Genomic DNA, 72,089 nt, shown 5'->3' with positions numbered 1-72,089 from the left:
TCAAGTGAGTACATAGACCTCTCTTTTACTGTTTTCCAAACATTTTGGGGTGAAACACATGTGCCTACTTGATACTTTCGTGCTTTCTTGTTTTCACATCATATGCTTGCTATGTTCTTTAGTACACTTATAGTACATGATTTCATTACATTGTTTTGCTATATATGTTTACATGGCATATTAGCACATTGTTTTACATGACTTTTCTGCTTTGTATGTTTACTTAGCATACTTAGTACATTGTTTTCACATAATTTGTTTACATTTGGTATGACATTTGGTTTGTATAAACGGTTCTTTACTACATTCATTAACATTAGCTACGCCGCTCGGTAGTAAGTAATGGTACCATAGGACTTGACAAATCCCGTTCCTGACACCCTAGGTTTGTTTGGGTGATAGGAATGACTGAATCCGTGAACATTTTTACTTTGATAACCTTTACTCTAATGTTATCCTGCTGTCTCAAGGCTTGAATGTAATGCGTTATCTTACCACATAAATGTTTGTATCAATAAAACAAGATTTCTACTTGGCAAAACATAAGTTTTTGATTTATTCAAAATACTTTGTTTTGTTCCTTTTTACTTATGGTTAAGTATTCTCATTTTGTTACTTACCATATATAACTTTTGTTTACACATAACTACATGACTATATTTTGAGTTTTAAACATTGACAATGGTTTAGACAAGAACATTTGATGATTGGTTTGAACATGAACTATATGCTTTGGTGGTTTGTTTAAGTGACTTAAGTAACGATATGTGTGTAGTATGCTACAAGCATGGTGGATACGCCGCTGGTACTTCCTATATATAAGTGCTTGTATTATATTACATGGCGTAGCGTTATTTAAATCATTCATTTGGACTTATACATTTTTACACAAATAACATACTTTTCACAAGACATTGTTTTACAAAACAGTTTGATTTGTACAAACTCCTTTTTACTTGGTTATTCACTTAACCTTACATCATTCTTTTTAACTATACCTCTCTATCATCGATTTTCAAATGTTTTATAAAAGCAAACACTTAAACTGGATTCATGACAAGTTTTTGTTAAACATTTTCTTAAACCTAAGTCATGAATCCTATTTTTCATAAAACCTATGTACTCGCCGGCATTTTTATGCTGACGTACTTTCACATGTGTTTCAGGTACAATAGTTGATGATATTTGATGATGATATTGATGTCTGCTCACATAGGATTGGACGAGGCCTTAGTGACATTAAAAGATACAAGACTAGTAAATTTTGTTATGTTTCTTTATTGTTAAGACATTGTAACTCATTTAATTCAATAAAACGAAATTTGTTTAAATCCATGGTTGTGAAACAATGATTCTGTTACAACACTCCCCGACGATTCCGCCACGTTTTGTTGTTTTACGTGGTCGGGGTGTGACAGCGTGTCATCTGTTTGTTCGAGGTAACAAACGAATGATCGCCCTCCTTGTGTTTTGTCGATGTTTTCAATACCTCTTTCATTTTTCCAATTGTCGACCTCACTCGTTTCCCCTGTTTCCTTGTTCTTTTTAGACAATGCCTCCTCAACGAGATGCACAACCTTTAACTAATGAAGAAGTCACAGCCCTTGTCGCTCAGCAAATGGCTGCAATGCTTCCGGGCGTAGTAGCCTAGATCCATCAGTTTTACAACAACAATAACAACAATAATGCACAATATAGTTTCAAGAATTACAATTCGGCTAAACCATTGAAGTTTTCTAGGTCGCAAGGAGCAACCGCGCTCCTGTAATGGTTCGAAATTTTGGAAAGCACATTCAGACATGTGCAATGTCCGAATGAGCGTAAGGTTGAGTTTGCATCAAGTGTGTTCGAGAAGCGTGCTCTTACCTGGTGGAACGGTGTGATGCGTGATAGGGGTGCCGATGTGTCACACCCCGACCACATAAAACAACAAATCGTGGCGGAAACGTCGGGGAGTGTTGTAACAGAATCATTGTTTCACAACCATGGAATAAATAGTTTCGTTTTATTAAATCAAATGTATTACATTACATTAGAAATTGAAACAAAACATAAACAAATAGTCTTTCGTTGTTATTAAGTCACTAAGGCCTCGTCCATTCCTATGTGAGCATACACCAATATCATCATCAAATATCTTCAACTATTGTACCTGAAACACATGTGAAAATACGTCAGCATAAAAATGTCGGCGAGTACATAGGTTTTATGTGAGTGTCAGATTCATAGCTCGTTTTACTTGTTGCAATGCTTATTTAAAAACCTTATTTTGAAAAGTATAGCATTGCGACATAATTAACCAAATCACATCAAGTTGATTATAATTTATAAAATCTTGTAGCCATGCTTCTAAACTCCAAAAACATTTGTTTAATTAAACCCAGATTGGAAATCATTTATGAAATAAAAACTCGAATAGTATATATATATTGTTAGAAAAACCTTGTAGTATAACTTTGTTTTTGATAACCTTGCCCAAGTGATCCAGATAACACAACGATATATAATGTGTTAAAAGCACTTATATATAGGAAGTACCAGCGGCGTATCCACCATGATTTTAGCACATTACACCCGCCCTGTTACCTAATCACTTCCCTAACCCAACGGTTCAAACAGATTTCAAACGGTTCATGTCAATCAACAGATACAAATGGTTCACACGATTCAACAGTTACAAACGGTTCACATAATTCAATGGTTACAAACGGTTAACATAATCAAATGGTTACAACGGTTCACATAGTCTAATAGTTACAACGGTTCAAAATGTAATTCAATGTGCATATGCTGGATGAGCATATGAAGCAAAATGTAATGTAAAACAATGTACTAAGTATGCACACAATGGACACACATAGCATAAAAACATAATGAATCATGTACTAATAGTGTACTAATGAACATAGCAAGTATATGATATAAAAACATGAAAACATGAAAGTAACAAGTAGGCACATGTGTTTCACCCCAAAACGTTTGAAAAACAGTAAAAGAGGGGTCTATGTACTCACTTGAGGGTGCTTAGAAGTCTTGAACAACAACCAAGCAAAGCTAGAGGGATCACGGAAATCAAACGGCACCTAATATATGTAACTACATTAATAACCGGACCTAACTCGGAAGATCGGATAGTATGAGGTTTCGTAAACCAAATGAGTATTGGAACTCATATGATATGGTCTAACAAAGCCTACATACTAAAATGAAACCTAACCTAAGTGCTTACGACCCGATATGACCCGTTTAGGTAGCTTACGCTACTTTAATGCGTCGTTCGTGTAAAACGCGTTCGGAACGCCTAACTAGTCCTATGACAAGTAATATATGCCTTAACATGTCTAACATTATTGTCTAATCAGTTTAGATGTCAAAATTTAGGTTACATATGCTTAAAATGAATTTATGCGTAAAAAAGGTATTTTGGTAATTTTCCTAAGGCATATAAACTACCTATCATACGATTAATTAAACCTAGGTGACCATAAGGTATAATCTCGGAAGGTTATTCCCTATGCTACTATGATCACTAAACATGTTTGGTCGGATCCTAATGATCGACCAAACGGGTCGTGTTCGAAAGTCTAAGCGGGTGTTTAGTCCGCTTGACTTACGACTCTACACAAGCACTAAACTAAAAAGTGACGAGCTAAACATGCTAAAACATGTTTACTTAAGTTGGAAAACAACTTTGGTATCAAAACAAACGGTTTTGATACCTATAAGTAGCTTGGTTACAAAATATGCGAGAAAACGCATTTTGACCGAAACTACGACTCGTCGCTGAGCCTAGATAACGTGGTAATCAGTAGGTATAGTCATTAGGGACCATAACCATCGTGATTACGCTCACGTTATGAAGTTTAAACGAACTTCGCATTGACCATAAACTGGTCAAAGCAGAAAGTCAAACGCAGTTTGACTTTAACGATAAAAACGAATGAAAAGAACGAAAGAATACTTACAAAAGGTCCCCGCAAGCTATGATCCGATTTACTCTCAGGTATGAAGCATAAACTTCAACTTAGAGAGCCAAAATCAGATCATTGTGGGTTTTGCAAGTGAAAGGAGGTGGGTATATATAGGAAATCTAGAACCGTTAGGATCGTTCATCGTAAAACGAGCTTCGATCTCATCCGTACACATGTGCTCAAGGTTTTGTGAAACCATGGGAGCCCATAGTTTCATTAAAACCATGTGCGAATGAGGGGAACAGCTGGAACAAGCTAGAATTTAGATTTTTCATTTTGGTCCCTTCCTAAGATAACTATGGCAGAATGTCAATTTTGGTCCCTAAACTTCAGAATCTTGCATTTCGGCTCATTTTTGACACGTTTAAGCCCCGTTAACCTCATTTCAAGGATCTAAAATGAAGTTAAAGTATAGGGAACTCAAAACATGTTCAAAAATATGTCGGATGTCAGTTCATTTGGTCGTACGGTTGCGTTGTTCGATTAATTACGATGGAAGTCGTAACGAACGCAAAAACGATCCAAATCAAGCGACGAATGGAATTTTCTTATGCCAAACACTAAAATAAAATATTTTAATGCTTACAGAAAGTTTTTGGATGTCCGGATGTATTCAGAACGTATCATATGCGCGAAAATGCAAACTTATGCACTTTTTGGCGCTTTTAGTCCCTAAATGAACATAAAGTTTATTTTTGTGCACAAAACACCTCAAAGCCTATTTCTAAGCTGTGTAAAGGATATTTAGGGCATATTTAACTTATGATCAAGTTCCGGATTGTTCGTTACAGTTCATATCGGCATACTTTCGCAGTTTGTCAATTTTAGTCCCTGTAAGCGAACAAACTTGATTTCGGCATACCAAACCATCCAAAACTTATTTCTAAGTTATGTAAAGGTTATTTAAGGTATGTTAAGCCTATGTCACTATTCCGGAGTGTTTGTTGCATTAAACTAGTTATATTTACGCATCAGATCGCGTATAACCTTCCAGAAAGCGATTTAAGGCCCGAAATCGAACAACAATTGACATGTGCAAACGATACACATGTTTACACAAATCCCAAGCATGAAACCCAATATTTCATTGATTTGGTTCTTGTTTGATGGTCGTAGAGGCACAGGTGTCACAGTCTCCCCTACTTTAGGAAATTTCGTCCCGAAATTTATTCGTAGGAGTCTGTCTATGACTTTGTGTCAAATAACCACCAGAGATATGCAAGGCATAATCCTGTCATTTCCTTAACAAACATTCTTCAGAAACGAAAATGAACGGACGGGGTCATTTTCCTCAACGAGTATTCTTCAGAAGCAGAAATGAAGGAATAAACAAACAGAGATTCATTTCCTCAACGGACAATCTTCAGAAATGAAAATGAACAGACGGAGTCATTTTCAACGGGTGCTTCATCAGAAACAGAAATGAAAAGGATGAACAAACGGATATTCATTTCCTTAACGGACAATCTTCTGAAACGAAAATGAACGGACGGAGTCATTTTCAACGGTTGCTTCCTCAGAAACAGAAATGAAGGAATAAACAAACGGATATTCATTTCCTCAACGGACAATCTTCAGAAACGAAAATGAACGGACGGAGTTATTTTCAACGGTTGCTTCCTCGGAAACGGAATGAAGGAATAAACAAACGGATATTCATTTCCTCAACGGACAACCTTCAGAAACGAAAATGAACGGACGTAGTTATTTTCAACGGTTCCTTCCTCAGAAACGGAAATGAAAAGGATAAACAAACGGATATTCATTTCCTCAACGGACAATCTTCAGAAACGAAAATGAACGGACGGAGTCATTTTCAACGGTTGCTTCCTCAGAAACGGAAATGATGGAATAAACAAACGGATATTCATTTCCTTAACGGACAATCTTCAGAAACGAAGATGAACGGACAGAGTCATTTTCAATGGTTGCTTCCTCAGAAACGGAAATGAAGGAATAAACAAACGGATATTCATTTCCTCAACAGACAATCTTCAGAAACGAAAATGAACGGACGGAGTTATTTTCAACGGTTGCTTCCTCAGAAACGGAAATGAAAAGGATAAACAAATGGATATTCAGTTCCTGAACGGACAATCTTCAGAAATGAAAATGAACGAACGAAGTCATTTTCAACGGTTGCTTCATCAGAAATTGAAATGAATAGGGTCAACTCTAGACACATGACAAAACTTGTCGTGGTTTCTGTGCACTAAATTCATAATTATGTACGCGTCCATAATTACGTGATTCCTTGCATAATCCGCACAGTGCGTTTCATAATGTGTAGGGGAATAAAATCAAACCTGTGATGAGTGTGACTAAACCACCATAGGGTCCTTTTAATTAGATCGATAAATGATCTCTTTAATTAGACCACCTATGGAGTCCTTTTAGCTATATCATCACATGATATTCCTAACCAGATTTTTGGATCAATATGTTTAACTAGACCACTCAAGGGGTCTAATTATGGAATAGTACTTTATAATCCAAGGGACTTAACTACAACATAGAAGCCCATTAAGGATTTAAGGTAGTATCTTTGGTTATCCTACTATGCATTTCCTTATATGAAGATATGGAAGATTCTACGAGGATTTGGATAACAAAAATTTGGATCACACAAAAACATACATAAGCACATAATCACATAATTGTTTAACTTGACCTTTAACTTGTTATTCTCTTGTCATTGATTGCTATTAACTTGACGACGATTTGAACATGTGTATTCAAGGTATACCAGGAACCCAGTCGATGGACTTCAACGTCCTCAAGCATCTATCTGAAAGATAGAATAATCTTCCAAAATTCGATTTTTTGGGGGGTAGTCTGTTCTTCAAAGAATACGATTCCTTGATTGTCGGTATTGTAGGGGATATGTTGTTTATACATGCAACCACATCAATATATATATTGCGATGAAAAATAAAAGATTTATTTATGTCACACCCCGATCGCGTAAAACAACAAATCGCGGCGGAATTGTCGGGGAGTGTTGTAACAGAATCATTGTTTCAAAACACACGGAAATTTGAAGTTTCGTTTTATTAAACATTAAATATTTACATCGTCTGGAAATCTAAATAAACAAGTTTATTAAGTTACTAAGGCCTCGTCAAGTCCTAAGTGAGTATGCATCCTAGCAATCAACATCATTCAACAACACCAGAAACATATGTGAAAACAAAGTCAGCAAAGAAATGCTGGCGAGTACATAGGTTTTGTGAGAGTGTCAGATTCATGGCTCGTTTATACGTTGGAATAAATTGTGCAACCTCGTTAATTGTCATTAGAAAACCTTGTTTTGTAAAATGTTTGTATCGTAAAATGAATAACCGAATCAAAATAGTTTGGTTATAATTTATAAATCTCGAAGCCATGAATCTTTACCAAAAACATTTGTTTTTCGTAAACCAAATCGTAAATCATTCTCGTAATAAAATTCGTGTAGTTTATAGCGTTTCGAAAACCTCGTTTGTGTGACATCGCTTCTAATTGTTTACCCAAATTGTTTAATTCGTTAAACATCGCTTTAGTCGTTTAAATCATTCTCGTTTTATATCGTGAAACTACTTTTGGTCGTCTCGCTAATAACATTCAAACCTGTGTGACTCGTTTATTGTTCAACTCGTTTTCGCATTAACAAACCTCCAAAGGGTAAGTTAACAATCATCAGATTCGGTCGTTACCCACCTAACCCACACATAACCATGGGTCCAGTCTGATAACGGGATTTGTCGGATCCTATGGTACCATAACCTAATACTGGTCGGTTTGGCCGAAATTAATGAATGTCATTTGTTATGTAATTACAACCAACAAGCTCGTTCACATTATTGAAATCGTTATTAGTTTAATATAAACCATCTTACTCGTTGTGAAACCATCGTTAAAACGTCAAAATCGTTTTGATACATATGAATCACCCCAAAACAATTGAAAACAGTAAAATAGGGGAACTATGTACTCACCTTCGGGTGCGTTTTTAAATGTTAACACAATCCCTTAATTGTTTATCTGCCCTAAATTAAATAAGAATGGTTTTTAATAATCAAGAACCACACTTTGGCATGCAATTACTACTTATGTCACTTCTGTTTTAATGTATATGAAACTGGACTGTTTCCGTACATTTAAATAAAATGGTTAACTTATTCCAAAAATTCCCAAATTTTTACAGAACGTATTACATGAACCAAATATTATTGTATAAAAATATCGAGGTCTAGTTCATTATCAATATTTAAAAAAATACATTTTCCCGACTGCAATCAGATTTGTTACATTCTGATCGCAGTCTACGGAATAATTCACTAAAAATTAATCGTAAGTCCGTTTAACGTAATTCTAGTTAGAGAATCACGGCGACAACAGTGACCATCTACAGCATAAGTTTTATGATCTAATCCTACACATAATTCAGGTTATGACTGAAAACAGGACGCACATTTTCAGCAGAAAAATTTCAGCTTGAGCTGCTGTTACGGAAAGGCACTTTAAAAATAGTAAACGGAGTCCAAAAATTATGATTCTGGTGTCATTGGAACCGTATTTTATAATAACACACTATAGACTTAAGAAAGTCAAGTTTTTGTTATGTTACGATGCAGTTACATTCAGTTAAAGGCGGCTGGAAAAGCTGATCAGCATGCTGGTTTCAGTCTTTTATCATCATAAAGTGCGTTCGATTGATTCCGTTAACATGTTTAGCGATCACAACAATACTTACAACAGATTATTACTTATATATATCAGATTTATCAAGCAATATCATATTTCATTCATCATTTTAACACTACTTTAACCATACTTCATCTTTAGTTAGTTACACTTCAAGACTTGTTTATGTTCATTAGGCTTTCTATCTTTTTGATCTTTAAACATCATTAACCACATAAAAACATGAACAAGATGAAGATCTAAGGAACTTACTACTAGCACAAGGCTAGGGGAGTTCGAGTGTAGAAAATTGGTGGATAAAAGAAAACGAGAGCGGTCCTTCGACTTCCGAACGCACCAAGCTTCGTTGTTGACCTTCTTGCACCTTAGAGTATATGAAAAATGGCTTGAAGGGAACTTGATGGTGGGTGTATGATGGTGGTATGTGGCTGCCGAAATGAAGAAGAGGGAGAGAAGGGAGTTTGCAAATGTTGTGATGTTGTGAATGAGAAAGATGATTAACCTCTATGCTTATTTATAAACCATACTTCCTTATTATCCACCATACACTATGTCTCATTAACCACAACATGTACAAATAAAATAATAAAAGAAATGTGGGGATGTCCCCTCATCCCATGATCGATTTGAAGAGGGGGGGGGGGGATCTAGATGTAGGATGTAACCTTATGTTTAGTTTGTAATTGAATTGTAAGTATATAGTTAGTTGATATTTATATGGGGTGTTATAAGGTTCGGGGATCATAACTAACTCAGAAAAGGTGAAATAATGTTTCCAACATTATTTTGTTGTTCCGGGTAAAGTCCGGTTGTTCGGCTAAACAATGTTCCGTTAAAGTGTTAAACTATATACCAGGTATTTTATTTAGCGTTCAAATCCCGATTTATGGCGTTCTAATTTATTTTTATTATTCTACAAAGATAAATTCGCCAAAATATTATTGATATAAATTTCAGTTGCCAAGATTGGCTGCGTTGTCCGCGTTTCGCAGTAAAAACACTGTGTCGCGCAGAAACACGCGGTACGTGCTTAGACTTGGAAAATAACGTTTTTAAGCGTTTTGATTTATTTTTCAACATGAACCTGATTAAAATAAGATTTTAATCATAATAGAATATTTGTGGGATTTAAATATTATCCGGGCGGCCACTAACGTTCGTTTCGCAGTTTTGTCGTAATTAGTTCTTTAGTTCAAATAAACATGTTTTCGCCATACCGAATCCTTCGAAACTTATTTCTAAGTTATGTGAGGGATGTTTAGGGTATGTTTGGCTTACGTCACAGTTCCGAGTGTATGTCGCGTTAAACTGATTGCGTTTAAGCACCAGTTTGCGGATAACCTTCCAGAAAGTGATTTAAAGCTTGAAATCGGTATCGAATCAAATTGTAAAATTAATAAACACAATTGCACACATAGTAACACCAAAGTACACATAATAACACCAAAGCATATTGTTTTATTGATAACTGACATTGTTTTACATTATACGATGTTTACAGAACACAGTTGTCACAGTCTCCCCTACTTTAGGAAATTTCGTCCCGAAATTTTATTTAGAGGAAACTTGTAAAAGCTTGAAACATGAAGTCGAAAAGATAAAACAACACCGGTTAGGGTTCCGAACTTCTAGTAACTTTAAATAACATTATGCTTGCAAGGTAAGAGGGGCACTTATATACAAGTATATGAAGCGTCATTGGTGCGTCCACCGTACCTTCGTTACATTGTTCACGTTTCGTTATTGTTGTCACTATTGGTTCTTACACATGATAAATCTTACTGTGGTTTCTGTGCACTGAATTTTTATAATTATGTACGCGTCCATAATTACGTAATTCCTTGCATAGTCCACACAGTGCATTTAATAATGTGTAGGGGGAAAACCAAATGAATGAACCTGTGATGAGTGTGACTGGGCCACCATAGGGTCCTTTTAGCTGTATCATCACATGCCACTCTTAACCAGATTCTGAATCAATCTTTAACTAGACCACTCAAGGGTCTATTTTCGAATCATGGAATGGTACTATATAATCCAAGGGTCTTATCTACCACGTAGGAACCCATTAAGGATTTAAGATAGTACCTTTTTAATATATACTATTATGATTCCCTCATATGAGGACATGGAAGATTCTATGAGGATTTGGATAACGAAAATCGGATCTCATAATAAAAGAGAACACCTAAACACATAATCGCATTAATCGTTTAACTTGACCTTTTATTTGTTATCTTTGGACACGGGTATTTAAAGCATTCCAGGAACCCAATCCGTGGATTTCATTTGGCACTTTAAATATCAAGAATCTAACTATGAAGATAGGAAGATCATAATAGGAATTTGGTTGGTCCTTATGGAGTTGTAATGTACATATTAAGGTATACAAGGAATCCAATCAGGGCTCCGATTTGAAATTTCATGGGCTTGCATCCCAAATCTGCATAACTCTTTTGACGGCTTCTAGCGGTCACAAGATTATCGCGGACTTTCTTGATTTTGTCTGTTGTTTCCAGAATGAGCTCAGGTCCAGTAAGCTGAGCTTCACCGTTCTCATTTCAACAGACAGGTGAACGACGTATTCTACCGTAGAGAGCTTCGAATGGTGCCATCTTAATGCTAGTATGATAACTATTATTGTATGAGAACTCGATCAATGGCAGATGAGAATCCCAATTACCACCAAAGTTTATCACGCATGCTCTAAGCATATCCTTCAAAGTTTTAATCGTCCTCTCAGATTGACCATTTGTTTGGGGATGATAAACAGTGCTTAGATTCAGTTGGGTTCCCAAAGCAGATTGCATGGTCTTCCAAAAATGAGATGAAAATCGAGCATCACGATTGGAAATGATATCTAAAGGAATACCATGTCGTGATACAATCTCGACTACATAGATCTTGGCAAGCTTTTCAGCAGAGAAACCCTCACGGATTGGTAAAAAGTGAGCAGATTTTGTCAAACGATCAACTACAACCCAGATAGCATCGTGACCTTTAGACGTATGCGGTAACTTAGTAATGAGATCCATTGCAATGTTCTCCCACTTCCAAACCGGTATCTCTGGTTGTACAAGCAAGCCAGAAGGTCGTTGATGTTCTGTCTTGACTTTGAGACAAGTTAGGCATTTTGATACCTACAAGGCAACATCCTTCTTCATACCAAACCACCAATACCTGGTATGAAGATCCTTGTACATTTTATCAGCCCCATGATGGATAGAATATCGAGACTTGTGAGATTCTTCCATTACCAAGGTGCGAAGATCGTCCTGATTTGGAATCCACAAACGATTCTCAAAATAGAGTAAACCATCGTCTTTCCTTTCTAGTTTAAGCTCGAGTTGAAGCGGTAGTTCGTATTTCAATAAGTCTTTGATCACACAAGATCGTTGAGTTTGAAGAACACGAGATTGAATATCCGATAGAGTTTGAACAGAATGAAGCTTGACTCGTTCCTTTTGACTAAGCGCATCGGCTACGACATTCGCCTTACCAGGGTGGTAGCGGATCTCGCAATCATAATCGTTTAAGAGTTCAACCCAATGTTGTTTCCTCATGTTCAGTTCCTTCTTATTGAGGATATGCTGGAGACTTTTGTGGTCTGTGAAAATCACACACTTCGTTCCATAGAGGTAGTGTCTCCAGATTTTAAGCGCAAAAACCACAGCCCCTAACTCAAGATCATGATTCGTATAGTTCTTCTCGTGAATTTTTAATTGTCTAGAAGCATAAGCTATGACTTTACCACGTTACATAAGAACGCAACCAAGTCCTAGATTCGACGCGTCACAATAGACAACAAAATCATCGTTTCCCTCAGGCAGAGATAAAACAGGAGCATCACAGAGCTTTCGTTTCAGCGTTTGGAACGCTTCTTCTTACTTAGGTCCCCACTCAAAAGGCCTATTCTTCTGAGTCAAAGCAGTAAGTGGAACCACGATCCTCGAGAAATTAGAAATAAACCGTCAATAATAACCAGCTAGTCCAAGAAAAGAACGAACTTCTATAGGTGTCGTTGGTGTATTCCAATCCTTAATTGCAGCAATCTTGGATGGATCTACATGAATACCTTGCTCATTGATAACATGAACCAAGAACTGAACTTCTTTAAGCCAGAATTCATACTTGGAGAATTTGGCCAAAAAGTTGTTCCTTCTTTAGGAGTTCCAACGTCAAACGAAGTTGTTATTTGTGATCGGCTCGAGACTTTGAATAAATAAGAATATCGTCGATGAACACAATGATGAACTTATCTAAATAAGGTTTACGAACCCTATTCATTAAGTCCATGAAAATAGCTGGGGCATTCGTCAAACCGAAAGGCATGACAGTGAACTCGTAATGCCCATATCTTGTACGAAAAGCAGTTTTGGGAATATCTTCTTCGAAAATACGAAGTTGATGATACCCAGAACGCAGATCGATCTTGGAAAAACATGAAGCACCTTGCAACTGGTCGAAGAGATCATCAATTCTAGGTAGGGGATATCGATTCTTGATGGTAAGCTTATTAAGCTCACGATAATCGATACACATTCGAAACGATCCATCTTTCCTTTTCACAAAGAGAACAGGAGCTCCCCAAGGCGAAAAGCTCGGACGGATGAATCCTTTATCAGACAACTCTTGAAGATGTTTCGATAACTCTTGCATCTCCGATGGTGCAAGACGATAAGGTGCTTTCGCAACCGGGTTGGCATTGGGTACAAGGTCAATATGAAACTTGACTTGACGAACTGGAGGCAAACCAGGCAGTTCATCAGGAAACACCTCTGGATAATCCCTAATAAGCGGAATATCCTGAGTACTCTTGCTCTTGTCTTTCTCCTCGGTGACATGTGCCAGGAAAGCAACATATCCTTTTCGCAAATAACTTTGGGCCTTTGTACATGACATAAGCTTCAATCCACCAGATGGTTTCTCGCCACGAACTACCAGAATATCGCCAGACGGAAGAGGAATACGAACAATCTTATCGAAACAAACCACCTTAGCATGATGTTTGGTTAACCAATCCATCCCCACGATAATATTGAAACTCCCAAGTTGCATCGGCGTGAGGTTGATGGGAAAAAGATGGTTATCAAGGTTTAACTGACATTCACGAATAACAGAATCGAAAACAAGAGGTTTACCAGTAGCAACTATGACAGATAAGGGTCTCCTTAGTTATCTAACCAAGGAATTAAAGTGATTACTCAGATTGCCAATTTCGTTTCTTAGAATGAAACGAGCACTTAGCATCTTCGAGGAAATCATGAGCGATCATATGAACAAGAGAACTACAAATACGGTTCTTTTGGTGTAGGTATCATAGGGTATGCCATATACACATGCAACTATATTTGTACATCGGAGTTGCAAATAAAGATTTATTTATAAACCAAAAATCGACTGTTTCCGAGTTCAAAGGTAAACACTAGAAACATAACATAAGATTCGGATTATTCAAAGCAGCAGCTTCTTCTAATCGGCCAAATGCTCATCCATGGGTCGGATTTGCATTGACAAACTTTGGGCATTTGTTCCTAAAATGACCCATTTCGCCACAGTTGTAGCAAGTACCAGGCGGAAAACGAGCTCGTGCTGGATTTGCTTGAACAACAGTAGGATTTGCAACAGTTTTATTTTGGATCGCATAACGACATGTTTTGACCAAATGTCCCCATCGTCCACAGTGGGTACATTTGAAACATGGTGTTTGATCTGGATGATGACCATTGCATTGATTGCACAAGGGAGCAGTTCCCAAGTACGGCTTCTTGGCTGGTTGTGCTGCCACTTGGCTAGGTTTTGCTTGATTTGGTGTAACGGCTATGGGCTTCTTTGGAGCCTTACGCTTCTTTGACTTTTTCGGAGGCTCGGCTTTTGCTTTCTTTGATGCTTCTTGGGTGGCTTCGTTATTGAGACGAGACATGGCGACATCTAATTCAACAGTCTTCAGGATAACTTCGCCTATTTGCTGGGCAAATTTGGAAGTTTGCTCGGACATTTGAATGTCGTTGCGACGATGAGACATTCTAGAGGAAGTGAAAGACATAGGAGAAACCAAATGAAACGTTATCGGATAATTAAAACAGAACAACAACGCATAAAAGGTACGATCATATGTTTGTTACTTAAGGCAAACAAACATGATGACGTTTAATCAAAGTAAACGGGTCACATTAATGTATCACCGAAGACATGCTCGCCTATAAGTGAACACTCACCCCAAGAGTTCCCAGGTAAGAGTGACTGGTCCGATACTGCGGATTTGTACGAACACTCCAGCCTTAGACAGAAAATTCAGGGTATAGGCATTCACTCTTCCAGATTGCACGTGTTCACATTATTTAGATCCAAACTTTGACGAGATTTGAAAACTTAAAGGGTTCAAAACCTTACAATAAATCATCCTAGAACAGATGATTGGTTTTCAAAACGGATTCGAAATTTGTGTTCTTGTTGTGGTTATCACCTAAGGATAGGTGACGGTATTGTTTTAAGATCTAACACAAGAAAACTCGCGTTAGGGTCCTAGGAAGGTTATAGACTAGGTCAAAGTATTACTAATAACCTAATTCCCTATAACCATGAGCTCTGATACTAACTTTTCTATCACACCCCGACCGCGTAAAACAACAAATCGCGGCGGAATTGTCAGGGAGTGTTGTAACAGAATCATTGTTTCAAAACACACGGAAATTTGAAGTTTCGTTTTATTAAACATTAAATATTTACATCGTCTGGAAATCTAAATAAACAAGTTTATTAAGTTACTAAGGCCTTGTCCAGTCCTAAGTGAGTATGTATCCTAGCAATCAACATCATTCAACAACACTTGAAACATATGTGAAAACAAAGTCAGCAAAGAAATGCTGGCGAGTACATAGGTTTTGTGAGAGTGTCAGATTCATGGCTCGTTTATACGTTGGAATAAATTGTGCAACCTCGTTAATTGTCATTAGAAAACCTTGTTTTGTAAAATGTTTGTATCGTAAAATGAATAACCGAATCAAAATAGTTTGGTTATAATTTATAAATCTCGAAGCCATGAATCTTTACCCAAAACATTTGTTTTTCGTAAATCATTCTCGTAATAAAATTCGTGTAGTTTATATCGTTTCGAAAACCTCGTTTGTGTGACATCGCTTCCAATTGTTTACCCAAATCGTTTAATTCGTTAAACATCGCTTTAGTCGTTTAAATCATTCTCGTTTAAGATCGTGAAACTACTTTTGGTCGTCTCGCTAATAACATTCAAACCTGTGTGACTCGTTTATTGTTCAACTCGTTTTCGGATTAACAAACCTCCAAAGGGTAAGTTAACAATCATCAGATTCGGAACTTACCCACCTAACCCACACATAACCATGGGTCCGGTCTGATAACGGGATTTGTCGGATCCTATGGTACCATAACCTAATACTGGTCGGTTTGGCCGAAATTAATGAATGTCATTTGTTATGTAATTACAACCAACAAGCTCGTTCAAATTATCGAAATCGTTATTAGTTTAATATAAACCATCTTACTCGTTGTGAAACCATCGTTAAAACATCGAAATCGTTTTGATACATATGAATCACCCCAAAACAATTGAAAACAGTAAAATAGGGGAACTATTACTCACCTTCGGGTGCGTTTTTAAATGTTAACACAATCCCTTAATTGTTTATCTGCCCTAAATTAAATAAGAATGGTTTTTAATAATCAAGAACCACACTTTAGCATGCAATTACTACTTATGTCACTTCTGTTTTAATGTATATGAAACTGGACTGTTTTCGGACATTTAAATAAAATGGTTAACTTATTCCAAAAATTCCCAAATTTTTACAGAACGTCTTACAGGAACCAAATATTATTGTATAAAAATATCGAGGTCTAGTTCATTATCAATATTTAAAAAAAATACATTTTCCCGACTGCAATCAGATTTGTTACATTCTGATCGCAGTCTAGGGAATAATTCACTGAAAATTAATCGTAAGTCCGTTTAACGTAATTCCAGTTAGAGGATCACGGCGACAACAGTGACCATCTACAGTATAAGTTTTATGATCTAATCCTACACATAATTCAGGTTATGACTGAAAACATGACGCACATTTTCAGCAGAAAAATTTCAGCTAAAGCTGCTGTTATGGAAAGGCGCTTTAAAAATAGTAAACGGAGTCCAAAAATTATGATTCCAGTGTCATTAGAACCGTATTTTATAATAACACACTATAGACTTAAGAAAATCAAGTTTTTGTTAAGTTACGATACAGTTACAGCCAGTTAAAGGCGGCTGGAAAACCGTGTGCAAATGAGGGGAACAGTTGGAACAAGCTGGAATTTGGATTTTTAATTTTGGTCCCTTCCTAAGATAACTATGGCAGAATGTCAATTTTGGTCCCTGAACTTCAGAATCTTGCATTTGGGCTCATTTTTGACACGTTTAAGCCCCGTTAACCTCATATCAAGGCTCTAAAATGAATTTAAAGTATAGGGAACTCGAAACATGTTCAAAAATATGTCGGATGTCGGTTTGTTTGGTCGCACGGTTGCGTTGTTCCGTTAATTACGACGGAAGTCGTAACGAACGCAAAAACGATCCAAATCAAGCGACGAATGGAATTTTCTTATGCCAAACACTTAAATAAAATATTTTAATGCTTACATAAATTTTTTGGATGTCCGGACGTATTCAGAACGTAAGATATGCGCGAAAATGCAAACTTATGCACTTTTTGACGCTTTTAGTCCCTGAATGAACATAAAATTTATTTTTGCGCACAAAACACCTCAAAGCCTATTTCTAAGCTATGTAAAGGATATTTAGGGCATATTTAACTTATGATCAAGTTCTGGATTGTTCGTTACAGTTCAAATCGGCATACTTTCGCAGTTTGTCAATTTTAGTCCCTGTAAGCGAACAAACTTGATTTCGGCATACCAAACCATCAAAAACTTATTTCTAAGTTATGTAAAGGTTATTTAAGGTATGTTAAGCCTATGTCACTATTCCGGAGTGTTTGTTGCATTAAACTGGTTATATTTACGCATCAGATCGCGTATAACCTTCCAGAAAGCGATTTAAGGCACGAAATCGAACAAGAATTGACAGGTGCAAACGATACACATGTTTACACAAATCCCAAGTATGAAACCCAATATTTCGTTGATTTGGTTCTTCTTTGATGGTCGCAGAGGCACAGGTGTCACACGATGTGGCTATGGCATAAACATGGGAAGAGCTCCGAGCTCTCATGATGAGAGAGTTCTGTCCCCGTCATGAGATTCAAGCTTTGGAACGAGAATTCGACGATCTGAAACAAGATGGGGGAGAACACCGTGCATATACGGATCGTTATGAGGAGCTCAGTTTGTTGTGTCCTACGATGGTTACCCCATTGGAGAAGGCCTTTGAGAGGTATATCGATGGTTTACCCGATTCTATCCAAGACATTGTGACTGGCAGTAATCCTACTAATGTCCGTCAAGCGATCGAATTGGCTACTATTCTGACTGAGTCTCAGGTCAGAAAAGGTAAACTGACCCGAAAGGGTGACAAAAAGAAGTCAGTTGATTCTGCACAAGAAATGGGTAAGGGTAAGAAGAAGGGTGAGTCTTCTAAGAAGTCAAGGAAGCGCAAGGCTTCCCAGAACTTTGTAGTCACTGCACAGAACCCTCAGAACCCACCAGCACAACCTCCTGCGAAGAAGCAATATGCCGGTACTGCAACTTACTGTGCTCGATGCAACGGTCATCATGTTGCCCAACAAGCTTGCAAACAGTGCACTACGTGTGGTAAACTTGGGCATCTGGCCAACATTTATCGTTTGGGTCAGAATCGGGCTGCTCAGGTTCCAGCACAAGTTCAGGGGAATGCTGTGAGATTCCCACCTGGTTCGGGTTTTAATTGCGGAGAAATGGGTTATTTCCGCAACAACTGCCCGAGGTTGGTGAATGCGAATGCGAATCCAAACACGAACGCGAATGCAAACCCCGCTCATGGACGAGCATACAATCTGAATGCGAACTAGGCTCGAGCTGACAACGATGTTGTTAACGGTACGTTCCTTGTTAACAATCAACTTGCATCTGTTCTTTTCGATTCTGGTGCCGATAGGAGTTTTGTTTCGTTATCTTTTGAGCCTTTACTTGCGATACCTAGAACTAAACTAAGGAAACCCTTATCTGTCGAAGTTGCTACTGGTAAACCTCTTGTTCTCGATTCTATTATTCGTGGTTGTCAATTGAACCTCGATAACCATCTTTTTCCTATTGACCTCACACCGATGCAACTTGGGAGTTTCGACATTATCGTTGGGATGGATTGGTTAACCAAACATCATGCTGAGGTGGTTTGTTTCGATAAGATCGTTCGTATTCCTCTTTCGTCTGGCGATGTCCTAGAGATTCGTGGCGAGAAACCATCTGTTGGTTTGAAACTCATGTCTTGTACGAAAGCCCAAAGTTATTTACGAAAAGGATATGTTGCTTTTCTGGCACATGTCACCGAGGAGAAGGGCAAGAGCAAGAGTATTCAGGATATTCCGATTGTTCAAGATTATCCAGAGGTGTTTCGTGATGAACTGCCTGGTTTGCCTCCAGTTTGCCAAGTCGAGTTTCATATTGACCTTGTACCCAATGCCAACCCGATTGCGAAAGCACCTTATCATCTTGCACCATCAAAGATGCAAGAATTATCGAAACAGCTTCAAGAGTTGTCTGATAAAGGATTCATCCGACCGAGTTATTCACCTTGGGGTGTTGTCATCTTTGTGCAAAAGAAAGATGGATCTTTTCGAATGTGTATCGATTATCGTGAGCTTAACAAGCTTACCATCAAGAATCGATATCCCCTACCATGAATTGATGATCTCTTTGATCAGCTGCAACGTGCTACATGTTTTTCTAAGATCGATCTGCATTCTGGGTATCATCAACTTCGTGTTCTCGAAGAAGATATTCCCAAAACTGCTTTCCGCACGACATATGGGCACAATGAGTTCACTGTCATGCCTTTTGGTTTGACAAATGCTCCAGCTATCTTCATGGACTTAATGTATAGGGTCTGTAAACCTTATTTAGACAAGTTCATCATTGTGTTCATCGACGATATTCTCATTTATTCGAAGTCTCGAGCCGATCACGAGCAACACCTTTGTTTGACATTAGAACTCCTGAAAGAAGGAACAACTTTTTGCTAAATTCTCCAAGTGTGAATTTTGGCTTAAAGAAGTTCAGTTCTTGGGTCATATAGTCAACGAGCAGGGTATTCATGTTGATCCATCCAAAATAGCTGCTATTAAGGATTGGAATACACCAACGATGTCACACCCCGACCACGTAAAACAACAAAACGTGGCGGAAACGTCGGGGAGTGTTGTAACAGAATCATTGTTTCACAACCATGGATTAAACAAATTTCGTTTTATTGAATTAAATGAGTTACAATGTCTTAACAATAAAGAAACATAACAAAATTAACTAGTCTTGCATCTTTTAATGTCACTAAGGCTTCGTCCAATCCTATGTGAGCATGCATCAATATCATCATCAAACATCATCAACTATCGTACCTGAAACACATGTGAAAGTACGTCAGCATAAAAATGCCGACGAGTACATAGATTTTATGAAAAATAGGATTCATGACTTAGGTTTAAGAAAATGTTTAACAAAAACTTGTCATGAATCCAGTTTAAGTGTTTGCTTTTATAAAACGTTTGAAAATCGATGATAGATAGGTATAGTTAAAAAGAATGATGTAAGGTTAATTGAATAACCAAGTAAAAAGGAGTTTGTATAAAACAAACTGTTTTGTAAAACAATGTCTTGTAAAAAAAAATATGTTATTTGTGTAAAGATGTATAATTCCAAATGGATGATTTAAATAACGCTACGCAATGTAATATAATACAAGCACTTATATATAGGAAGTACCAGCGGCGTATCCACCATGCTTGTATCACATTACACACGCCTCGTTACTCAAATCACTTACCCACATAAACCACCAATGTAAATTGCCCATGTCTAACCGTTGTCAAATGTCAATCAAGTAATGTGTAAACAAAATGTCATGTATGGCAAGTGAAATATGTAATCACCAAACCATAGGTAAGAATGCACAAACAATGTACTAAGTATGCGACGGATGGACATACATAGCATGATACAAAGTATAAGATGTCTTGTAAAACGATGTACTAAGTATGCACACAATGGGCATACATAGCATGTGATGTGAAATGTACTAAGTATGATTAACATACATAGCATGTGATGTAAAATGTACTAAGTATGATGAACATACATAGCATGAAATGTAAAATGTACTAAGTATGATGAACATACATAGCATGAAATGTTATGTAAAACGATGTACTAAGTATGCACACAATGGGCATACATAGCTAAAACATAATAAAATCATGTACTAATAGTGTACTAGTGAACATAGCAAGTATATGATATAAAAGCATGAAATCATGAAAGTAACAAGTAGGCACATGTGTTTCACCCCAAAATGTTTGGAAAACAGTAAAAGAGGGGTCTATGTACTCACTTGAGGGAGCTTAGAAGTCTTGGCTAACAACCAAGCAAAGCTAGAGGGATCACGGAAATCAAACGGCACCTAATATAGGTAACTACATTAATAACCGGACCTAACTCGGAAGATCGGATAGTACGAGGGTTCGTAAACCAAATAAGTGTGGGAACTTATGTAGTATGGTTTAACAAAGCCTACATACTAAAATGAAACCTAACCTAAGTGCTTACGACCCATTACAACCTGTTTAGGTAGCTTATGCTACTTTAACGCGTCGTTTGCGTAAAACGCGTTCGGAATGCCTAACTAGTCCTATGACAAGCAAGATATGCCTTAACATGTTTAATATGGTTGCCAAAACAGTTTATATGTCAAAAGTTACGTTACATAGGCTTAAAATGAATTTTAGCGCAAAAAGGGCATTTTGGTAATTTACCTAAGGCATAAGAACTACTTATCATACAACTACTTAAATGACGTGACCATAAGGTATAACCTCGGAAGGTTATTCCCTATACAACTATGGTCACCTAAAGTGTTTGGTCAGATTCTAATGATCGACCAAATGGGTCGGGTTCGAAAGTATAAGCGATTGATTAGATCGCTTACCTTTACGACCCTAAACAAGCACAATTCTAAAAGCGACGAGCTAAACATGCTAGAACATGTTTAGTAAAGTTAGAAAACAGGTTTGGTATCAAAACAAACGGTTTTGATACCCTAGAGTAGTTTGGTTACAAAATACGCGAGGAAACGCATTTTGGCCGAAACTACGACTCGTCACTGAGCCTAGATAACGTGGTAATCAGTAGGTATAGTCACTAGGGACTATAACCATTGTGATTACGCTCACGTTATGAAGTTCAAACGAACTTCGCGTTGACCATAAACTGGTCAATGCAGAAAGTCAAACGCAGTTTGACTTTAACGCAAAAACGAATGAAAAACGCGAAAGAAAACTTATAGAAGGTCCCCGCAAGATTGAATTCCAAGTATTTCTCAGGTATGAAGTGATAATCACTCCAACTTAGAGAAAATCTCAGAATTCAAGTGAGGAGGAAATGAAATGGGTTGGGTTTATATAGGCATGGCACAACCGTTAGGATCGTTCATCACGAAACGTGCTTCGATCTCGGCCGTACACATGGGCCCATTGTTTTGGGAAACCTTGGGCACCCATAGATTCAGCCCATGGTTAAAAAATACCATTTGCAAGTGGTTTTGAAGTGTATAACAGCTGGAAACAGGCTGTTAACAACTTTTTGCACATCTGGGGAGGCCACGCGGCCCGCGTCAGGATACACACAAAACTCAGGCGGGCCGCCTGGGCTTGTCTGATCAGCACAAACTTTCAAAAATGACAGTTTTAGCCCCTGCATGCTTTTAAGTCCATTTTCGACACGTTTAAGGCCTGTTAAGCCATCCTTAAGGCCCTAAAATGATGCCTAAGTATGAGGGACATGAAACATGCTCAAAAATATGCCGGATGTCGGTTCGTTTGGTCGTACGATCGCGATGTTCGCTTAATTACGACGGAATGCGCATAAGCGCGAAAGACGATCCAAATTGAGCGACGAATGGATTTTTTTTTATGCCAAACACTAAAATAAAATATTTTAATGCTTACATAAATTTTTGGAAGTCCGCAAGTATTCAGAACGTAAAATATGCACCAAAATGAAAACTTATGCACTTTTTGACGCTTTTAGTCCCTGAGTGAGCATAAAGTTTATTTTTGCGCACCAAACACCTCAAAGCCTATTTCGAAGCTATGTAAAGGATATTTAGGGCATATTTAACTTATGATCAAGTTCCGGAAGGTCTGTTACAGTACAAATTTACATACTTTCGCAGTTTGTCGAATTTAGTCCCTGTAAGCGAATAAACTTGATTTCGGCATACCAAACCTTTCAAAAACTTATTTCTGGTTATTTAATGTATGTTAAGCCTATGTCACTATTCCGGAGTGTTTATTGCATTAAACTGGTTATATTTATGCATCAGATCGCGTATAACCTTCCAGAAAGCGATTTAAAGCCCGAAATCGAACAAGAATTGATATGTGCAAACGATACACATATTTTTACAAATCCCAAGTATGAAATGCAAAATTTCATTGGTTTGGAATTTGTTTGACGGTAACAGTGACACAGGTGTCACAGTCTCCCCTACTTTAGGAAATTTCGTCCCGAAATTTATCCGTAGGAGTCTGTCTGTGACTTTGTGTCAAATAACCACCAGAGATATGCAAGGGATAATCCTATCATTTCCTTAACGGACATTCTTCAGAAATGAAAATGAATGGACGAAGTCATTTTCAACAGATGCTTCCTCAGAAACGGAAATGAAAAGGATAATCAAACGGATATTCATTTCCTTCAACGGATATTCTTCAGAAACGAAAATGAACAAACGGAGTCATTTCCAACGGTTGCTTCTTCAGAAACGGAAATGAAGGGATAATCAAACGGATATTCATTTCCTTCAACGGATATTCTTCAGAAACGAAAATGAACAAACGGAGTCATTTCCAACGGTTGCTTCTTCAGAAACGGAAATGAAGGGATAATCAAACGGATATTCATTTCCTTCAACGGATATTCTTCAGAAACGAAAATGAACAAACGGAGTCATTTCCAACGGTTGCTTCTTCAGAAACGGAAATGAAGGGATAATCAAACGGATATTCATTTCCATCAACGGATATTCTTCAGAAGCGAAAATGAATGGATGATCCATTTTCCTCAACGGATTCTTCATCAGAACGGAAATGAAGGATTAAACAAACGGATATTCATTTCCATCAACGGATATTCTTCTGAAGCGAAAATGAATGGATGGTCCATTTTCCTCAACGGATTCTTCATCATAACGGAAATGAAGGATTAAACAAACGGATTTTCATTTCCATCAACGGATATTCTTCAGAAGCGAAAATGAATGGATGATCCATTTTCCTCAACGGATTCTTCATCAGAACGGAAATGAAGGATTAAACAAACGGATATTCATTTCCATCAACGGATATTCTTTCAGAAGTGAAAAATGAGTAGCTAGTTCATTTTTCTTCAACGGGTGTTTCATCAGAATTGGAAATGAACAGGGTTCACTCTAGATGCATGACAAAACTCGTTGTGGTTTCTGTGCACTAAATTCCATAATTATGTACGCGTCCATAATTACGTAATTCCTTGCACAGTCCGCACAGTACATTTCATAATGTGTAGGGGAAGAAAATCAAACCTGTAATGAGTGTGGTTAGACAACCATAGGGTCCTTTCAATTAGATCGACAAATGATCACTTTAATTTGACCACCAAGGAGTCTTTTCAGCTATATCATCACATGATATTCCTAACCAGATTTTTGGATCAATCTGTTTAACTAGACCACTCAAGGGGTCTAATTTATGGAATAGTACTTCACAACCCCAGGTACTTAACTACAACGTAGAAGTCCATTAAGGATTTAAGATAGTACCTTTGGATATCCTACTATGAATCCCTTATACGAAGATATGGAAGATTCTACGAGGATTTGGATAACAGAAATTTGGATCACACAAAAACATAAAAGGGAACACATAATCACATAATTGATTAACTTGACCTTTAATTTGTTATCTTTGGACACAGACATTTAAAGCACACCAGGAATCCAATCCGTGGATTTCATTTGGCACTTTAATCATTTTAAAGAATCTATCTATGAAGATAGGAAAATCTTAATAGGAATTCGGCTTTGTCCTTATTGAATTGTAATGTACGTATTGAATCATACAAAGAATTCAATTAAGGGCTCCGATGAACGGCAACCATCCATAAGGATCTAATTATGAGGATAGAAAGATCCTATATGGATTTTGGAATTTGTGTAACGAGAGGTGTTCCGACACCTTGCACTAGGCGTTCTTAAGTCGATACACAAGGTAGAAAGTTCATGAGGTTGAGGCGCTAGATATGCCAAGGCTACATATGAAGCATAAATTGAAGGTTGAGCAGCAGCAGGATTTGGTAACAGCTTTGCTTTGGATTGCAAGGCGGCACATGTTAACCAAATGTCCCCATCGTCCACCGTGGGTACATTTGAAACAGGGTATTCGATCCGGATGATGACTACCACATTCATTGCACCAAGGAGCAGTTCCCTTATACGGCTTCATCCCTGAGGCGAGTCATGGTGATAGCTAAATCAACGGTCCTCTAGAGTACGACGCCTATTTGCTGGGTAGTTGCAGCACCTGGTTCAGACATTTTTGTGTTGTTGCGATGAAGAGGCATCTTGAAGACAATGGAAGGCATAGGAGGAAACAAGCGAAAGATGACCAAAAGGGAATGACAACGCATGAAGATTGTGACCATTTGTTTGTTACCAAAGGCAAACAAATGAGACGGTGACTAATCAAAGTAAGCGGGTCAATATAATGTATCGCGAAGACATGCTCGCCTATAAGTGGACACTCACCCCAAGAGTTCCCAGGTAAAAGTGACTGGTCCGATACTGCGGATTTGTACGAACACTCTAGCCTTAGACAGAAAACTCAGGGTACAGGCACCCACTCTTCCAGTTTGCACGTGTTCACATTATTTAGACCCAAACTTTGATGAGTTTGAAAACTCAAAAGGCACTAAGCTAAATATGAGTTGAACTGGAAGGGTTCAAAACCTTATAATAAATCATCCTAGAACAGATGATTAGTTTTCAAGGCAGATCAAATTTATGTTCTCGTTGCGGTTGTCACTTAAGGATAAGTGACGGTATTGTTTTATGACTAAACGCAAGTAAACTCGCGTTAGGGTCCTAGGAAGGTTATAGACTAGGTCAAAGCATTACTAATAACCTAATTCCCTATAACCATTGGCTCTGATACCAACTTTTCTGTCACACCCCGACCACGTAAAACAACAAAACGTGGCGGAAACGTCGGGGAGTGTTGTAACAGAATCATTGTTTCACAACCATGGATTAAACAAATTTCATTTTATTGAATTAAATGAGTTACAATGTCTTAACAATAAAGAAACATAACAAAATTAACTAGTCTTGCATCTTTTAATGTCACTAAGGCTTCGTCCAATCCTATGTGAGCATGCATCAATATCATCATCAAACATCATCAACTATCGTACCTGAAACACATGTGAAAGTACGTCAGCATAAAAATGCCGGCGAGTACATAGGTTTTATGAAAAATAGGATGCGTGACTTAGGTTTAAGAAAATGTTTAACAAAATCTTGTCATGAATCCAGTTTAAGTGTTTGCTTTTATAAAACGTTTGAAAATCGATGATAGATAGGTATAGTTAAAAAGAATGATGTAAGGTTAAGTGAATAACCAAGTAAAAAGGAGTTTGTATAAAACAAACTGTTTTGTAAAACAATGTCTTGTAAAAAAAATATGTTATTTGTGTAAAGATGTATAATTCCAAATGAATGATTTAAATAACGCTACGCCATGTAATATAATACAAGCACTTATATATAGGAAGTACCAGCGGCGTATCCACCATGCTTGTATCACATTACACACGCCTCGTTACTCAAATCACTTACCCACATAAACCATCAATGTAAATTGCCCATGTCTAACCGTTGTCAAATGTCAATCAAGTAATGTGTAAACAAAATGTCATGTATGGCAAGTGAAATTGTGACAACCCTCACAAAACCAGGTATCCGTACGAATTAATTTATATTTAATTACCGCTTAATTACTGTGCTTGCTTACAACTGTGATTAAACTGCTTACTGATTTCTGATACATACATGCTCATGCATCACATTTTATACTGTCACTCTATTTTTTATACACAAACATCAGTGACAACCTTGATGCACAACAAGCACAGTGAGCACACTACGGGATACCCATTAAACATGCTGACATAACCAGCATCAGGCAGACACTGCCTCTAAGGCCAGTATGAGCCGGGAATAGATTGCTGCACTGATAGTGAGTGTAGGGAGGTGAGGATTGTAGAACTGCGTCACTAGGTAAAGTTTATAGTGACCGGATGTGCCTAAAACGTACTTTAAGTACAAAAATTCTGCACTTTAATACAAAACTCAGCATTTTAAATTACTTATAAAGTGCAAAAACATTGCAGAACGGTCCCGTATATTTTCCTAAGTACCAGGAATAATTTATGTTACAAAAATATACATAAAGGACTTTTTCGGCATAATTAAACATTTTAACGGAACGGTATTTAACTGGATACCCGGACATTACCCGGGACACTAAATTTTTGTCAGACATTTTGTTTTATTACTTATGGCTTGTCATGATCCCCGTACGTCATAACACCCGCTAAAAATAAACCAACTAACTTGCACCATCATCTTTCTTACATCTAACTATACTTGCAATTTAGTTACATTTTTATCATCAAGACCCCCCCCCCAACGATTTTTGGTCCATATGGACCCACCATATCATCAACTCAATATTTACACCATACTTGGTTGATTTGTTGGATATTATAATAGATATGTTGCTTGTGGTACTAAACATAATATTTGAGATGATGATATAAGTATGGACTTGGATTAGCTTATCATTTCACTAGATATCACACTCCATTTTCACTCTCTCTCCCTCTTGTCTCGGCTGCCCAAACCGAACACACCATCACCACCTCTAAACCTCATCATCTTCTTCATCTTATACTTTCCATTCAAGTTTAGAAGGATCAATGGAGGTTACAACTTAAAGGGGCTTCAAAGGAGCTTGTTCTTGTCCTTCTCACCATCATTTTTCTCATCACTTTCTCCACTAGATTCATCCCTAGCTAGAGGCTAGTAGTAAGTTTCTTCACCCTTGATTTCATCTTGTTCGAAATTAGGGCATGTAGTATGATGTTTTGTTGTTAAATCACTAAAGATCAAAAGACTAGTGGATGTTAAACAAAAAAATAGAGAATATAAAAGTTACATAAAAGTTTACTTATGTCTAAATTATGAAGCGGAATCTTGTTGGTTTGAGGGTTGGTTAAATCATACTTGATGTTTAAAAGTTGTTTTCTTGCTAAATCCATTGTTCGGACACTCGTTGATGCGATTTAGTAATGTTTAAACCGTGAAATAACAACATGCTGATGTACTTTTCCAGCCGCCTTCAATAGGCTGTAAACGAACTTTAAAAACTCGAAAAACGGAATTTCAAAAGCTTAAATCGTGTCTTTTCGAAAAACGAAGGAAATGGCGCTGGAATCGTATTTTTCTGATGTCGGTTACTATTTTAAAAATCTGTTTTCGTGACAGCAGCTAAGGCTGATTTTAACTGCAGTAAAATGGGTCATACGTTTTCGATCACAACTTAAAACCTGAACCGAACCAGCCCCTGAAACTTTTATCAAAGATGGTCACTGATGTACTTGTGACCCTCGAACTGGAATTTCGATAAACGGACTTACAAGGAAGTTTTGACGAATTTTTCCGTAAACTGTGATCAGAATGTAACAAATCTGATCACAGTTGGGTAAACGATTTTCTATAAATTACTGATAATGAACTAGACCCCGAAATTTTTACACAATAATTTGTGGGTCGATTATGACGTTCCACAAAAATTTGGGAATTTTTGGAATAAGTTAAGTATTTTATTTACTCGTCCGAAAACAGTCCAGTTTTCACATATTGAAACTGAAACGTCAAAAGTAGTGTTTTGAGTGTTAAAACGTAAGGGTTGATTGTTGATGATCATGGGTTGATTTCAAAAAGAAAAAGATGTGCGTATTAGCACGGACACTCCCATTTTTAGGGGAAGTTTTGGCGAATTTTTCTAAAAGTACCAAGACTTAGAAAAACTATTTTTCTAACAAGTATGTTTAACTTTATTTCTCGGAATTAAACCTCGCCATGAGTTTTGACATAAAACTTTAAAGTGTTGGATATGAAACTTGTAAATGTATTTTGTCAATACTTTAAGTCACCGAATACATAATACATGTACGAATATCCCATCCTTGGGAAGGAATCTATTTATACATTAACCAAGAAACATAAACACGGAATAGTTGTCTAACTATTTCCCCAAGAACGTTAAAACTCTAAGCTAAGGCACGGCCGTTCGTCTAATAGATATTAGCACGTTGTAGGTTGTCGTGCTACAGACCGAGTTTGAGTTGCTGTTATCGAGGACGCATTACTGTGAGTTGATGTCCCCTCTTTTCTCTTAACTGTTCATGTTACTATTTAGATCATGTGAATGGGTAGGCGGAAACTTGAGGTCATTAATCCTCAGGGTAGGACCGAGGGGCAGGAGCGATAGATCTATTTGGGTGTAGCGAGCCCAGTCCTAGGCCCAGCATAACGGACCTCGGGATGACTTTGTACCCGACGCATAAATCTGCTAGGTTTGAGCCTTCCTACTTGCATTTCACACATATCAATGGCCTTGCAAACCATTGGTGATCTCTTTTTCCTTATTTGCTACATACCAGGATTTTGATAAATACAAAGGTTTATATACTCACTTACACATGAACTCGCTCAACATTATTGTTGATTTTTCAACTTACATGTATTTCAGGGAATTAAGGGATCTGGCACGGTATGGCACGTTTTCCCGCTGCACTAGTACGAGGTTATCCGGGTTTAGGGAATGTGACTCTTTCCTGGACAAGTCACAGTCCTTAAACTGTGTTTATATTGATGTTTGTGTTTGTTGAACAATGCTATGGTTGTTAGGGTGTTTGCCCGTTAAGACAATGGTATTGTATTTGGTTTCAAAACTTAATGGATGATCTTGCATGTTTTTACTTCATATAGCTTTGTTATGATTAAGCTATGGTATTAAGAAGTCACACCAAATTAACCACGCTTTCGCAAAGCCAGGGTGTGACAGCTTGGTATTAGAGCTCTGATCATTCTCGAGTCTAGACTATGATCACTAGGGCTCTCACGAAAACATTTTTACTGCATACCACTTAAGTCCAGATCCAAAACCTTTTTATAAACACATGTTGAGCACATTTTATTTATTTATTATCCGGCTCCGTCTTGGAGACTGAGGCTCGGTCTTGGAGGCCGAGGCTCGATCTTAGAGATCGAGGTAGATGTTTATTTATTATGTTTAGGCTCAGTCTTGAAGGCTGAGGCTCGGTCTTGGAGGCCGAGGCTCGATCTTAGAGATCGAGGTAGATGGCTAGCTAGGCTAGGAAGAATAGGCTCAGTCTTGAAGGCTGAGGCTCGGTCTTGGAGGCCGAGGCTCGATCTTAGAGATCGAGGTAGATGGCTAGTTGGACTAGGGAGAATAGGCTCAGTCTTGGAGGCTGAGGCTCGCTCATGGGGACCGAGGCTCGACCTAAGAGGTCGAGGTAGATGATAGAGCAGTCTTAGAGACGGGAAAAATTTGGAATGTCAGTCTAGGAGACTGGGAGGCTAGTGGGACTAGGAGAATTATGTGATTTCTTAGTTGGTGACTTATGTGATTACCTGATTGTATGACTGATTATTTGTGCATATTTGTGTTTATGTTACAGACACATGGACTCGCCAGGCACCGGCGACTCAGACACCACATGACCTATACCTGTAGTATCAGATGACCTAGCCTCTTCAGAGCACGAGGTGCACACGTCGGACGTTTCTAGCACTGATGAGGACGACTTTCAGCCCTTCGCACTACCTGATGGTGCTGGTGAGCCTGCAGATGGCCTTCTTGTTGAGTACCTACCGTTAGTGGAGATTCCGGCTCCCATACCCTTAGCCGTTTATCCTGCGTACGATTTACTTCTTGACGCCGAGGCTGACGGCGACATTGATCTGTATGACGATGAGCCCATTGAGGATGAGATCCAGGGCGAGGCCCTTCTTCCTGCTGGCGATCTTCTGATGATCGCTGATGCTCCCGCCGAGGATTCGCCTGCGCACTCTCCGGTCCCAGACTCCTTTGAGTCTGTGGCATCCGCACCTTCCCACACTCTGAGCGCACAGCACTTTTCGCATGGTTCAGATCCTGACCAGGCATCCTCTGTTGCTCCTATTCCTAGTTTTGCGTTTGACCATGATGATGTGGAGGATTCTGATCCTATCTTTCCCCCGGGATTCGACCCGGACCATGATATAGAGTTCATACCGATGGATCAGCCTATGGATGATCCAGTCGATCCAGCTGACCCAGTTGATCCCATTGACCCCGAGTTTGACTTCGAGATGGCTTTTGCTGACCCTGAGCTTGCCATGGCTCCTAAGCAGGCAGTTTCTTTAGACCCTGCGTTTGAGCATGACCCAGTTCATGCTGACGCACCCCTTATTGAGCCTGTGTTTGCTGACCCACCTGTTGATGGTCACCCCGTAGATGTTCCGTTGTTGGAGGGCGATCATGTCGTTGCTGCTGATCCTGTTGCTCCCCCACCTGTTGTTGATATACCTGTTGACCATCCTGTTGATCACATTGCACCCGTTCACCCTTTTTTTGCTCCCCCACCTGATCCCGTTCCACTAGAGCCCGAGCATGCACTGTTCGCGGCACACATGGATCCACCAGATGAGCACGCACAGCACGGGTGGATTCCTGCTGATGAGTATGTTCCACCTATTCCCCCTCCCATCACTGATGCACGACATGTTGATTTCTCTTTTTCAGTTCCTCAGTTTACACCTCCAGCGCGACCTGGAGAGGGTTCTTCGGCCCATCCCTTTGGGCATGTGCCGACGTCTGTTACCTTCATGCCACAGTTTCCACCTGTTATACCCCCTGTTTCTCCATTTCGTATGGCTCCTTTTGATCCCACCAGTGTGCCATTCCTTTGGTCGTCACCGCCTGTCATGCCACCGACGGACCCCTACCATTCCTTCCATGTGGGGCACACTATTGAGGATGTGTTGATGTCTTTCGTTTTTCAGCATGAGTCACACACGCAGCGCATTCAGGAGCTCGAGAGAGCTCAGCCGCTGCCATGTCCGTGTCATGGTCAGACACATTCACCTTTGCAGCCTTCTCGACCTGTACCCCCAGATTATGCAGCACGCCTCTTTGCACTAGAGCAGCAGGTTGCTTCTTTCATCCGTACTCAGAGAGCCATGGAGGAGGACTGGCACCAGTTACGTCGTTTGTTTTACACACACTTTCCTCCCCCTCCGTCGCCATCTGTATAGAGCTCATCAGTACCGTTTGGGTAGACATTGGTGAGAGGACTGCGATTGCTTTTGACTACACAGCATTTTTGGAGACTACATGATGATTCTGACTTTTGTTGACATGTATTTGATGTATTTGACACTGACTTGATATAGTTTTTGGATTGGGGTGATGTAGCCCTTAGTTGATTGATGATTGTATGACACAGTGATGTACTGATACACTTACTATGTGGTCTCAATGTATGGCAATTGCAGTATTCTCATCATATTTGATGCTTGGTTGATTATTTATATATTTGTGACATGGGATGTTGTGTGATTGATATTTGTGATGTATTGATAACATGAGATGTTATGTGCTATTACTATTACTATATACGTGCGCTTTACTATGGCCTGACCGACGTAAACACATCTTTAGAAGATGCCGCCGAGACGTCAACAACCGCAGATGCCTACCACTCAAGCAGAACTCCAGCAGATCATTGCTGCTGCCATCGCACAATACGCCGCCTCTCAAGGAGGGACTAGTGGAAGCAACTCTGGCAACACTGGCAACAACAACAACCCACGTCATGGTAACCCTAAGTCATTAAGACATACCATGACCTAAATGGATTTCCTTAGCAAGATTGCTAATGCCAATCATATGTTATAATGTATGTGCAGGGTGCACCTATAAACAGTTTTTAGACTGCAAGCCCGTCAACTTTGATGGCACAGGAGGTGCTGTTGCCTTTGTCCGTTGGGCTGAGAAAACCGAATCTGTTCTTCGCATGAGCAAATGCGCGCTGGATCAACAAGTCACCTATATCTCTAGGCTATTTTTGGATGGAGCCCTATCTTGGTGGAATTTGCAAGTATAGACACTTGGCGAAGCTGCTGCCTACGCGCTGACCTGGACCGAACTGAAGGAACTTATGCGCAAAAAGTACTGTTCCCGCGCTGAAATCCAAAGATTGGAGACCGAGTTCTGGCATTTGAAAATGGAAGGTCCAAAGATCGCAGAATACGTTCAGAGATTTCACGACTTGTCGCATTTGGTACCCTACATGGTCACTCCTGAGTTCAAAAGGATTGAACGTTTCATTTGGGGATTAGCTCCTCAAATCATAAGCATGGTGACCTCCTCCAAGCCGGCGACTATTACCGAGGCGATTGATTTGAGCGTGGCTCTCACAGAGGAAGCTATTCGTCTGAACAAGTTTGATGAAGCTGACCAAAGAAGAAAGAGACTCAGGTGGAGTCATCAGGAGGTAACAAGCGGAAGTTTTCAAACTTCAAGCAGGGCACCGGGGTGGTGGTTAAGAAAGGGGAATCAAGCATGCCAGCTCAGGTTACAGCTGGTAGTGGGAAGAAAGGAAAAGGATACATGGGCACCCAGCCCAAGTGTAATACCTGCCAGCGCCACCATTCTGGCCGTTGTGGTTTGAAAGTTTGTGAAGCTTGTGGAAAGACTGGTCATATGAAGGATTCTTGTTGGGCCACTATGGGCCAGAGAGGCCAGGGAGGTTTTGGAAACAGAAACACCAACCGGGGTGGAAATGGAAATCGCCCACAAGGGAATAATGGAGGTGATGGAAATCGGGCTAACAATGCTAACCAAGCGGGCGCTGTAAATCATAATCAGAGGAATAACCAAGCTGGTGGAAATGGGCAGAGGCCCGGATGTTTCAACTGTGGTGACCTTGGGCATTACAAGAGGAATTGCCCAGAGTTGAACCAAGCCTGCGGAAGGGTTTTCAACATAGAAGCAAGGGAAGCGCGCCAGGATCCCAATGTTGTCACTGGTACGTTCCCTGTAAACCAACGCTATGCATCCGTTTTATTTGATACTGGCGCCGATTATAGCTTCGTATCATTAGAGTTTAAGAATATGCTTGGTTTAGCCGCTAGTAAATTAGATATTCCGTACTCAATTGAATTGGCTAATGGGAAGTTAGTAGAAGCCAATGAAGTCGTCAGGGGTTGTGTGATTGAATTGGGAGAGCGTGAGTTTGCTCTGGATCTACTACCAGTCAAGTTGGGAAGCTTCGACGTGGTAGTAGGAATGGATTGGTTATCAGGCAACAAGGCCGAGATAGTTTGTCATGAGAAGGTCGTTCGTATCTCGGCCGATGATGGTGAGACCATTGTTGTTCACGGAGAGAAGCGTGAGACGCCGTTAAGAATTATTAGCTACCTAAAAGCAAGAAAGTGTTTGCAGAAAGGATGTGTTGCTTTTCTGGCACACATTGTGAATAAGAAAGCTGAAGAACCAAAGATCGAAGACATCCCTGTCGTGAGGGAATACCCAGAAGTCTTCCCAGAAGATTTGCCTGGCTTGCCGCCTCAGAGGAAAGTGGAGTTCCGCATTGACTTAGTTCAAGGCGCCGCGCCTGTGGCTAAGGCACCTTACAGACTTGCTCCGTCTGAGATGCAGGAACTGTCGACACAACTTCAAGAGTTGTTAGACAATGGATTTATCCGACCGAGCTTCTCGCCTTGGGGAGCTCCAGTTTTGTTTGTCAAGAAGAAGGACGGTAGTTTTCGGATGTGCATTGACTACCGGGAGTTGAACACGCTGACGATCAAGAATAGGTCTCCTCTGCCAAGGATTGATGATCTGTTTGACAACCTGCAAGGCTCAAGCTTTTACTCTAAGATCGATCTTCGATCTGGATACCATCAGCTAAGGATACAAGAGGAGAGTATCCCAAAGACAGCCTTCAGAACTCGATATGGACACTACGAGTTCCTCGTTATGCCGTTTGGGTTGACAAACTCACCTGCAGTGTTCATGGATCTAATGAATCGTGTTTGTAAGCCGTACTTGGATAAGTTCGTGATTGTATTCATCGATGATATTTTGATTTATTCAAAGACGAAGGCTGAGCACGAGCAGCATTTAAGAGCCATTCTAGAGCTGCTAAAGAAGGAACAGTTGTACGCCAAGTTCTCTAAGTGCGAGTTTTGGCTACGAGAAGTGCAATTCCTTGGGCACGTGGTAAATGGAGATGGAATCCACGTGGATCCAACCAAGATCGAGGCGATCAAGGATTGGGAAACGCCAAAGACGCCAACCGAGATTCGGCAATTCTTGGGTTTGGCTGGCTATTACCGAAGATTCATTGAGAATTTTTCAAAGATCGCTCAACCATTAACACTCCTCACGCAGAAGGATAAGAAGTTTGATTGGGGAATCAAACAGGAAGAAGCGTTTCAGATATTGAAAGAAAAGCTTTGTAATGCGCCGATCTTAGCACTACCAGAGGGTACGGATGATTTTGTGGTATACTGCGACGCTTCGCGTCAAGGATTGGGTTGTGTGTTGATGCAATGCCAAAAGGTTATTGCTTACGCATCGCGTCAGTTGAAAGTGCACGAAAAGAACTATACCACTCACGATTTGGAGCTTGGCGCAGTGGTTTTTGCTTTAAAGATCTGGAGGCACTACCTTTATGGTACGAAATGTACGATCTTCACAGATCACAAGAGCCTACAGCATATATTCAACCAGAAGGAGTTGAATATGAGGCAAAGACGATGGGTTGAGTTGTTGAATTACTACGACTGCGAGATAAAGTATCATCCAGGGAAAGCGAATGTGGTCGCCGATGCCCTAAGTCGAAAAGAGAGGATCAAGCCCATAAGGGTTAGGGCTTTGGAGATGGTTATTCGAACCGATTTTCCTCTGCGCATTCGTGCCGCGCAGAAAGAAGCTCTCAAGGAAAGAAACCTTGAAGAAGAGTATCTCCGTGGGATGGAGAAGTTATTGGTACCAAACAAGGAAGGAACGTTGTGTTTTGAGAAGAGGATTTGGGTTCCTTTGTTTGGAGGTCTAAGGAAGGTTATTTTTGATGAAGCTCACAAGTCGCGGTACTCTATCCACCCTGGAGCAGATAAGATGTACCAGGATCTTAAAGATTATTATTGGTGGCCTAGGATGAAAGGCGATCTTGCTGTTTATGTGAGCAAGTGTTTAACATGTGCCAAGGTTAAGGCGGAATACCAGAAGCCTTCAGGACTTCTGCAACAACCAGAGATTCCCAAGTGGAAGTGGGAACAAATCTCCATGGATTTTATTACAAAGTTGCCAAGAACGCCAAGAGGCCATGACACTATCTGGGTGATAGTGGATCGATTAACGAAGTCCGCACACTTCTTACCTATCCGAGAAAAGGATAACACAAGCAAATTGGCCGAAATTTACATGAGAGAGATTGTTACACGCCATGGAGTACCCCTCTCGATCATCTCTGATAGAGACGGAAGGTTCGTATCAAGGATATGGCAATCCTTCCAAGAAGCTTTTGGCTCGAAGTTGAATATGAGCACTGCTTTTCATCCGCAAACCGACGGTCAAAGCGAGCGGACGATTCAGACGTTGGAGGACATGCTGAGAGCGTGTGTTATGGATTTGGGTGGTAGCTGGGATAAGCATTTGCCTCTGGTTGAGTTTTCATACAACAACAGCTACCATACCAGTATTGGTGTCGTGCCATTCGAAGCTTTATATGGGCGCAAGTGCAGATCACCGCTCTGTTGGTCTGACGCCGGTGATAGACAGTTGGTTGGTCCTGATGTAGTCCAGGAAACCACCGACAAGATTGCACAGATACGAGATCGCATCAGTGCGGCTCGTGACCGGCAGAAAGCCTACGCGGATCAAAGCAGGAAACCTCTAGAGTTTGAGGTAGGCGATATGGTTTTGCTAAAGGTATCACCCTGGAAGGGTGTAGCACGCTTTGGGAAGCGTGGGAAGTTGAATCCACGGTATATTGGTCCGTTCAGGATTCTGGAAAGAATTGGGAGCGTAGCATACAAGTTGGATCTACCTGCTAAACTGAATGGAGTTCACGATACATTTCATGTATCCAACCTGAAGAGAAGTCCAACGCAAGATACCGTTGTCATTCCTACCGACGAAATTCATGTTGACGACACGCTCCACTTCGTTGAAGAACCTGTTGAGGTTACGGATTGGAAAGTAAATAAAACTCGCAGGAGCAGTGTCAAACTCGTCAAAGTTCGTTGGAATGCTAGGCATGGACCTGAATTCACGTGGGAACGTGAGGATCGAATGAAAGGGAAATACCCCCATTTATTTCCTAAGAACCCTGCATCTTGTAGCAGAACTCAAATTTCGGGACGAAATTTATTTAACGGGGGGAGAATGTGACAACCCTCACCAAACCAGGTATCCGTACGAATTAATTTATATTTAATTACCGCTTAATTACTGTGCTTGCTTACAACTGTGATTAAACTGCTTACTGATTTCTGATACATACATGCTCATGCATCACATTTTATACTGTCACTCTATTATTTATACACAAACATCAATGACAACCTTGATGCACAACAAGCACAGTGAGCACACTACGGGATACCCATTAAACATGCTGACATAACCAGCATCAGGCAGACACTGCCTCTAAGGCCAGTATGAGCCGGGAATAGATTGCTACACTGATAGTGAGTGTAGGGAGGTGAGGATTGTAGAACTGCGTCACTAGGTAAAGTTTATAGTGACCGGATGTGCCTAAAACGTACTTTAAGTACAAAAATTCTGCACTTTAATACAAAACTTAGCATTTTAAATTACTAATAAAGTGCAAAAACATTGCAGAACGGTCCCGTATATTTTCCTAAGTACCGGGAATAATTTATGTTACAAAAATATACATAAAGGACTTTTTCGGCATAATTAAACATTTTAACGGAACGGTATTTAACTGGATACCCGGACATTACCCGGGACACTAAATTTTTGTCAAACATTTTGTTTTATTACTTATGGCTTGTCATGATCCCCGTACGTCATAACACCCGCTAAAAATAAACCAACTAACTTGCACCATCATCTTTCTTACATCTAACTATACTTGCAATTTAGTTACATTTTTACCATCAAGACCCCCCCCCCCCCAACGATTTTTGGTCCATATGGACCCACCATATCATCAACTCAATATTTACACCATACTTGGTTGATTTGTTGGATATTATAATAGATATGTTGCTTGTGGTACTAAGCATAATATTTGAGATGATGATATAAGTATGGACTTGGATTAGCTTATCATTTCACTAGATATCACACTCCATTTTCACTCTCTCTCCCTCTTGTCTTGGCTGCCCAAACCGAACACACCATCACCACCTCTAAACCTCATCATCTTCTTCATCTTATACTTTCCATTCAAGTTTAGAAGGATCAATGGAGGTTACAACTTAAAGGGGCTTCAAAGGAGCTTGTTCTTGTCCTTCTCACCATCATTTTTCTCATCACTTTCTCCACTAGATTCATCCCTAGCTAGAGGCTAGTAGTAAGTTTCTTCACCCTTGATTTCATCTTGTTCGAAATTAGGGCATGTAGTATGATGTTTTGTTGTTAAATCACTAAAGATCAAAAGACTAGTGGATGTTAAACAAAAAAATAGAGAATATAAAAGTTACATAAAAGTTTACTTATGTCTAAATTATGAAGCGGAATCTTGTTGGTTTGAGGGTTGGTTATATCATACTTGATGTTTAAAAGTTGTTTTCTTGCTAAATCCATTGTTCGGACACTCGTTGATGCGATTTAGTAATGTTTAAACCGTGAAATAACAACATGCTGATGTACTTTTCCAGCCGCCTTCAATAGGCTGTAAACGAACTTTAAAAACTCGAAAAACGGAATTTCAAAAGCCTAAATCGTGTCTTTTCGAAAAACGAAGGAAATGGCGCTGGAATCGTATTTTTCTGATGTCGGTTACTATTTTAAAAATCTGTTTTCATGACAGCAGCTAAGGCTGATTTTAACTGCAGTAAAATGGGTCATACGTTTTCGATCACAACTTAAAACCTGAACCGAACCAGCCCCTGAAACTTTTATCAAAGATGGTCACTGATGTACTTGTGACCCTCGAACTGGAATTTCGATAAACGGACTTACAAGGAAGTTTTGACGAATTTTTCCGTAAACTGTGATCAGAATGTAACAAATCTGATCACAGTTCGGTAAAAGATTTTCTATAAATTACTGATAATGAACTAGACCCCGAAATTTTACACAATAATTTGTGGGTCGATTATGACGTTCCACAAAAATTTGGGAATTTTTGGAATAAGTTAAGTATTTTATTTACTCGTCCGAAAACAGTCCAGTTTTCACATATTGAAACTGAAACGTCATAAGTAGTGTTTTGAGTGTTAAAACGTAAGGGTTGATTGTTGATGATCATGGGTTGATTTCAAAAAGAAAAAGATGTGCGTATTAGCACGGACACTCCCGTTTTTAGGGGAAGTTTTGGCGAATTTTTCTAAAAGTACCAAGACTTAGAAAAACTATTTTTCTAACAAGTATGTTTAACTTTATTTCTCGGAATTAAACCTCGCCATGAGTTTTGACATAAAACTTTAAAGTGTTGGATATGAAACTTGTAAATGTATTTTGTCAATACTTTAAGTCACCGAATACATAATACATGTACGAATATCCCATCCTTGGGAAGGAATCTATTTATACGTTACCAAGAAACAAAAACACGGAATAGTTGTCTAACTATTTCCCCAAGAACGTTAAAACTCTAAGCTAAGGCACGGCCGTTCGTCTAATAGATATTAGCACGTTGTAGGTTGTCGTGCTACAGACCGAGTTTGAGTTGCTGTTATCGAGGACGCATTACTGTGAGTTCATGTCCCCCCTTTTCTCTTAACTATTTTCAGTTTTCTAAACTGCGGGGGTGAAATACATGTTTCAATGTTTATGAATACTTTATACATGGTATGGTTAGCGTAAGGAGGGTTACTATTTAGATCATGTGAATGGGTAGGCGGAAACTTGAGGTCATTAATCCTCAGGGTAGGACCGAGAGGCAGGAGCGATAGATCTATTTGGGTGTAGCGAGCCCAGTCCCAGGCCCAGCATAACGGACCTCGGGATGACTTTGTACCCGACGCATAAATCTGCTAGGTTTGATCCTTCCTACTTGCATTTCACACATATCAATGGCCTTGCAAACCATTGGTGATCTCTTTTTCCTTATTTCTACATACCAGGATTTTGATAAATACAAAGGTTTATATACTCACTTACACATGAACTCGCTCAACATTATTGTTGATTTTTCAACTTACATGTATTTCAGGGAATTAAGGGATCTGGCACGGTATGGCACGTTTTCCCGCTGCACTAGTACGAGGTCATCCGGGTTTAGGGAATGTGACTCTTTCCTGGACAAGTCACAGTCCTTAAACTGTGTTTATATTGATGTTTGTGTTTGTTGAACAATGTTATGGTTGTTAGGGTGTTTGCCCGTTAAGACAATGGTATTGTATTTGGTTTTCAAAACTTAATGGATGATCATGCATGTTTTTACTTCATATAGCTTTGTTATGATTAAGCTATGGTATTAACAAGTCACACCAAATTAACCACGCTTCCGCAAAGCCAGGGTGTGACAGAAATATGTAATCACCAAACCATAGGTAAGAATGCACAAACAATGTACTAAGTATGCGACGGATGGACATACATAGCATGATACAAAGTATAAGATGTCTTGTAAAACGATGTACTAAGTATGCACACAATGGGCATACATAGCATGTGATGTGAAATGTACTAAGTATGATTAACATACATAGCATGTGATGTAAAATGTACTAAGTATGATGAACATACATAGCATGAAATGTAAAATGTACTAAGTATGATGAACATACATAGCATGAAATGTTATGTAAAACGATGTACTAAGTATGCACACAATGGGCATACATAGCTAAAACATAATAAAATCATGTACTAATAGTGTACTAGTGAACATAGCAAGTATATGATATATAAGCATGAAATCATGAAAGTAACAAGTAGGCACATGTGTTTCACCCCAAAATGTTTGGAAAACAGTAAAAGAGGGGTCTATGTACTCACTTGAGGGAGCTTAGAAGTCTTGGCTAACAACCAAGCAAAGCTAGAGGGATCACGGAAATCAAACGGCACCTAATATAGGTAACTACATTAATAACCGGACCTAACTCGGAAGATCGGATAGTACGAGGGTTCGTAAACCAAATAAGTGTGGGAACTTATGTAGTATGGTTTAACAAAGCCTACATACTAAAATGAAACCTAACCTAAGTGCTCACGACCCATTACGACCCGTTTAGGTAGCTTATGCTACTTTAACGCGTCGTTTGCGTAAAACGCGTTCGAAATGCCTAACAAGTCCTATGACAAGCAAGATATGCCTTAACATGTTTAATATGGTTGCCAAAACAGTTTATATGTCAAAAGTTACGTTACATAGGCTTAAAATGAATTTTAGCGCAAAAAGGGCATTTTGGTAATTTACCTAAGGCATAAGAACTACTTATCATGCAACTACTTAAACGACATGACCATAAGGTATAACCTCGGAAGGTTATTCCCTATACAACTATGGTCACCTAAAGTGTTTGGTCGGATTCTAATGATCGACCAAATGGGTCGGGTTCGAAAGTATAAGCGATTGCTTAGATCGCTTACCTTTACGACCCTAAACAAGCACAATTCTAAAAGCGACGAGCTAAACATGCTAGAACATGTTTAGTAAAGTTAGAAAACAGGTTTGGTATCAAAACAAACGGTTTTGATATCCTAGAGTGGTTTGGTTACAAAATACGCGAGGAAACGCATTTTGGCCGAAACTACGACTCGTCACTGAGCCTAGATAACGTGGTAATCAGTAGGTATAGTCACTAGGGACTATAACCATTGTGATTACGCTCACGTTATGAAGTTCAAACGAACTTCGCGTTGACCATAAACTGGTCAATGCAGAAAGTCAAACGCAGTTTGACTTTAACGCAAAAACGAATGAAAAACGCGAAAGAAAACTTACAGAAGGTCCCCGCAAGATTGAATTCCAAGTATTTCTCGGGTATGAAGTGATAATCACTCCAACTTAGAGAAAATCTCAGAATTCAAGTGAGGAGGAAAAGAAATGGGTTGGGTTTATATAGGCATGGCACAACCGTTAGCATCGTTCATCGCGAAACGTGCTTCGATCTCGGCCGTACACATGGGCCCATTGTTTTGAGAAACCTTGGGCACCCATAGATTCAGCCCATGGTTGAAAAATACCATTTGCAAGTGGTTTTGAAGTGTATAACAGCTGGAAACAGGCTGTTAACAACTTTTTGCACATCTGGGGAGGCCACGCGGCCCGCGTCAGGATACACACAAAACTCAGGCAGGCCGCCTGGGCTTGTCTGATCAGCACAAACTTTCAGAAATGACAGTTTTAGCCCCTGCATGCTTTTAAGTCCATTTTCGACACGTTTAAGGCCTGTTAAGCCATCCTTAAGGCCCTAAAATGATGCCTAAGTATGAGGTACATGAAACATGCTCAAAAATATGCCGGATGTCGGTTCGTTTGGTCGTACGATCGCGATGTTCGCTTAATTACGACGGAATGCGCATAAGCGCGAAAGACGATCCAAATTGAGCGATGAATGGATTTTTTTTATGCCAAACACTAAAATAAAATATTTTAATGCTTACATAAATTTTTGGAGGTCCGGAAGTATTCAGAACGTAAAATATGCGCCAAAATGCAAACTTATGCACTTTTTGACGCTTTTAGTCCCTGAATGAGCATAAAGTTTATTTTTGCGCACCAAACACCTCAAAGCCTATTTCTAAGCTATGTAAAGGATATTTAGGGAATATTTAACTTATGATCAAGTTCCGGAAGGTCTGTTACAGTACAAATTGACATACTTTCGCAGTTTGTCGAATTTAGTCCCTTTAAGCGAATAAACTTGATTTCGGCATACCAAACCTTTCAAAAACTTATTTCTAAGTTATGTAAAGGTTATTTAAGGTATGTTAAGCCTATGTCACTATTCCGGAGTGTTTATTGCATTAAACTGGATATATTTACGCATCAGATCGCTTCTAACCTTCTAGAAAGCGATTTAAAGCCCGAAATCGAACAAGAATTGATATGTGCAAACGATACACATATTTTTACAAATCCCAAGTATGAAATGCAAAATTTCATTGGTTTGGAATTTGTTTGACGGTCACAGTGACACAGGGGTCACAAACGACACCTACAGAAATTCATTCTTTTCTTGGTCTCGCTGGTTATTATGGTCGTTTTATTTCAAACTTCTCGAAGATCGCGGTTCCACTCACTGCTTTGACTCAAAAGAATAAGCCTTTTGAGTGGGGACCTAAACAAGAAGATGCGTTCCAAATGCTAAAACAGAAGTTATGTGATGCACCTGTTCTATCTCTGCCCGATGGGAACGATGATTTCGTTGTCTATTGTGACGCATCGAATCTTGGCCTTGGTTGTATTCTCATGCAACAAGGCAAAGTTATAGCTTATGCGTCTAGACAATTGAAAGTTCACGAGAAGAACTACACGAGTCATGATCTTGAGTTAGGAGCTGTAGTTTTTGCTCTTAAAATCTCGAGACACTATCTCTATGGCACGAAGTGTGTGGTTTTCACAGACCACAAAAGTCTCCAACACATTCTTAATGTAAGACCCATTCTTATAAATCAAGGCTTAACGTATATTTTGCGAAAATAATCATGTAATTAATGATTATATATACATCGGAAATACGGGTTTGTTAAAAACTTTTACAATTTAAGTGATATACATAATGTGATTTAAATCGCCGTTTAGAATACTGACAAAACAACGTTGCGGAAGCTTTATTTAATGTGTGTTCGGTTCTTGCTCGATGCTCGATCTTCATCCGGGACCCTCAACATTCACCTGTGATCAAAACCAACTTAAAGGTCAGTTTTGATAAATAATTAAAGTAATACAACGGGGAAATTAGGAAAATCCCACATGGATATCTTAAACCCAAAATAAAAACTCATTTCTGACCTCCACCGTAACTTACGGTGGCACCGTAAGTTACGGTGGTCTCTGTGTTTCAATTATTCAACCGTACAACAGTAGGCATTTACCGTAACCAAATCATGTCCACCGTAACTTACGGTGGCACCGTAAGTTACGGTGGCCCCTGCATCATTCCTTTCCTTTTTGCCGTTTTTGACACGAAAACTTTCGTATCTTTCAAACCGCTCGTCTGTTTAACCTACCGTTTCTTCCTACGTGTTTGTAATTTGATTCTCCATCATATGGAGTTAAAATCTAACATCCAGTTTAACAAAATTTCAGACTTTTAAATCTTTGGCTTATTACCCTTTTTGTCAACTTTTGACCCGTTCGTGATTTCATCACAAACTTGTGTATTTGACCTTTATATCTCGTGTACTTCTTCAACTTGATGTTATCTATCATACTAGATTATAATCCCCGGTTTATTACACAAATTAAACCCGTTTTCGTTTGTATGCTTATTTTGACCCGTTAAGGGTATTTATGCACTAAGGTCCCATAACATCCCTTTTATACTTATCTTAAGGATTTAATCTACCAAAACACTTATTTCCAACAACTTTTAAAGGTTGTTTGCCCGGTTTACCCAACAAGGGCATTTTAGTCAACTTTAGCCCCTCATTTACGACGAAGGGCATTTGCTACTTATTTGACCCAAAAAAGAATGTATGTTTAACCACAATCGTATTTATACGTACCTGGCTCGAGTCACCCTAGTGACCCATTTCAACACCTTGCTTTTATTACCGATATTCTATGGCCACGCAATTATCCAAATTACTATTCGCTCCTGTAACACATGACTTGACCACCACATTAGTTGATTTTGTCAAATGACGTTATTCCCACCATTTGACCCGTTCGGTCTATATAACCCAACGTTTTCATATGTAACAAAAACATGGTTTTTAATTACCAATCACACATCCGAACCATTTCGGATTTTCTCACTAGATCCCTTTCTTTCTAAAGTCAATTTCCTATATTTTTAACCCATTCGGCTTATGCTATGGGTGTCCTTTGAAACTTATTTTAACTTAGTCAATACTTGACTAAATTTCCATTCTTACTCATTTTCCATTAATAGTTACGCTATAAGGTAACTTTAAGAAAACTCTTAAACTATTAACCAATTCATGACTAGTTTACCGTTTTGCCTGGTTTAAAACGTTTCTATTCGTTCCAACCCAATTCGTTTTGTGTTGGAACCCATAATTCGAACCAAATCCTTTGTTGTATTTATCGCCTATAAAATAAACACGTATACTACAATTAGGTGTAAGTTTTACTTACCTCGCGTCCAAATTACGCTTTCCTTTTCGTACTTGCTCTGTTTGACCCGCTTCATTCCCAAGCCTCCATCTAGCTTGTCAAGAGTCAAACTATCATCATAATTCACAAGGTGGTTAGATTAGTCATTATAACCACGACTATTCCACCTTACGTATTTTCTATGTCAAAACTACTATTCGACTCCGTCCATGGTTAGTTTAACTTTTCAAAAGTTAACTACCGTTAATTATATGATATGTGCATATAAGCTAAATCGACTTCATAATTAAAATTTGTATTACCCCACATCACATGTAATTAGTCGAACTAGGAAATTGCGCGTTTGATTCATAATTTCAACATATGAACATTGTGGGCATAATTTATAACATCAACAATCAAGTTTCGTATCACTGAAAATAGGCTGTTTTTGGTGACCTGTTTAACCTGTTTACAAGTCTTCAAAAATTATGATTTTTTTATGTGGCGTACCTATCGGAGGGTTAGCCCTTGTGTTAAAATTTCAAGATCTAATTCTTTATCAAAAATTCGTAAAAATTCATCTACTAAGCTGCAATCAAATTCGTCACTTCTGACTGCAGCTTACGGAAAAATTCATTAAAAATTCCTCGTTTATACGATTGACGAAATTCCAATTGGTGATTCTTCTAATCACTTAATACTTTCTACAGTAAGAATTTTAGATCATAACTCAATTCCTAAATTGAGTTATGATATTCGTAATGGGCTGCAGATTCTGCCAGAAAACGCAGCTTGAACCTTTGACACGGAAAAATTCATAAAACGCTCAATTTTCGTCGAAAAAATGCGATTCCAGTGGGGTTTTAAAGATATTTTCTGGAATTACATTTTAGCCTCAAGAAACACATGTTTTTATCAAGTTTTGTCCAGGTTACAGCCAATACAAGTTGGCTGTAAATTCTGATTAAGAACCGTTTAAATTCAGCTTTCAAATTAAGCATGTTCTTGACATCATAACATTTTTTTAGCGATCAAAACCCTAAAAACATCTCATACGTCAATTTAGCATCAAGAAAATCTGTATTTACTTGAGCTAAGCATGATTTCAATCTCTACTTGTCTAGGGTTTACTCCTAAGCATATAAATGTTCCTATTTCATCTACATATCATACATGCATCATCAAATTTCAGATTTCCCAATTTCATAAGAATTTCAAACAGAGAATTAACATCAAATTTTACATACCTTACAACCCTCTTGCCATGGGGATCAATAATCTATGCTTGATTTTCGATTTTGACTTGGATTGAGCCTTCAATTTGCAAGTTTGGTGAAGATTTAGGGTTTTGATGTGTGGGGATCGCCCCCCTGTTCTTCTTGTACGACCAGACACCTCCTTGTGGGGTGTTTGGTGTGTTTTATTTAATTAATTAAAGTTAAGTTTCAATTTTAACAATATTGGCCCCTCTAACTTGGTTAGTTAATTAAGTAAGGCACAACCTACTTATTTCTAACAATATTCCCCACTTATTAACTAGATTTAATATTCCTAGTTAACTTTGCGGGTTCGAGAATATTTATGACTAAGTTTATTTCGTGTCCCGTTAACCCTGGCCTTCTATCACTTTATTTCTTAAAAGCTTTTTATTCACTTCAAATAAATATTAGGATTATTAAATAAATTCCTAATATTTGCCAGTTTACTTTTACCACTAACGGTACTTTCCCCGTCTTTAGTATTAACGGGGTTTAATTACCAAACCCGTTTATACCAACTTGTAACACCCTTAAATTTTTTTCACTTATTTTTAATAATAAACAACACTATCTCTAGTAAAATTATGATTAAATAACATGTCATATGTTAACAAAGTTCATAAGTAACAAGACCTTAGTCAACTAATGACCAAGGCAAATCGTTTTATAATTCGTTCAACCCGTGTTCAACACCCATACACAAAACTACAAAAGATTTAAGACAATGCGGAAGCTTCAAAATGGAGTGTTCGGTTCTTCATTTAATCACTTGATCGCCATCCATGAGACCCACCTAGTTACCTATGATCAACCATTAAATCATTAGCTTGATGTTAATAAATAATAGGATTACAAGGTTTAACATCACATTGGAAATAACAAAAATAAGAAAGTTTTCCAGGCTCCACCGTAACTTACGGTGTCACCGTAAGTTACGGTGAGTGCTGGGAATCCTTGAACCCACCGTAAATCAGTAGTAATCCACCGTAAATCCTTAACCTCTACCGTAAATTACGGTAACACCGTAATTTACGGTAGCACCTGGGAATTTATGTTTTTGTTTGGTTTAAGCATTACGCCCCAAATCCCAGCCCTCGGATTTCAATATTCTGTAGTATCAATGTATTAAAAGTCTGGTATTTCTAGCACGTTATATAATAACCAACTACATACAAAAATCCATCATATTCCGGAATGTAAATCATGTTTTACTTGATTATTTGACCCGTTTGGCTTGTCTATGGAATTCCTTCCTTTATGACAACTACCAACGAGTTCAATTCCTCATTCAACCGAGTATTCAATATAACAACATCATCGCTTTTATTTCATAACAACTAGTAATTTGATATTCAACTATACCAACTACAATGATCTAATTTCTCTTAATGTAACGGGTCGTGTTACATACATATCGCACAATCGTCACACTTCATAATCATGCGTTTAAAACTTAACAATTCAGTTTTTAAGCCTTCTTTGAGGCATTTCAGCAAACATTATGAGGGCAGAATTTCTACATCATTCGTATTCATATTTATGGCTTGCTAATTTGTTAACTTAACTTCAATAAAGCCATCATATATCATGTAAACATCATATCTTTCTGAAACTATCTTCTAAGGTCGAATTATACTAGAATAACCACTCAAAACCCTAGAGTTCATCATCATCATTATGTAAAACCCACAACCCACCTTCAAGGTGTTCATGGAGTTTCCCTGAATTTGGTCATGATTTCACACTCAAGAAACACATGTTTTTATCACGTTTTGTCCAGGTTACAGCCAATACAAGTTGGCTGTAAATTCTGATCAAGAACCGTTTAAATTCAGCTTTCAAATTAAGCATGTTCTTGACATCATAACATTTTTTTTAGCGATCAAAACCCTAAAAACATCTCATACATCAATTTAGCATCAAGAAAATCTGAATTTGCTTGAGCTAAGCATGATTTCAATCTCTACTTGTCTAGGGTTTACTCCTAAGCATATAAATGTTCCTATTTCATCTACATATCATACATGCATCATCAAATTTCAGATTTCCCAATTTCATAAGAATTTCAAACAGAGAATTAACATCAAATTTTACATACCTTACAACCCTCTTGCCATGGGGATCAATAATCTATGCTTGATTTTCGATTTTGACTTGGATTGAGCCTTCAATTTGCAAGTTTGGTGAAGATTTAGGGTTTTGATGTGTGGGGATCGCCCCCCTGTTCTTCTTGTACGACCAGACACCTCCTTGTGGGGTGTTTGGTGTGTTTTATTTAATTAATTAAAGTTAAGTTTCAATTTTAACAATATTGGCCCCTCTAATTTGGTTAGTTAATTAAGTAAGGCACAACCTACTTATTTCTAACAATATTCCCCACTTATTAACAAGATTTAATATTCCTAGTTAACTTTGCGGGTTCGAGAATATTTATGACTAAGTTTATTTCGTGTCCCGTTAACTCGGGCCTTCTATCACTTTATTTCTTAAAAGCTTTTTATTCACTTCAAATAAATATTAGGATTATTAAATAAATTCCTAATATTTGCCAGTTTACTTTTACCACTAACGGTACTTTCCACGTCTTTAGTATTAACGGGGTTTAATTACCAAACCCGTTTTCGGGGTGTTACAAGTCTACCCCCCTTAAAGAGGTTTCGTCCCCGAAACCTTTTCTTACTTAATTTATCGTGTTCCACTCCATGCATTTGCTCTCGATAATCAATTAAGCATTTCTCATATCTTAACCGATTGTTAGTATTACCAGAAAAGTATGGTAATATCCTTTTGGTTATTAATCATCTACGTATCTTATATGACATGATGCGACTTGAAATAACGTAATCTCGTTATTTCCACTAGTTTAATCAACTTAGCGATATTCAGTGCTTTCATATACTATCGGATTTCTTTATGAACCCGTTACTTTGACCCGTTTAAAGGTCTTTAGTGAAATCTTTCACTTTTAGCAACAAATCTTTTTATTTTCAAATTTATTTATTCGGTTCAGTTATACCGAATTTACCACTTACAAGCAAACCAAATTTCTTAACTTGAATTACTGACCTTAACCGGTTTCACTAACTAGACTTATTAGTCTGGTTTCTTTTTACCGCTCGCTTGGTTATAATGTGATTCTTCCTCACATTGTACCTCTTGACCGTGATCATGTCACGTCATGTTTAATTTATATCAACCTTTTCATCTTCGAAAATATCACTTTTCGAATATATTGTCTTGCACCTATCAGTGTCAAGATTTGTATATTTCATACTTCTTATTTAAATTCCTATCAGAGTCTATGTTTGTAAAAACATTATTTCTTACTAAAACCGAAGTTTTAGTTTTAGGATCTTCTCTTTAACTTTTGTCAATTATCCCTACCAGGATATTGACAGTCCATAATTTATTCTTATTTGGTTATATCCCATTACCGGGCTCATTATTCTCTTGCATTTAACGCTACCCTTATCTGGCTAGCGCTCATTTGTGCCATTCGACGTTATATTGTATTCAACCTGTTTGACTTATTTATGTGAAATCCATCACTTATAAACAATCAACTTTATTCTTTATTCAACCCATTCGACTTCGAATAGTTGAACATATTTACTCACAATTTCTATATACGAGATTTTATAGTCATAACTTGTAATCCAAGTCCTTTGATTTTTCAACCCGCGTTCACGTCTCTTGGTTTACGCATGCGTTTAATTCTTACCCATCAACCGGGTGTTTTACCGAAGTCGTTATTATTGCAACCCTCCCGGTATGCATTAAGACCTCGCTTCATTTTTTTTTATATTCCGACTTTGTCTTTAAGTTTGACGTTTTACAAAAACGACCCGTTAAGGGACATATTTGCATTTTCCGGGTTCGAGTGTAAGTACACTCCCTCCCAATGTTTGTCTAAATCATTTTACATGTTTGCGTTTTCTGGGTTCGAGGGTAAGTACACTCCCTCCCAATACTTGTCTAAATCATTTTACATGCTTGCGTTTTCTGGGTTCGAGTGTAAGTACACTCCCTCCCAATACTTGTCTAAATCATTTTACATGCTTGCGTTTTCTGGGTTCGAGTGTAAGTACACTCCCTCCCAATACTTGTCTAAATCATTTTACATGCTTGCGTTTTCTGGGTTCGAGTGTAAGTACACTCCCTCCCAATACTTGTCTAAATCATTTTACATGCTTGCGTTTTCTGGGTTCGAGTGTAAGTACACTCCTCCCAATACTTGTCTAAATCATTTTACATGCTTCTTTGTCCCTTCACTCGGGCTCATTATCCTGATGTAATACGCTTCCGTCACTCGGTTGTGCGTTTACATTATTATCAAATATTTTGCTTATCTGATTCATTTGGGTACTTTTTAATTAGTCCCATTCACCCCGCCCTTACAACATCGGATGTAAACGCATCCGCCATAAGAAGTTCATGGTATCATATGCCACTACTTACTTGGCCAGAGTAAGCGATTAACACATGACGCACATGACCTTTTTATAGTTTTCACATCACGCCCTATGTAAATAACGCCTCTATTTGTTTCTCTTGGAAACAATATCCCGAATACATTTTCTACTCGGGTTTTTTTTTCCAAGTTTTTAATCTACATATGCAACTTTCAATTTCTACTTATTTGTTGCATATTACTATTTGTGCGATTATTTAAAATGTGCACCTGGTAATGTTTGCCCCGACGGGCGTTCCTTGCCATTAACCTTGTTCGCGGTCTTTACGCGATTTAGTCCTCGGTGAGCATGCTCCTCTTGTCATACTTCGGATCGTTCCATCATCGTATCCACAATTCGTTTGACTCTCGTCGTCTTCAACGCGAGTGTCCTTTAATTAAAACATTCACAAGAGTTAGTAATATCAACTTTAATAATCGCCCGTATTATAATACGTGGCTTTTTCTACTATACGCGTCAACGCACGTATTTTCGTCAACTATATCAATCATTTTAATTGGGGTAACGTGTATCACACGATAACCCTATGTGTTGTTCACAACATTTCAACACATACCAAACCGTTAATATACATGTACTTACTGGATTTGCGATCAAGCCTCGAACCGAACACATTTTGTCAACAACCTTGAGCTCTGATTACCAACTTCTTAGACCCATTCTTATAAATCAAGGCTTAACGTATATTTTGCGAAAATAATCATGTAATTAATGATTATATATACATCGGAAATACGGGTTTGTTAAAAACTTTTACAATTTAAGTGATATACATAATGTGATTTAAATCGCCGTTTTGAATAACGACAAAACAACGTTGCGGAAGCTTTATTTAATGTGTGTTCGGTTCTTGCTCGATGCTCGATCTTCATCCGGGACCCTCAACATTCACCTGTGATCAAAACCAACTTAAAGGTCAGTTTTGATAAATAATTAAAGTAATACAACGGGGAAATTAGGAAAATCCCACATGGATATCTTAAACCCAAAATAAAAACTCATTTCTGACCTCCACCATAACTTACGGTGGCACCGTAAGTTACGGTGGTCTCTGTGTTTCAATTATTCAACCGTACAACAGTAGGCATTTACCGTAACCAAATCATGTCCACCGTAACTTACGGTGGCACCGTAAGTTACGGTGGCCCCTGCATCATTCCTTTCCTTTTTGCCGTTTTTGACACGAAAACTTTCGTATCTTTCAAACCGCTCGTCTGTTTAACCTACCGTTTCTTCCTACGTGTTTGTAATTTGATTCTCCATCATATGGAGTTAAAATCTAACATCCGGTTTAACAAAATTTCAGACTTTTAAATCTTTGGCTTATTACCCTTTTTGTCAACTTTTGACCCGTTCGTGATTTCATCACAAACTTGTGTATTTGACCTTTATATCTCGTGTACTTCTTCAACTTAATGTTATCTATCATACTAGATTATAATCCCCGGTTTATTACACAAATTAAACCCGTTTTCGTTTGTATGCTTATTTTGACCCGTTAAGGGTATTTATGCACTAAGGTCCCATAACATCCCTTTTATACTTATCTTAAGGATTTAATCTACCAAAACACTTATTTCCAACAACTTTTAAAGGTTGTTTGCCCGGTTTACCCAACAAGGGCATTTTAGTCAACTTTAGCCCCTCATTTACGACGAAGGGCATTTGCTACTTATTTGACCCAAAAAAGAATGTATGTTTAACCACAATCGTATTTATACGTACCTGGCTCGAGTCACCCTAGTGACCCATTTCAACACCTTGCTTTTATTACCGATATTCTATGGCGACGCAATTATCCAAATTACTATTCTCTCCTGTAACGCATGACTTGACCACCACATTAGTTGATTTTGTCAAATGACGTTATTCCCACCATTTGACCCGTTCGGTCTATATAACCCAACGTTTTCATATGTAACAAAAACATGGTTTTTAATTACCAATCACATATCCGAACCATTTCGGATTTTCTCACTAGATCCCTTTCTTTCTAAAGTCAATTTCCTATATTTTTAACCCATTCGGCTTATGCTATGGGTGTCCTTTGAAACTTATTTTACTTTAGTCAATACTTGACTAAATTTCCATTCTTACTCATTTTCCATTACTAGTTACGCTATAAGGTAACCTTAAGAAAACTCTTCAACTATTAACCAATTCATGACTAGTTTACCGTTTTGCCTTTTTCACCATTAATCATGGTTTAAAACGTTTCTATTCGTTCCAACCCAATTCGTTTTGTGTTGGAACCCATAATTCGAACCAAATCCTTTGTTGTATTTATCGCCTACAAAATAAACACGTATACTACAATTAGGTGTAAGTTTTACTTACCTCACGTCCAAATTACGCTTTCCTTTTCGTACTTGCTCCGTTTGACCCGCTTCATTCCCAAGCCTCCATCTAGCTTGTCAAGAGTCAAACTATCATCATAATTCACAAGGTGGTTAGATTAGTCATTATAACCACGACTATTCCACCTTACGTATTTTCTATGTCAAAACTACTATTCGACTCCGTCCATGGTTAGTTTAACTTTTCAAAAGTTAACTACCCTTAATTATATGATATGTGCATATAAGCTAAATCGACTTCATAATTAAAATTTGTGTTACCCCACATCACATGTAATTAGTCGAACTAGGAAATTACGCGTTTGATTCATAATTTCAACATATGAACATTGTGGGCATAATTTATAACATCAACAATCAAGTTTCGTATCACTGAAAATAGGCTGTTTTTGGTGACCTGTTTAACCTGTTTACGAGTCTTCAAAAATTATGATTTTTTTATGTGGCGTACCTATCAGAGGGTTAGCCCTTGTGTTAAAATTTCAAGATCTAACTCTTTACCAAAAATTCATAAAAATTCATCTACTAAGCTGCAATCAGATTCGTCACTTCTGACTGCAGCTTACGGAAAAATTCATTAAAAATTCCTCGTTTATCCGATTGACGAAATTCCAATTGGTGATTCTTCTAATCACTTAATACTTTCTACAGTAAGAATTTTAGATCATAACTCAATTCCTAAATTGAGTTATGATATTCGTAATGGGCTGCAGATTCTGCCAGAAAACGCAGCTTGAACCTTTGACACGGAAAAATTCATAAAACGCTCAATTTTTGCCGAAAAAATGCGATTCCAGTGGGGTTTTAAAGATATTTCCTGGAATTACATTTTAGGCTCAAGAAACACATGTTTTTATCACGTTTTGTCCAGGTTACAGCCAATACAAGTTGGCTGTAAATTCTGATCAAGAACCGTTTAAATTCAGCTTTCAAATTAAGCATGTTCTTGACATCATAAAATTTTTTTTTAGCGATCAAAACCCTAAAAACATCTCATACATCAATTTAGCATCAAGAAAATCTGAATTTACTTGAGCTAAGCATGATTTCAATCTCTACTTGTCTAGGGTTTACTCCTAAGCATATAAATGTTCCTATTTCATCTACATATCATACATGCATCATCAAATTTCAGATTTCCCAATTTCATAAGAATTTCAAACAGAGAATTAACATCAAATTTTACATACCTTACAACCCTCTTGCCATGGGGATCAATAATCTATGCTTGATTTTCGATTTTGACTTGGATTGAGCCTTCAATTTGCAAGTTTGGTGAAGATTTAGGGTTTTGATGTGTGGGGATCGCCCCCTGTTCTTCTTGTACGACCAGACACCTCCTTGTGGGGTGTTTGGTGTGTTTTATTTAATTAATTAAAGTTAAGTTTCAATTTTAACAATATTGGCCCCTCTAATTTGGTTAGTTAATTAAGTAAGGCACAACCTACTTAGTTCTAACAATATTCCCCACTTATTAACTAGATTTAATATTCCTAGTTAACTTTGCGGGTTCGAGAATATTTATGACTAAGTTTATTTCGTGTCCCGTTAACTCGGGCCTTCTATCACTTTATTTCTTAAAAGCTTTTTATTCACTTCAAATAAATATTAGGATTATTAAATAAATTCCTAATATTTGCCAGTTTACTTTTACCACTAACGGTACTTTCCCCGTCTTTAGTATTAACGGGTTTTAATTACCAAACCCGTTTTCGGGGTGTTACACTTAATCAGAAAGAGCTGAACATGAGGGAATGACGTTGGGTTGAACTCTTGAACGACTACGATTGCGAGATTCGCTACCATCCTGGTAAGGCGAATGTCGTAGCCGATGCGCTTAGTCGAAAGGAGCGAGTCAAGCTTCATTCTGTTTGAACTCTCTCTGATATTCAAACTCGTGTTCTTCAAGCTCAACAATCTTGTGTTTCACAAAATTTGATGGGTAAGGAATTACCACGTCAACTTGAGCTTAAACTCGAAACGAAGGACGATGGGTTGCTCTACTTCAAGGATCGTTTGTTGATTCCGAAACAAGACGATCTCCGAACATTAGTGATGGACGAATCTCACAAGTCTCGTTATTCTATCCATCCTAGTGCTGATAAAATGTACAAGAATCTTCGTACTCAGTATTGGTGGCCTGGTATGAAGAAAGATATTGCCTTGTATGTATCGAAATACCTAACTTGTCTCAAAGTCAAGGCTGAAATCAACGACCATCTAGTTTGCTTGTACAACAGAGATACCGGTTTGGAAGTGGGAGAACATTGCTATGGATCTCATCACTAAATTACCACGTACATCTAAAGATCACGATGCTATTTGGGTTGTTATCGATCGATTAACGAAGTCAGCTCATTTTATTCCGATTCACGAGGATCTATCTGCTGATAAACTTGCAAAGATTTATGTTGATGAGATTGTATCTCGACATGGTGTTCCTTTGGACATCATATCTGATCATGATGCTCGATTTTCATCTCATTTTTGGATGACCATGCAATCTGCTATGGGAACCCAACTAAATCTAAGCACTGCTTATCATCCCCAAACATATGGACAATTTGAGAGGACGATTCAAACTTTGGAGGATATGCTTAGAGCATGCGTGATAGGCTTTGGTGGTAATTGGGATTCTCATCTTCCATTGATCGAGTTCTCTTACGACAATAGTTATCATGCTAGCATCAATATGGCACCGTTCGAAGCTCTTTACGGTCGAAAATGTCGTTCACCGGTCTGTTGGAATGAGATCGGTGAAGCTCAACTTACTAGACCTAAGCTCATTATGGAAACGACAGACAAAATCAAGAAAATTCGCGATAATCTTGTGACAGCTAGAAGCCGTCAAAAGAGTTATGCGGATATGCGACGCAAGCCCTTAGAATTTCAAGTCGGAGACCATGTCCTACTCAAGGTGTCACTTTGGAAGGGAGTGGTGAGATTTGGAAAGAAAGGAAAACTTGCACCTCGATATGTTGGACAATTTAAGATAGTTGAAAGAGTTGGAAAGGTTGCTTATCGACTAGAGCTACCTCCCGAGCTTGGAAATATTCATCCGACTTTTCACGTGTCCAATTTGCGAAAGTGTTTAGCTGATGCTAATCTTCACATTCCACTCGACGAAATTCAAGTTGATGAAACGATGCACTTTGTCGAGAAACCTGCGGAGATAGTGGACCGTGCAGTCAAACAGTTGAAGAACAAACGGATTCGATTTGTCAAGACTTGCTGGGAATCCAAACGTGGCCCAGAGTTTACTTGGGAACATGAGGACCAAATGAAGGCGAAATATCCGCAATTGTTCTCACAAGTTTCCTCTAGTTAAAATTTCGGGACGAAATTTCCTAAAGTAGGGGAGACTGTGACAAATGTGCTCTGTAATCTATGTACAATGTAAAAAATGTTAATTATTAATAAAAAAATGTGCTTTGGTGTTATTATGTGTGTATCTGTGTTTGATGATTTTACGATTTGATTTAATTCCGATTTCAAGCTTTAAATCGCTTTCTGGAAAGTTATACGCAAACTGGTGCGTAAACGCAGTCAGTTTTAACGCGACAAACACTCCGAAATAGTGACATAGGATTAACATACCTTAAATAACCTTCACATAACTTAGAAATAACTTTTGGATGGTTTGGTGTGTCGAAAACAAGTTTGTTCGATCGCAGGGACCATTTGTGCCAAACTGCGAAACTATACCAATTTGTATAGTAACGAACATTTTGGAACTTGATCATAAGTAAAACATACCCTAAATATCCTTTACATAGCTTAGAAATAGGCTTTGAGGGGTTCGGTATGCTAAAATAAACTTATTTGATCAATAGGGACTAAAAGCGTCAAAAAGTGCATAAGTTTGCATTTTCGCGCATATCTTACGTTCTGAAAATATCCGGACACCCAAAAATTTATGTAATCATTAAAATATTTTATTTTAGTGATTGGCATGATAAAATTCCATTTGTCGCTTAATTTGGATCGTTTTTGCGTTCGTTACGACTTCCGTCGTAATTAACCGAATAACGCAACTGTACGACCAAACGAACCGACATCTGAGATGTTTTTGAGCATGTTTTGAGTTCCCTATACTTTAACTTCATTTTTTAGCCTTGGAATGAGGTTAACGGGGCTTAAAAGTGTCAAAAATGCATCAAAACACAAGTTTCTAAGCTGCAGGGACTAGTTTTGACAATCTGCCAAAGATGTCCAGGCGGGCCGCGTAAGCCCATGTCCTATCTTATGCGGGCCGCGAGGTCTTGCCAGACAGAAATATTGAATCTGGACTTGGGACTTGATTTTGATGGTTTTAAACACTTGTTTTGGATACCATCTGCTGATTTTTGCTAGTTTTACAAGTCCCCATGGTTTCTAAAACATTAACCCACATGTATGGCCAAGATCATTGCCTCTTTAGCAAGAAACGATCTTAACGGTGAGCCGAAAAGTATATATAGCCATGCCCTCTTTCATTTTTCTGCACCCTTGATCTGATTTCTCTAAGTTGAAGTTGTTAATACTTCATACCTGAGATTTTAAGATCAAGTTTTCCCTAGCAAGGACCCTTTGTAAGCTTCTTTCGTTCTTTTATCGCTTTTCGAGCGTGAAAGTCAAACAGTGTTTGACTTTCTGCTTTGACCACGAGTTGGTCAACACGAAGTTCGTTGGAACTTCGCAACGTGAGCGTAATCACGATGGTTATAGTCCCTTGTGACTATACCTACGGATTACCACGTTGACTAGGCGTAGTGTCGAGTCGTAGTTTCGGTCAAAATGAACATTTAAGCGTATTTTGCAACCAAACTACTCTTGGTACCAAAACACTTTGCTTTGATATCAAAACCTGTAGTGCTTGTGTAAAGTCGTAAGTCAAGCGGTCTAAACCATTGCTTAGACTTCCGAACTTGACCCGTTTGGTCGATCATTAGGATCCGACCTAGCATGTTTAGTGACCATGGATGTATAGGGAATAACCTTTCGAGGTTATACCTTATGGTCACATAGCTTAAGTAGTTGTATGATAGGTAGTTTATATGCCTTAGGTAAATGACTAAAATGCCCTTTTCATGCATAATTTAATGTTATTAGCGAGATGACCAAAAGTAGTTTCACAATTAAAACGAAAACGATTTTGGGACGAGTTAAACGATTTGAAACGACTTAAACGAGATAAACGATTTGATTAAATGATTGGTTTTGGGTTGTGATTAGATAATGGGACGGGTGTAGCATGATAAAAGCATGGTAGATATGCCGCTGGTACATCTTATATATAAGTGCTTTTATCATATTATATTCCGTGGCATTATTTAGTTCACTTGGGAAACGACTTGAAACGATGTCACACAACGAGGTTTTCGAAACGATATAAACCATACGAGTTTTATTAACAAGTTTTATAACGAGAACAATTTACGATTTGGTTTACTAAAACAAATGTTTTGGGGTTAAGAATCATGGCTACGAGATTTTATAAGCTATAACCAGCTTGTTTTTGAGTTGGTTAATTATGTTGCAATACACTTTTCAAAACGAGGTTTGTACTTTTGACTCTTGTAGTCTAATAAGGTACTACAACATATAAACGAGCCATGAATCTGATACTCTCCTAAAACATATGTGCTCGCTAGCATTTCTTTGCTGACTTTGTTTTTACATATGTTTCAGGTGGTGTTGCATGATGTTAATTGCTAGGAAGCGTTTTCCACTTAGGATCTGGACGTGGCCTTAGTGACATAAAAACAATGATAGACGATATGTAACTTGTTTGTTTGGTTCAAAAACAATGGAAATTATTTAATCAATTAATAAAACAAAACTTTTGCATCCATGGTTGTGAAACAATCATTCTGTTACAACACTCCCCGACGTTTCCGCTGCGGTTTCATTGTTTTAACGCGGTTGGTGTCACACCCCGGCCGCGTATAACATGCAACCGCGGCGGAAACGCCGGGGAGTGTTGTGGACAGAATTAAATTGTTTCATAACCATGGCATACAAGTTGTATTTTATTTATAAACAAAGGTGTTACATTGTCTTGGAAAGAGAGTACGGAAATCAAAAACATAATTAAGCTAGTTCAAACTTCATTTTTAGGCTCTAAGGCACAGGTCCGCCCTAGAATCATGATCATCATCCTATGGAATAGCTCCTGAAAACACATGTGAAAGTAGGTACGTCAGCATAAAAATGCCTGTGAGATACATAGGTTTTGTGAAAATGGGGTTCATGACTTGAGTTTAAAGAATGTTTAATAACAGTCAGTCATGAACCTTGTAATTTGTCTTGCTTTGTAAACCATTTGAAAAACGATAACATCAAATGATATGTATAGATAAGTGCAAGGTTAGACGAATAACCAAGTAAAATGAGTTGAATAAGATAAGTTGTTTGTGAAAATAATGTCTTGTGAAGAATATGTTATTTATGTAAAATGTAATGTGTCTAAACTGAAATGACTTAAATAACGCCACAATATGTAATATTATACAAACATTTATATATAGGAAGTACCAGCGGCGTATCCACCATGTTTGTATCATATTACATACGCCACGTTACTTAAATCATTTACCCAAATCAATCCACCATGTAAATTGTTCATGTGTAAACCAAATGTCAAGTGTTATTGTAAATCATGTCAAATGTTTATGTTCAAATGTAAACCACCAAATGTGTATGTCAATGTCGACGTGTTTATGTTCAATGTAAATCATGTATTGTGCATCCCAAAATGTATCATGTATGGTAAGCGAAATGTATCAACTTAAACCATATGCACAAAACAAGTCGTTGAAGTAAAACGTGGTTTAAATCAACGTTATATTCTGCGGAAAATGCATGCTCTATTGATATTAACATTTATGCGGTATTGTAAACTATGCATACATCCAAGCCTTGAGACTGCGGCGATAAACCCTTAAACAAATTAAAGGTTTATCTAAGTTATGTATATCGAATTCGGTCATTCCTTCCAGTCCTATCAAACCCAGGACTTCAGGAATGGGAGTTGTCAATTCCTATGGTACCACTACCTACTAACGAACGGCGTAGCTAATGTTAATGAATGTATTGTCCCATGTTAAACAAACCAAATGTCATAACAAAATGAAGGCATGTGATGTAAACAATTGTACTAAGTATGCTAAGTAAACATACAAAGCAGAAATGTTTATGTAAATCAATGTGTCCATATGCTGAGTAAACAAATGTTCATGTAAATCGATGTGTCCATATGCTGAGTAAACATATGCAACAGAAATGTTCATGTAAATCGATGTGTCCATATGCTGAGTAAACATATGCAACAGAAATGTAATGTAATCGATGTGTCCATATGCTGAGTAAACATATGCAAAAGAAATGTAATGTAAATCAATGTACTAAGTACGCACACAATGGGCATACATAGCATAAAATGTAATGAAATCATGTACTATAATGTACTAATGAGCATAGCAGATATACGATGTGAAAACATGGAAAACATGAAAGTAACAGATAGGCACATGTGTTTCACCCCAAAACAGTTTAGAAAACAGTAAAAGATGGGGTTCTATGTACTCACCTGAGATTGCTTTGAGTTCCTTGTATAATAACCAGATAATGCTAAAGATCACGGAATATCAACGGCACCTAATAGGTAGCTTATGTTAATATACCGGACCAAATCGGAAGGATCGGACAGTACGCGGGTTCGAAAACCAAACGAGTATGGAGACTCGTGTAATATGGTTTAACAAAGCCTACATACTAAAATGAAACTTAACCTAAGTGCTTACGGTCCATCACGACCCGTTTAGGTAGCTTATGCCACCTTAAGCGTCGTTCGCGTAGAACGCGTCTGGAACGCCTAACATAGTGACCACAAGGTATAACCTCGGAAGGTTATAGCTATGGTCACCTAATGTGTTTGGTCAGGTCCTAATGACCGACAAAATGGGTCGGGTTCGAAAGCATAAGCGATGGTTTAGATCGCCTTCCTTACTGTAGGATCGGATTTCGACCTAAACGAGTCGTTCGGAAGAGCTCAACTCCGTTTCAGAGGCGGAAACAAAGAAACGGATGCGTACACAGCTTGATTCACACTCTAAACCTCTTGTAGATTGATTTTACACTGTTTACGTTTACAAGGAAAACCGGCAATACCTCGGTATCAAATTCTGAACTCTTACAAATGAATTGACAACATGCCTATTTATACTAAATCTAGTTCGCTCCAATGACAGTCATAAAAGCGGTCCAGACAAAACCGTAAGAGCGATCCACGCATGTCCTTAAAAGCGGTTCACCCTGTTTATAAAAGCGGTCCACACGCTTCTCTATAAGCGATCCACAAATGAAACCAGATAAGCGGACCACCTCCTTGACTTTAAACAATCTGACATCATTTGACAAAATAGCGATTCATAATGACTTCAGTATACACGATCCTCATCATTTGACCTATCATCCTTTTGTCTTCACATAACCTCACATCTCATTGGTTGTTGTTTGGTGAGGTCTAATTGGACCCTCATTTGGTTGAAGCTCATTGGACCAAACTTTGGTCCACTCACCATACATCATAATAATCAAATTCCATTTTGATGAACTTTTGTCGTTTGTTGTCTTTTTGATATGTGATGACATGTGATGACATCACATGTGATGTCATCAAGATGATGTCACATGTGATGTCATGTCTGACCGGATCTGCAACGAGAACGATACTCGACATTAGACGTAGTCGACAGATGACTGCACCAACAGACTCCCCCTCAGATGTTGACGAGTCTTAAGTGTCGAGTCTTCAACGACTTCAGTCTTTAACAGTGAAAGCATCCTCAACTCTTAAACTTCTCTTCTCATTATCATCAACAGACTTTCCATGATCAATTTCTACTCTGATGTGTTCAGACTCCCCCTTCCGATATGCTGGGATCGCAGTCTGGCTTGTTGTAATCACAAGATCTTCAGGTATCGGAACCTGGTTCTCTATCTCTTTGAAACCTGCACATCCTCTACCCAAAAATAAATCTCCCGATAATAATATGAAAATATCTAATGAATCATTCGCAGAAATTATACAATCACAAAATGATTTTACAATTTGAAGAACCACATGGAGATATATATCATTTTTGTTTTCAAAAACCAACACACTCTCCCAAACCATTTGTTCGTCATGTTTAGCACTCGGAATTTTGAACATCAACTTTTCAATACCAGTTGTCGAAAATCTTTTTGATTTTTGACACAAGAGAATTTAAAATGCGGTAAAGAAATATTTACAAACATTATTTTTGTGAGTTTGTGTAAGAGGATCATATCAGCTTATGAGACAAATCATCAACACCGTTAAGCTTTATTTCATTTTAAGTTTTAAACAATTTACCTAGATTGTCAGTATACTGGTCCACTTAAATTTTCACACAAAGTTCAACTGTTCAGAGATACGATATTAATGACTTAGAAACTAAAACTTATCCGTGTGTCCCACTACTTGAATATACTCCCGTATCCAGATCCCAATATTCAGTCTTACAGGTGAGTATACCACAGCTGATATCTGTAAGGGGTTAGGTGCGAAACCGTGAGAGCTCAGGTCAGAACTTCCGTTCAGCAGAGAGATGACGGCTCGACTTTTGGTGGGTCCCCTTTAGAGGATCTTTTTTACAACAGCAATGACTATCAATTTTATTGTTTCATCGATTTGCTGAGGGCGGCGCTTTTTCAAGCATTTGCAGAAAGTATTATCCGGGGACTAGGTCAGTACTTCCATACAGCAGAAGTCCCGGGATAATACCCCAGATATCACTGAGCATAAAGACCTAGTATCTCAGAATAAGGGACCTTTCAAACAAGATTTCAGGGGTTACCTATATATCCAAGTTTGTGTTAACCCACCGAACAAGCAAGTTTGAAATTTAGGTTTATATCTCGTCACAGTTTATTAAATGTGCAAAAATCTACTGACATATCCACAGTAAGATTGTTTAACACTTTTAATCTTTCCAATTCTTTAGCATGTTGTGATAGTCCACTGATGTACTATCATTTCCTCTTTTTCACAACAAACTCATTTTTGGATTTTATCATGTTTTTGTCTTTTTCAAATTTTCTAATGTTTTTGGATTTTCTGAAATTTCTACTCCCCCTAAAATGCAAACACATTAACGAAAATTGAAAACAAACTGTACAGAAACATGACAACTGATATCAAATCGCATCAATTCGCCATTCACTTTGGCATAAACAATCAGAACTCCCCCTATCAACAAACTATTTTCTCATTTAGATTTCAAAACACTTAAGTTTGTTTTAATCAAAATGATTTTTCCGGAAAATAAGTTTGGTTGATTTTACCACTTGTAAGTATATCAATACTAAAATCGGGGATGTGGTTCATCATCTTGTCTATCTTTTACCCATATGTAGTAAATCAAGTACAACTTAATGTCCCTGATTTACCATTTGCAATCAAGCAATCTCTAAACCAATTGTAAAAATAACCACTTGCAAAAGCACACAATACCACTTGTAGGAATGTTACGTCTACATCACCATTTTACCAATCAGGATGCCGATTCCTGCTTCGCACTTACCAACCTGGAAGCTCCGGCGTAGTCCTTTCACCTGTAAACATTCAAACACTATTCAAAATCTTTCAAACAAACTTTTCAAACATTAGAAAGATGCCGATTCCTGATCCACGATTACCAACTTGGGATCTCCGGCAAGTCAGGTTTTTCATTTAAACAGTTTCACCCAAGCCTGACTGTTCTTGGGTGATTTTGAATTCTTGTTCAACAATGGTGGAAAATTTGCATCATCCATTGCTAAACCTGAATTCTCCTTTTTTACTTCAACCAAAGGCTCCTCTGGTTTTAACGAACCAGAATCATTGCCTGAATGTGGCTTGTCCGACTTTGATCTGTCAGATTCATCGCCGACATTTGGCTCCTTTGTTTCCGAAGAAACAGATTCATCGCCAGGAAGTAAAAACTTCACTTTCTTCTTTTTCTTCTCCTCTTTTGTCCCCAGATTTGTATCTGATGAATTCTTTTTGCTTGTCTTTGCAACTGAGGGAGTAGATTCATCAGAACTGTTATTCTGTGTGTCTCGAGAACCCGAGGACAAAATCTTCTCGAGATACTCTCTCGCTTTCTTTCTTTTCTTCCTCAGTCTGTCTTTCTGCCCCTGTGAAAGCTTGACTTTCTTTTCTTGAATTTTCTGTTCTTGAACTTTAGGTTTTAGAACCTTCTGTTCCTGGGGCTTGACTTTGACTGGAATCTTTGCCAATTTCTGAGAATTAACCCTCAATCTGTCATTCGATTTCCTTGGGCATTCTCTGGAAATGTGACCTTTGATGTTGCAATTAAAGCACCTTCTGGTCTCATAACTCCAATACCGGCAGTTAACAGCAATGTGTCCGTGATATCCGCAGCTGTAACACACTCTGTTATCGTACCGTATACCACCTTCACACCAAACGCTCAGATCATAGCATTGTCTGGCTTGGTGATATTCCTTCCTCAAGTTTGCTGGATTTGTCTTTTGAGCACTGTGGTCCGACCTGCACCACTTATTACCAACAATTTTTGAATTTTCATTTTTTACTTTTTTTAATTTTTTCTTTTGATTGGATGATCGATCTGATGAACTTTTATTATCTTTTTGTTTCTGTTCCACGTTCTTCTTCAAAGGTTTCTGTTTAGAACATTCACCTTTTTCAGTTGATTGTAGAACAGTTTTCTGAAATTTTTCTTTTAAATTTAAAAACAATTTTTGTTTTTCAATTTTAACATGTTCATCATCAGATTTTACATCACAATCTTCAACTTTGACAGAGTCAAAGTTTGTGACATCGTCACTTATTGGAACAGAATTGATTGGTTTTGGACAGGGAAAATTCAAACTGTCTGATTTAGTCACAAAACCTATCAATTTCTTCTCAAGTTCATCAATTTTGTTCCTTGAATTCTCAGCTTCACTTTCAAGCTGAGATATTCTCCCAAAATGAGACTTGATTGTTTTCTCATTATCATTCTTCAAATTTTCAAGAACAGATTTTTCATTCATCAAAACTTTTATCTGTTCCTGAAATTTTGATTCATTCGCTTTCAGATTCTTGTTTTCCAGCTTAATCCAGAAATCCTCATCTTCTGAAGATTTCTTTTTGCTTTCAAACTCTTTTTCCAACACTTCAATTTTCTTTCTAGCACATTCACATTCTTTCTCCAAATTTATAATTTTCTGAAGATGTGAATTGATCAATTTTTGCTTTTCAATGTTGTTTTGGCTAAAAACCTTTCTCCCATCTTCAAGAATTTTCAGTTGATTTTGAAATTCTTTTTCACTTTTTGATTTTTCAATTTCAAAATCCTTAATTTTCTCTTCAAAAACCTTTTCTTTTTCTTTCAACTTCTTGTTTTCAAATGTCAAACTGTTCAAATTACTTAACAGTTTGTCATTTTCAGCTTTCAACTTCTCACAATTTTCTTTCAAAATAAGAATCTGCTTATCATCAGCATGCTTCACATCTTCCAACTTATTGACTTTCGATGTCAAACTTTCCGCATCCATCAAGAGTTTGTCATTTTCAGTCTTGAAGCTGTCACATTTTGAGCACACTGAAGCAGAATTTGAAGAGTCATTCTTCACAGATTCTTTTTCAGTTTTCTGTCCTTCAGCTTCCTTTGTTGAACTTTCTTCAACTTTTGCTTTTTTCTGGATATCCAACTCATGCTTTTCAATTTTCTGAATAAACTGTGCCAGATTCATAACTTGAGACTTCCTCATTTGTTTTACAATCAACAGATAAGTTCCCCACTTCTGTTGGGGTAAAGCCTCAGCTAGCTTATCGATCCACTCATCATCCTCTTTCTTAATGTTCAATCTATCCATTTCCAATACCAGATGACAATATCTATCAATTGTCTGCATTGTTGTTTCATCTTCAAAAGCCACAAACGTATCAAATGATTTCTTCAATAACGCAGCTGAAACTGTATCAACCGGTGTAGCAAGAGCATTGTAAAAGTTCTCTTCCATGTTTCAAAAATCAGATGATACTTCGGGAAATACCTGACAACGCACAATCAAAACACAATCAGTTTATATTCTTATCAATTAATAGAAACGAACTGATACTCGAATTGGTGAAACTTCTGTGCGGACTGAACGTTGACCAACTGTGCGAACTGAAAGTTGACACACTGAGCGGACAGAAGATTGACACAGTGTACGAACAGCTTTGAACTTTTCAATATACACACTTATCACCTAGACTTTGATAAATGAACACCACTTCCTTGTTAAGAATAAATGACCAACCACTCTTTCTTGTCACACTGATAATGAATGAATGACAGTGTATGGTAGCTTCTTCAAACGGTCAAACTCCAAACACTTGGACCATTCAACCTATCACCTCATTGAGTCGCTGATTTGAATGATGAAAAATGATAAGGCCAAAAATTCCACTACACAATTAATGATAGGACCACACAATTTTAAGCAAACCAGCTGCAGTCAAATGGATATTAAAAAAAATCACAATTCAAGGTTATCTAGTGAAGTGATGATGACCACCTTTTTTATTCTATACCGACAAGAAAAATGATGACATTCACTTTTGTTTTCACTTACATTTGATTTGACCAAATAATCCACTAGTCAACATTTCAATTAAAAAAAAAAAAAACCTGATTTGGCCGTTTGTTTTAATGATGATTTTTTTTTTTTTTATAAAAATGTTCAATTGTGATTAGACCAACACTTGATAGTGGGCGGTGGGCGGTTCTTTTTGTTGATTGGGCCGACAAGTATATAAGATGAGTGGGCTGATTGGGCGGTGCAAAGCTGCTATTGGGTCAATTTTATACAAACGGTGGGCCTTTTAACAAGTGTAATGGTGCAACTCATATGATAACCTAATTAATGAACTGTCACAACATATTCATCGATCAGTCTGTTATGCACATTATTCAACTAACAATCATAGACATAATTTTCAAGCGGTGCACGTTATCACAAAAGCAATTCAGATGATTTGACTTATAAGCGGTTCAGAGGTTTCTATGAGCGGTCCAGATTTGTATCTACGAGCGATTCACATGAAGTTTTATGAGCGGTCCTGGAAGTGATGTCAGCAACGAACGAACATCTTTTTTAAAAAAAATTCAATTTTAATCAATTTTATGCCGATTTAAGGTCTGAAAATTTCCAGGTTTTGTTAAATCATCATTCCGCACATAATATGTAAATTTGAAGCAAATTTGACCGTAAAAAGTTGCGTTTTTCGAAAAAGAAGGGTGTAGAAGCAGAAAAATGATGAGAAACGAGCTGTATATGCGAGATCTCCTCCTCCTTGGCTCTGATACCAATTGTAGGATCGAATTTCGACCTAAACGAGTCGTTCGGAAGAGCTCAACTCCGTTTCAGAGGCGGAAACAAAGAAACGGATGCGTACACAGCTTGATTCACACTCTAAACCTCTTGTATATTGATTTTACACTGTTTTGATTACAAGGAACAACCGGCAATACCTCGGTACAATTCTGAACAACTGTTACAAATGAAATATATGACAAGCCTATATATACTAGTTCTGAACCGCTTGAAATGTATTGCCTCAAAAGCGGTTCACACATGATGCCATATAAGCGATTCCCATGATTACCTAAAAGCGATCCTCCACATGTTCTGTATAAGCGATCCGAAATGTCTGACAAATAAGCGATTCCAATCATCTCATAAAAACGATCTGCTTCAATTGACTTTCTTCATGTCTCCATGTTTGTCTTCTAGTGAACATTTATATAATTTGAACTTCACTAAAACCTTCATGTATTGGACCATAATTTGGAAGAAGCCCATTGGACCTTTATGTTGGTCCTATCAAACCAAAACAACCACTTCCAATACAATATGATTTTGTCGATTGCTAGCTTTAAATGTATAGACATGTGATGACATCACATGTGATGTCACAAGATGATGTCACATGCGATGTCATGTCTGACCAGATCCGCAACGAGAACGATACTCGACATTAGACGTAGTCGACAGATGACTGCACCAACACTTACGACCCTATATAAGCACTAAACTAAAAGTGACGAGCTAAGCATGTTAGAACATGCTTACCTAAGTTTGAAAACAGGTTTGACATCAAAACAAACGGCTTTGATGCTCACGAGTAGTTTGGTTACAAAATATGCAAGAATGCATATTTTGGCCGAAACTACGACTCGTCACTGAGCCTAGATAACGTGGTGATCAGTAGGTATGGTCACTATGGACCATAACCATCGTGATCACACTCACGTTATGAAGTTCCATGAACTTCGCATCGACCATAAGCTGGTCAATGCAGAAAGTCAACAAAACGTTGACTTTCGGACTCGAAAAGCGAATAAAAGAGCGAAAGAAGACTTACGGAGGGTCCCCGAGTGCAAATCAAGATCAAACAGCTCAGGTATGAAACAATGGTTTCAACTTAGAGCTTTAGGATCTGATTTTGTGATTTTTACACTAAAGGGGGGGGGGGTATTTATAGGAAAAGTGGAACCGTTAGGATCGTTTTATCGAATATCGAGCCTTGATCACGTGCGTACATGTGTCCAGTGGATAAGTTCAGTGAACTTGACTCTTGGCTCTTCATTGGGTGAAAAGGCATTGCCCCTTGATCGAACGAAAGGCCAGATTCTGCATTAAATGCAAAATCTTTCTGTCAGACATCCCCACGCGGCCCGCCTCACATTTGGGCAAAACTCACGCGGGCCGCCTGGCCCTCTCTGATCTGCACCACTTGCAGAATTTACACATTTGGTCCCTGTTGTGTGTTTAAGCTATTTCCAGCCCTTCTAAGACCTGTAAAGCCATCTTTAAGGCCCTAAAGTGATGCCTAAACATTGTGGACATGAAACATGCCCAAAAATATGTCGGATGTCGGTTCGTTTGGCCGTACGATCGCGATGTTCGCTTAATTACGACGGAATGCGCATAAGTGTGAAAGACGATCCAAATGACGCGACGAATGGATTTTTCTCATGCCAAACACTAAGGCATAATATAAGGATGCTTACATAAATTTTTGGATGTCCGGATGTATTCAGAACGTAAGTTATGCGCGAAAGTGCAAACTTATGCACTTTTTGACACTTTTAGTCCCTGAAAGACCCAGAAGTTTATTTTAGCATACCAAACCCCTCAAAGCCTATTTCTAAGCCATGTAAAGGATATTTATGGTATGTTTAACTTATGGACATGTTCCGGAATGTTCGTTACAGTTCAAATTGGCATACTTTCGCAGTTTGTCAAGTTTAGTCCCTGTAAGCGAATTAACTTGTTTTTGCTATACCAAAGCCTTCAAAACTTATTTCTAAGTTATGTAAAGGTTATTTAAGGTACGTTGAGTATATGTTGATGTTCCGGAGTATTTGTCGCATTAAACTGAGTACGTTTACGCACCAGTTTGCGTATAATTCTCTAGAAAGCGATGTAGAGTTTGAAATTGAGCAAAAGTTAAAACATGAAAAATGTAAAACATAATCAAACAATCATTGGGATAAAATAACATTGTTTTATTGATAATTGAACTGTTCACAATGATTACAAGCACAAATGTTACAGTCTCCCCTACTTGTGGAAATTTCGTCCCGAAATTTATTTAGAGGAAACTGATTGAAAAAGATGCGGATATTTTGCCTTCATTTGGTCTTCACGTTCCCAAGTAAACTCGGGTCCACGTTTAGATTCCCAACGAACCTTGACCAAAGGAATGCGCTTGCGTTTGAGCCACTTGACTTCACGTTCCATGATTTCTACCGGTTTCTCAACAAATTTCAGTGTTTTATCAACACGAATTTCATCAAGCGGTATGTGGAGGTTTTCATCAGCTAAACACCTCTTGAGATTGGACACGTGAAAGGTTGGGTGAACATTTCCAAGTTCAGGAGGTAACTCAAGTCTGTAGGCTACCTTACCGATTCTTTCGACGATCTTGAATGGTCCAACATATCTAGGTGCAAGTTTTCCTTTCTTTCCAAATCTGATCACACCTTTCCAAGGTGAGACCTTAAGTAATACACGATCACCGACTTGAAAATCCAAGGGTTTGCGTTTTAGTTCCGCGTAATTCTTCTGACGGCTTCTAGCTGTCTGAAGGTTATCACGAACTTTCTTTACCTTTTCTGTTGTCTCCAAAATGAGGGCAGGTCCAGTAAGTTGAGCCTCGCCAATCTCATTCCAGCAGACTGGTGAACGACATTTTCGACCATAGAGGGCCTCGAAAGGAGCCATGTTGATGCTGGAGTGATAACTGTTGTTGTAGGAGAATTCAATCAATGGAAGATGTGAATCCCAACTACCACCAAAGTCTATCACACAAGCTCTAAGCATATCCTCCAGTGTCTGGATTGTTCTTTCAGATTGACCATCCGTTTGCGGATGATAAGCTGTGCTCAGATTAAGTTGAGACCCCATAGCAGATTGCATGGTTCTCCAAAAATGAGAAGTGAAACGAGCATCTCTGTCAGAAATGATGCTCAAAGGAACACCATGTCGAGCTACAATTTCATCTACGTAGATTTGAGCAAGTTTGTCAGCCGAAAAATCCTCACGGATTGGTAAGAAATGCGCTGACTTTGTAAGACGATCCACGACTACCCAGATGGCATCGTGACCTTTCTTTGTGCGCGGAAGTTTAGTAATGAGATCCATAGTAATGTTTTCCCATTTCCAAACTGGGATCTCCGGTTGTTCCAATAAACCAGAAGGACGCTGATGTTCTGCCTTAACCTTAAGACAAGTAAGGCATTTGGATACGTATAAGGCAATGTCTTTCTTCATACCAGGCCACCAATACTGAATACGAAGATCCTTATACATCTTATCTGAGCCAGGATGAATGGAATAACGAGACTTATGGGCTTCATCCATAAGCAAGGTACGAAGATCATCTTGGCTTGGGACCCACAAACGGTCCATGAAATAGTACGATCCATTGTCTTTTAATTCAAGAGCAGGTGTTATGTGATAAGGAAATTCCTTATCCATCAAGCCTTGTGAAACACAAGCTTGTTGAGCCTGAGAAATACGGGCTTGGATATCGGTTTGAATAACAGATTGGACACGTACACAATGAAGCTTAGTACGTTCCTTGCGACTTAATGCATCGGCTACGACATTCGCCTTACCAGGATGGTAGCGAATCTCGCAGTCGTAGTCGTTTAGAAGTTCAACCCAACGTCGTTGTCTCATGTTGAGCTCTTTTTGATTGAAGATATGCTGAAGACTTTTGTGGTCTGTGAAAACCACACATTTTGTACCATACAAGTAGTGTCTCCAGATTTTGAGAGCGAAGACAACTGCACCCAACTCAAGATCATGAGTGGTGTAGTTCTTCTCATGTATCTTCAACTGCCTTGATGCGTATGCTATGACTTTGTTTCTTTGCATCAGGACGCAGCCAAGTCCTAATTTAGATGCGTCGCAATAAACGACGAAATCATCGTTGCCCTCAGGCAATGTTAGGACAGGCGCGTCGCAAAGCTTTTGTTTCAAAGTCTGAAACGCTTCCTCTTGTTT

At 38.3% G+C, this 72,089-nt stretch overlaps 1 long non-coding RNA gene across 3 annotated transcripts; it reads right to left on the bottom strand.

Annotated features, from left to right (window-relative positions):
• Window positions 1-43,838: 43,838 nt before the first annotated feature.
• Window positions 43,839-46,885, bottom strand: LOC118492314. 3 transcript variants are annotated; one of them, XR_004893166.1, is made up of 4 exons: window positions 46,670-46,885; window positions 45,462-45,550; window positions 44,707-44,958; window positions 44,071-44,377 (listed from the first exon to the last, which is right to left on the bottom strand). It is a non-coding gene; the product is annotated as an uncharacterized LOC118492314 (long non-coding RNA). The 3 variants fall into 3 exon arrangements; XR_004893169.1 differs by lacking the exons at window positions 44,071-44,377; window positions 44,707-44,958 and adding an exon at window positions 43,839-44,033; XR_004893162.1 differs by lacking the exon at window positions 44,071-44,377 and having other exon boundaries at window positions 44,573-44,958.
• Window positions 46,886-72,089: the final 25,204 nt, after the last annotated feature.

This window comes from Helianthus annuus, chromosome 1 (genome assembly GCF_002127325.2).
Source record: "Helianthus annuus cultivar XRQ/B chromosome 1, HanXRQr2.0-SUNRISE, whole genome shotgun sequence".
Taxonomy (NCBI): Eukaryota; Viridiplantae; Streptophyta; class Magnoliopsida; order Asterales; family Asteraceae; genus Helianthus; species Helianthus annuus.
Note: the sequence above shows the minus strand (reverse complement) of the source record. Positions and strands in the feature narration are given on the sequence as shown.